We start from the raw sequence: 72,089 nt of genomic DNA on the forward strand, positions 1-72,089 counted from the left end.
AGTTTACAAAAGAGATATAATATGCTTATTTCCATATTTAATTAGACGAGCTTAAGCTTGTACGGCAACACGTCTATTCTATCCTTTATATTTTAAACAATCTCCAAAAAATTGTGTTGGAGACTTTGCCTACCAGAAGAATATGACGACAATACATTCTGCTGCGCACGTCTTTTTGCAATACTAATTGTAAATTTAAGCCGCCAAGTTTAGGAGTTATAGAAAATTAAATAACAATCATTAGCCAATTAATTATACCTCTAAACCTATGCATGTCTTGCAATATATATAGGTCCTTGCCCAACTGAAACATATAAGCCAATTTGCTAACACATTTGCAAACATACACTAGTAACACTTTCATTCATAAATAATCGATTTAAAGAAGCTAAAACAATATGAAGTTTCCAGCTACTAGTATTTTAGTTAGAGTGTTAGCTTTAACAATGCTCATTTTAGCATTAAGCAATGTGGGTGAGTCTAAGGGTTTGGGTTGGAAACAAGGACGATCAAAATCGAGCTATGGCCGAAAGTCTTATGGTTCTACTCACCGTCATGGACTAAAGAGCCATGGTTCCAAGGGTCGACATGTGGGTCGTGGGCATAACAAGCTTCCTACATATAGTAGTCCTACTCCAATCCCTTCAAGCCCTCCTCTAAGTCCTCCTCTAAGCCCTCCTCTAAGTCCTCCTCTAAGCCCTCCTAATGTTCCTCCACCTACCACTCCAACTCCAACTCCAACTCCTACTCCTACAAGACCTTCGGGTTTGCAGGTTGGTTTTTATAAAGGTCTATGCCCTAACAAACTAGTGGATATTGAGGCAGTGTTTACTGCCAAAGTACAAGAACATTTCCGAAAGGATCCAACTATTCTTCCTGCCATCCTTCGTATGCAATTTCATGATTGTTTTGTACATGTAAGCCCTCAATGCTCTTGCTATCTATATTCTATATCGATCAATGCATCATCAATCTCATTTCCATGTTATGGCCTCATTTATTACCTGTTATTTTAGGATGACTACTTTTTATATAATTTGAAAGAATCACTCAAAACCTTATTATAACATCTATACGTCTTTCTTATATAAAATACACTTACTAATTTCGCTTAATGTTTGGACACCCCCAATCCCAACATGTCATAATTATAAATTATCATTGTCAACTGCATGTACTAATGGTCTTTACATTAAATTATTGAAGGGATGTGATGCCTCCATCCTCATAAATGGACTTTCCACTGAGAAAGCAGCCGGTCCTAACCTTAGTGTAAGAGGATATGATTTGATTGATGCCTTGAAAGCAATTGCAGAAGCACAATGTCCAGGTGTCGTTTCGTGTGCTGACATTATTGCCATTGCTACTACGGAACTGATTAAATTGGTAAGCTCATAGCCTTAACGATATGATTACCCTAATTTGTTTTCATATTAATGGTGATTCAATTCATTATTTGAGGCTGATTCTTTGGATTAAATATTTACATATAATTTAATGGTTATCCAACAACAGGGTGGTGGGCCGATTTACACCGTACAAACAGGACGAAGAGATGGACTAGTGTCAAGAGCCCAAGATGTAAATTTGCCAAGCCCTTTTTTGACTGTCAGTGAAACCATTTCAGCATTCAACGCAAAAAAATTTACAACAGAAGAAATGGTTATTCTTTTAGGTTGCCACACAGTTGGTGTCTCAAGCTGTGCATTCTTCCAAGATAGACTTTACCAAGGTACTACCCAATTTGACCCAAATATGGATCCAACTCTTCGCAAACAACTTATGCCAACATGCCCCAAGGGCACAACAGCGAACAATTCCACATTTCTTGATCAAAATCCACAAAGCTCAAACATAGTTGACAAGTCATTCTTTGATCAAATCCTTAAGCAAAGAGGAATTCTCCCAATCGACCAAGCATTGGCTCGTGATCCTAAAACAGTTTCTTTTGTTCAACAATTCGCGCAAAGTGCTTCCTTATTCAACACAAAATTGGCTAGTGCCATGGTGAAATTACAAGCGCTTGATGTACTAACAGGCAACCAAGGAGAAATTAGAAAAACGTGTAGTAGGTTCAATTAATCAAACTTCAAAGTTGCTTGTGATTCTGAAAATTATTAGCTGACGAAGGTTGTGACTTGTGTCATATCAATCCCAACATTGTTAACTTGATGAGCTGTTCTTATAATACATTTATTTATCATTACATTTGCATTTATATGTAATCATATTTTTCCTTTCTTGCTCGCTCTATGATCTTTCATATTTTAGTTTATATGGTATCAAGTAAATTTCATGCTTTAATACACTTGTGCAAATTAATGTCCAATTTGAGTCATCAAAAAAGCGTAATTAAAGTTACACATCGTACTTAAACATTTCATATATAATCAAGCATTTCCTTATGATACAATATTAATATCAAAAAAATAATAATAAAATTAAAAATAAATAAATAAATAATTAAAAAAAAAAAAAAAACCAACCAATCCTAGGCTTCAACAAGTAGTTGGTTTTAATGTTGATATGGAGAACAATTAACTTAAATCCATATATCATAAACGAATTATGTACTTGACAGTACTATTGGGACCTAAATTACAACAAGAAAGTAGAGTATGTAAAATAATTTGGGCAATGTGCGCTAAGTTTTAGTACATACCTGTGTTGTACCAAGAAACAAATACCATTCCAATTTTTTTAGATAATATGAACTTTTTATGAAATTGTCAAGATATCATTAAGTTTGTAAATATATAATACCATTAAATAGTGTAATGATTTTTACAATACTTTCTGATGGTATAAATACATGTCATAATATTTTTCTAGTAGAACAAATAGAGTTTTATGAAATAGGTAAATTTCGATGATACTAACATGATACCTTATACGTATATGTTTCTAATGGTGCATAAAATATGTTCTTGAAATTTAAAGTTGAAAAAAATGACTAACATAACTAACCCGTGTTGTATGATGCTCATTCAAACATAGGTATGCATCCAGAATCCAGGATCAAATTCCCATAAGCATGATATTTGTTCAATCAATGATAAAGTGATTAAGGATCTATTCTGTTCAGCTTAATTTCAGTTTAGTTCAACTCACTTCAATTCAATTCCAATCAGTTCTGTTTAATTCAGTTCAGTTTCTAATTTTCTTGTCTCATAAAAAATCTTTTCAACTCAGTTCAATTCAATTCAGCCTCAATCAGTTCAATTCAATTCAGTTCAAGTCAATTGTTTTCAGTGAATCAGAACAGAATCTAAGTGGGGCGTTTGTGTAGGATGTTAGGGATGATATAGAAAAAAAAATTAAAAATTAAAAAAAATAAATAAAGGAATAAAATGAAATTGTAGAAGTATAAAGAACAAAACTTATCCAAAAAAAAAGTACAAAGAACCAAAAAAAAAAAAAAAAAAAAGTAATTTCATGGAAATAGTGCAAGTTATTACTATTAATATATTCTATTCACCTAATTTTTACCTATCTAAACATATTAAACTTTATTACAACTTATTTTAATTGTAAATTGAACTTATTTAGCTCTTATTAATCCTTACCAAAATTTAATATATTTTTTTTCTCAACTTATATTTAATCTTCTACACTTTATTGAAACTTTATTCTAGTTGTAATATCTCCGTTTCATATTTTTTGCAACTTTTGCCAACAGTAAATGCTGCATATTATTTGCAACTAATGTTTTCTTTCCTTTTTAAGTTGTCATTTCTCTCTCTCCTTATCACATACATGCCTATTTTTTTTTCTCTCTAATTTACACTCACAAATAAATCTAATAGTCCGTGCACCCTTCAAAGTTGCAAAAAACATGAAACAAAGGTAGTAAATGAAAGTAAGGAACTATCCCTTAGGTTATGTATAACGAAATTTCCATGTTTTCTACAACTTAAATGAAATCAATAGAACTATGTTGAATTGGATTGATAATCTTGACGCGTCCTACTATTGGTAGCTTGAATCATGTCGCGCCTACACTGTTGTTATCTAAGTATTTTATAACTTATAAGCAACCTTTTACCATGGTAGTAGTAGGTACGGACTACGGACTATCATACGTGTATGGGCTAAATACTAGTTATATAGCATCCTTTTACCTTTATAGTAGGTATGGACTATCATATGGGCACAGACTGAATACTAGTTATAACTTTATTAATGCATGGCTTAGTTTAAACAATTGGGAAATATTCTTGAAAGAAGTTTCAACCACCTATTGTGAATCTGACTAACGTCTGCATGTCTATGTGCATCCATATAATGTCTTTTTAATTTATTAATAATTGTTCATTTGTTCTTAATCATTTAAAATATTCTCACATCTTTAGTGATCACGAAAATAATTAAATTAATTATTCAAGGTCAAATGAATGGTTTTCCCCTGAAAAAGTCAACATATTATATATCAATCACCAAACCCAAGGTTCAAATTAAACGAACCAGATTTTGCAAATATTTTCTTCAAAAAAAAAAATATTATATCCAGACATATGGCTGTTTAAACGGTTGGTAAGTTGAGATCACATATAATAATAGAATGGTACGATCCTTGCTTTACACAATTGTCATGATCTGCAATGTTTTCCAGCATTAGTATATAATATAACTAATATGAATTTTTTGTTATAAAAACTAATTTAAAAACCTTGTTTGAACTTTTATAAAAAAAATAAGCATTATATTGTATTATGAAATGCAGAGAGTAATAAAGTTATCAGTTATGTGTATGCCAGTAAAACTTGGATATGTATTTATCAATCTAATAAAATACTATTAAAACGTAATAAAATGTCCGTCCATGCTATATTATTTAAGAAGGATTCAAATGCTAATAACTTCGCTCTAGTATTTTTAAGCTCCAACTTATACATTTTATACTATTCACATATACTCCTTCATTTTGATGATATAAAATGTGCAATGACAAGTGTGAAATCTCAACTTTACAATTACTCCTAAAAAAAAAGGAAAAACAAGTTTCCGATAAACCTTTGAAATATTTGAGACGAACTTGTTGTAAATCAGGCTATCCCTATGTTTTTATGTTTTTAGATTCATAGGAGTAAACTAGAATTTTTGGACCTGTTTCAGCTTCTAGTTGTAAGTCAACGCTTCTATTATGTGTTCTATCCCAAATTTCTTGGCAATGTACAATAATAACAATAATAATATAATAATTTTCAGAATAATTGTCTAGGAAACATCCACCTACCAGAATAATATACGGATGGTCTCTGGAAGAGGAATAATATGTAGGTATTACACTATTACGTATACACCGACGTATAAATGTACATGTATATTCCACGGCTATTTGAATTGGAGACAATACAATCTGCTTCGCACGTATTGTTGCAAAACTAATTGTGATTTTTAACAGCCCAAGTTTAGAAGTTATTGATTGATAATTATATATTAAACTAAATTATTAACCAATTTTATAATTTATAAGTTTTATTTGCATGTCTTACATTGATATATAAATAGGCATTTGCGCAATTGAAACATACAAACCAATTTGCAAACACATACATTAGCAATTTCATCCATATATAATCGTTCATAAGAAGCTAGAAAAAAAAAAAAAAAAAAAAAAAAATGAAGTTTCCAGTTACTAGTATTTTGGTTAGATTGTTAGCTTTAACCGTGCTCATCTTGGCTATAAGCCATGTGGGTCAGTCTAAAGGTTCAGGTTGGAAACAAGGAGGTTCAAAATCGAGCCATGGTCGTAAATCCTATGGTTCTACTCAAGGGCAAAAGAGCCATGGTTCCAAGGGCCGACATATGGGACGTGGAAATAACAAGCCCCCTACAAATAGTCCTACCCCAATCACTTCAAGTCCTCCTCTTAGCCCTCCTCCGAATCCTCCTAATGTTCCTCCAAGTAGTCCAACCCCTGATAGACCTTCGGGTTTGCAAGTCGGGTTTTATAAGGGTTTATGCCCTAACAAGCTAGTGGATATTGAGGCAGCTCTTTCAGCCAAAGTACAAGAACATTTTCGAAAGGATCCGACTATTCTTCCCGCCATCCTTCGTATGCAATTTCATGATTGTTTCGTACATGTAAGCCCTCAATTTTCTTATTATCTCTATTATTGCGTCAATTTTATTTTCAAAAGTGACATTATAAACAAACAGTTATTATAGCTTAATACGTAGTACCGTGTAGGTACTTATACTTACCTCATATTGCAAAATGTTATTTTTCTTTTCTCAATAAAATTAAACGATCATGCAAAAGTTTATAATGCATGTACTGATGTACGTCGTTCTCATATAAAATGCTAATTAATGTAACTTAATATTAGTAAGCCCGACCATCTCATGTCATCATAATTATAAATATGTCATTTAATGATTTTTATTTTAATTGTTTGAAGGGATGTGATGCATCAATCCTTATAAATGGACTTTCAACTGAGAAAACAGCTGGTCCCAACCTTAGTGTAAGAGGATATGAATTAATTGATGCCATGAAAGCTATAGCAGAAGCACAATGTCCGGGAGTTGTTTCGTGTGCTGACATTATTGCTATTGCTACTAAGGAGCTTATCAAACTGGTAAATTCATAAGCTTAATTATTTCCTCGAATTGTTTTATTTGCATCAATGGAAAATCAAATCTAGAGACAATTCTTATATTTGAATTTTTTTATTTTTTTTTTATTTTATCTTTTTTCATACGAATATTTTAATTAATAGTCTCTAATAATAGGGAGGTGGGCCAAACTATTCGGTACAAACAGGACGAAGAGATGGACTAGTGTCAAGAGCCCAAGATGTAAATTTGCCAAGCCCTTTTTTGACTGTCAGTGAAACCATTTCAGCATTCAACGCAAAAAAATTTACAACAGAAGAAATGGTTATTCTTTTAGGTTGCCACACAGTTGGTGTCTCAAGCTGTGCATTCTTCCAAGATAGACTTTACCAAGGTACTACCCAATTTGACCCAAATATGGATCCAACTCTTCGCAAACAACTTATGCCAACATGCCCCAAGGGCACAACAGCGAACAATTCCACATTTCTTGATCAAAATCCACAAAGCTCAAACATAGTTGACAAGTCATTCTTTGATCAAATCCTTAAGCAAAGAGGAATTCTCCCAATCGACCAAGCATTGGCTCGTGATCCTAAAACAGTTTCCTTTGTTCAACAATTCGCGCAAAGTGCTTCCTTATTCAACACAAAATTGGCTAGTGCCATGGTGAAATTACAAGCTCTTGATGTACTAACAGGCAACCAAGGAGAAATTAGAAAAACGTGCAGCAGGTTCAACTAATTAACTTCAAAGTTGCTTCTGATACTGAAATTTGATAGCTGAATTGAAGGCTGCATCATATCAAGCCCTACGTTGAGAACTTGTTGAGCTTTTTTTTTTACACTACATAAATGTAATCATATGTTCCCTTTCTTACCCAATGATCGTTCAGATTTTAATTTATTTAGTATCAAGTATTTTCGTTCTAAAATACTCTAATGCAAATTAATATTGTTTAAATTTTTAAAAATGTATCATTAAAGCTGCACGTGATTGCAATGCAAATAGAATCAAGCATTCCTTATTTTCATATCTTAACTCCAAAAGAAAAAGAAAAAAAAAAAACATTAAACTTGGGTTTCAACCAATAGTTTAAGCTTTTAGTTAGTTTTGATATATGCAAATTACCATATCCTAAACTTGGCCAAAATTCGATCTTAATCAAATAATAAATTGTTGAAATAGAAATTTTCCAAACAACAGATAAAAATATGTCACATTGAGAAATGAAGAGAGAGTTGGGACTACGTACTCCTTGATAATGACTGTCGCCTACACCTCTAAACTTCTAAAGATAGATACATGACTTATAGAATAAAACCATTAATCAGTATGACTCGAAATGATACCAACACAGCAATAAGTCTTGTATAAGGTGGCTTACATTAATTATTGTTGCTTGTAAGACGGTTAATTTAAGGGTAACTTTAACAATTTTTATAGTAAAATTAATCTTTTTAAGGGTAACTTTTAATTTGTAATGAGTTTGATTGCATTTTAATGTATAATATCTAAATATTGTGCTAATATGATTAATCTAATACATTATAAGTGTTTTAAAGGTCAAATTTAGGGTAACTGTAACCGGTCTTTAAATAACTTAATAAATCTAGAATTTGTGCCAACATAAAATCAATACGAATGAATCATGCCACTTGTAGCCCTTAATGACTCAAATAGTCAAATACATCACGTTTAGCAAGACTAGAATCACCCAAACGTCAAAACAAGGCTATGGAGGCAACTTCTCTAGTAGGTCAGTATTTCTCTCTCCTTTTTCGTTTATTTTATATCAAGTTCGAACTTTTAATGATTTTCTAATCTAGATTTTTTAAATTTGGGTCATTATTATTCGAATTTAATAATTCATAAACCCTAATTATGTTGCTAGTTGTTTTTTTTTTTAGTTAAAAGGAACTAATATGTGTTGCTAGTTTCTGTATATTCTATTTTAAGATTTGATATTTTAAAATAAACTAGTTTCGTATTCCAAAGGTTACAATTTCTGCTTTTAATTATTACTTCCTCCGTCCCTTAATACAAAGCTTCTTTTGATTTTTGCATGGGAATTAAAAAAGTTGTAAATTTTGTAAAACTAATGATTAAAAGTACATATGTGCATGTGGGGTTAGAAAGATATAGAAAGAAAAAAAAAAAGTAGTTGAGAATAATAGAAGAGATAGAGAGAGAAAGTGTTAGAAATTGATGTTAAAAGTACAAAAAAGTAAAGGAAAAAATATGACAACTTATAAAAAGAGGGTAATAATGTCAAAAAATACAACCTTTAAATAGAAATAGGCATTATATTTTGATTTACCTAAAAAGGAAATGAGGCTTTGTATTAAGGGACGGAGCGAGTATCAATTTTGTAGATTAAATTAAATTATGTGATACATGATTGAGGAAACTATGATTTAGGGTTGTATCTAATTTTCATTTAGAGTGGATTATTCTAATAAAGATAAGGAAAATTTGTAAATTACCACCCAAATAGGAGATCTGTTTTGAAATTACCACACGTTAAATTAAAAAAGTATTTCGATTCCCACCCTTTTTAAAAATCCGGTGGATTTTCGTTTGAGGGCTCCACCTAACGGCTATATTGACCTTTTTGACTGATTTTCCCCTATTTTTCTATTTAAAACAGCTTCCAACTTCAACTCCCATTCCCTTCACCAAATTCCACCAAATTTTCTTAGATTTTGCTACTTGTTGTTTGAAAATTAATTCCCGCAATTGCAAACACTCAATTCACAAGAAGGTATGATTCCATTTGTAATTAAATTAGGGTTCTTCGCCAACTATAATTAGGGTAAATGGGTAGATTTGGGAATTAAGGATCTGAGGGCAATTGAATTGGGTGTTTTCAATAAATTAGGGTTCTTGGGACAATTAAATTGGCGTTTTCAACAATTGAATGTCAAGAACTTCACCTATAGCTTCTAGTCCCCAAAAAACACCCAAAGATGGCGAATTTTCACACTTTTTCCCCTTCACCGGTACATGCAAGTACAGTATAACAATTACTTTGCAGAAAAACAAAACTTATTACTTTAAAAATTTTAAGGGTAGTTGAGCAATTGACAGAAAACTTAATAAGAAAGAGGGAGAAGATTGAAGATGGTTCACCAATTTATTGGAGGAATTGAATGAGGGAAGTGATAGGTAGAGTTTAAAAGAATACTGAGAGGGTTAAGTCGAGAGAAAAGAAGAAGAAAAAAAAGGAGGGAAGTTAGTTTTGTGCGGCCCTCAAACTGAAAATCCACCGAATTTTTTAAAAAAAGGCGGGAATCAAAATATTTTTTTAATTTAAGGGGTGGTAAAATAAAAAAAAATATTTAACGGGTGGTAATTTCAAAATAAGTCCACTTTTGGGTGGTAATTTACAAATTTTCCTAAAGATAATAATTATTTCCAGTAGATGCAGCTGATCTTTTGAATTTCCGTACGCAACTAGTTAGTTCGATGTTTAAGGACCCTTGTTTGGCAATTTCTATTATATATCACTACAAAAAATGATGGTTTTTGCGACCGTCTTGAACGGTCGCTGAAAATAGAAAAAACGGTCGTTGAAATTAATTGCAACCCATCAACGGTCGTAATAGGGTGATCGTTATTCACTTGGTCGCAAAAAACAATTATTACGACTGGTTGACGGTCGCAATCGTTCTATTGATTTTCAACGACCGCTACTAAAACGGTAGCAATTATTATTGATTGCGACCGTTATCGTACCGGTCGCAAATATGGACATTTGCAACGGCCATAGGTGTTCGCTAATTGTTTTAAAAAAAAATTAAAAAAAACAGAATCAGACACGACCAGCAACCACTTCCTACTGGACTGCATACTTTTACACCCTAAACCACCTTACCCACCACCACTGCCATCCCTAAATAGCCACTACCCACCACCACTGCCGCGCCCTCCCTAAACAACCACTACCCACTACCAACCCTAAACTATCCTAAACCCACAGGAATTAAAGCCACTGAAATTAAACCAACCACCAAACTTATGAATTCATCCAAAAAAAACCACAAAACTAAATCCACGACACTGCCCACTAAAATTAAAAACAAAATCAAAATTAATTAAAATCAAACCCAAATTCAAAATGAAATCAAACCCAAAATTAACATAAATCAAAACAAAAATTAATCCCAAAGTTAACAAAAAAAAAAAAATCAAAGTGGTTTTCGAACCCAAACAGAACAAAAATAAAGTAAAAAAAAATTAACATTAAAATATGGAAATTCGAATAAAAAATCAATCAATAATCTAACCAATTTCGAAAAAAAAACAAACAAAAAAATTACAAACACCAAAACATACCTCAAACTCGAATTGACTTTGAATTTGGTTTAATAAGGCCAAATTCGATTATGAAAAGCCTAGATCTAGAGTTTTCATGGTCGAATTTGACCTTAAAAACCATTAACTTGCTTAAATTACCACCACCACCTAAGAAGGGGGCCAAGAGAATTAGGAAAGTGTGGGAGATTTGCCGGACTCACCAACACCACCGAAGTTGTCGAACTTCCAAAATGAAAAGAAGAGGAAAGACTAATGCGAAGGACAGTTCTGACGTTGCTCCTCGTGAAGTGGAGAATTTTTTGCACAAAGACGGTTCTGAAATTCATTTTGAAAGCAAGCTAGATGATATGCCTTCTGCTGATAGACACAAGTTTGCAGAAGACGAAAAAGGAAATAAAACAAGAAGGAGAAAAGGGAGAAGACAAAAGACAAAGAGAAAAGGAGGGGCAGAAATTCATAGAAAGATAAGGATAAGGAAAAGGAAAAGAGGAAAGAAAAAAAATAAAGGAAAAGAGAAGAAAGATAAAGGAAAGTGGAGAGATGGAGCGGCGGTTCAATAAAATTAGGGTTAGGGTGAGTTCGACACTACTTTTATACCCTTTTTTTTAAAAAAAAAAATAATAACCCTGTTGCGACCGCTTTTGGTGGTCGCAATAGTATTATTTTTACTTAGAATTATTTTTCATAGGTATTCTATTTAAAGAAAATGATAAAATACCTTTGCGACCGTTAAATAGGGAAAAACGATCGCAAATATACGACTGCTTTAGAAACGGTCGCAAAATTGCGACTGTGTCAAAATCGGTCGCAAATTTTATATTTTGCGACCGTTTTAATGACGGTCGTAAAAAAACGGTCGCAATTTGACCGAATTTTAGTAGTGTATACGGTCAATTCGGATATAAGATAGTCATTTTGCTCACCATTGTATCAAATTCTTACAGGAAGAATTTTAGAAATTCAGAAAATATGACAATTCACGATTCTTACCTATACAATATTTACTACCTCTGTTTCACATTTTTTGCAACTTTGAAGGGTGCACGGACTTCTAGGCAAAATTTGTTTGTGAGTGTAAGATAGAGAAAGAAAAATATGAATGCATGTGATGAGGAGAGAGATAGAGAGAAATGACAACCTAAAAAGGAAAGAAAACATTAGTTGCAAATAATGTGAACCATCCATTTTTAGCAAAAGTTGCAAAAAATATGAAATGGAGGTAGTAAGTAGTTACTATCTAACTTATATTAGATGATTTTTGCCTCAAAGTTATTTATTGGTAACAAATACTAGAATCCGGCAAGATTTGCAAGAAATATATGGGATGAATGAACAATGAAGTGACTTTTTAATGGCAAGTTACGAAGTAATTACATATAAAATGAAGTGACTTTTTAATGATTGATAAAGTCTAAAACATGTTACTGGGCCTCAACCATCAGTTTAAACTTTTGGTTAAATTGGTCTTTTTATACGGTATCGGAGCCAACGTGACATAGAGGTCACGGGTTCCAATCTCATCCACCCCTCCTTCCAAAGTGGATTATTTCGCGCAGGGTATGCATGAGGCCCATGCTGCATCCACATTTCAAGCCCAAAGGCTCTTATTGTGAAGGGGGCCCAATTTGTTCTTCATATTTTAGCTAACATTCTTCTTTCCTTGCTTAAATTTTTTGTTTCCTTTTTTCAAATTGTCTCTCTTCACTTTTCTTTCCTATAATAATTTTAATCATAATTTTTGTCAAAATTTCGATCATAATTTTCATCCAAATTTTATTCTCCTTTGTTTTTCCTCTTTCGTTCTTCATTTTCTCTCTCCTCTGTTTTCTTTATTTTCTCTTTTGTTTCACTATTTCGATTGATTTTGTTGCTAGGTTAGTGTTTTGTTTTGTTGAATTGTATTTAGGTTTTTTAGGTTATATTCAAATGTAATTGTATTTTGTTTAATTTCTATCAATTTGAGTTACGTATGAATTTCGATTTATTATGTGGTGATTTTGTAATAAATTTTGATCAATTTGATTAGGTTTGTTAACTTGTAATTCATATGAATTGAATTTACGGCCTTCAATTATGAACATAAGAGTATTAAAGAAATAAAAAATAAAATGATTTGAAACATACGCGTTATAAGTATTAAAAATATGAACATATGCATTGAGAATATGAATATATGGATTTTAGAAAATGAACATACGCATTCAAAATATGAACATATGCATTGATTCATTTTTTGAATGCGTATAAACATTAACATTTCAGAAGGTGAACATATAAATTAAAAAAAAATGAACTTATGGATTTCAAAAAGTGAACGTATGCATTTCAGAAAGCTTACATAAGCATTCAAAATATGAACATAACCATTTAAGAAAATGAACATATGTATAAAAATATATGAACATATACAGTTTAGAAAGTGAACATAAGCATTCAATATATGAACATAGGCATAAACAGACAAAATGAGAACATATTATGAACATTAAAAATATTTTTCATATGAACAACAAATATTAAATATTATGAACATTTTAAAACATGTTATGAACATAAGTTATCCGTTTGATTTCACTTAATTTTTTAACAATTTCAATAAAAATTTCGAACAATAGAGTATCAGACAATATTCAACAAAATTAAGTGATATACATATAAATTCAAATAACATTAAGTGATATTTACATAAAATTACCATTTTTTGGGAGAATCCGTTTGATTTTTCATCTCATCTCGAATTTCCATTATTGTTGTTTTTGAGGAGAGAGAGTGAATTGTGTTAGATTGTTAGAGAGAGGAGTAATAAATTTCATTTTCTATTAAAAAGTTCAGAAATTTAGTTTTGAGTTTTTTTTAAAAAATGTAATTTTACGAAAAAAAAAGATGTTGAAAGTGATGGTTTTGTATAAATGACGGTTGGGTGGGTTGCATTTTAAAAAATCTGTTCAATTTTTTGGGTGAGTTCATTTTGGTTTGGGGCTTTTTTTAATGGGGCACACTTGAAATTGGGCTTTGTAGGTTGGTGTTGCAGCTAAAATAGATGCACAAGGATGCAGCTTAGACCAATTGGCATGATAGAGTATAAAACATATCTTTGGGTCTCAACTATCAGTTTAAGTTTTTGGTTAAGTTGGTATTCTAACATGGTATCGGAACCAGTGTGACATAGAGGTCACGGATTCGAATCTCATCCACCCATCGTTCAAAGTGGAATTAATTCGCGCCGGGTATGGAAGGGTCTGTGACAAGTTACATTACATATAGCTTATTGGTAGTAATAAAAAATGCATAAAGATCCTACCTTCTTGTTTGTTCTTCTGCACAAATTTGACACACTTGTCGCTCACCAATTGCTATATTCTATTTCTTCCACCAACATTTTCGGGCTTTCCATTCCTTACTTGCCTAAATTTGTTTATGCATATGAAATTAGCCAATCCTAGTAGCACAAAGTGCTAGAAATTTTAATTTCCAGTTGTCCAAGGCTACAGAGTCTCAAATTGAACGCTTTTAGAGTGGAGGATCTAGTTATTCGTGCTCCAGAACTACAAGAGTTAATTGTACAAGGCATTTTTTATAATTGAAAATGACTTAAGTGAATTAAGTCCGGGGTTCAGTTGCTTGCCCAATATCAGGAAGCTCGTTCTCAACGACTTTTTTTGGCCTGCGGTACTAAATCCATTTAGCTTCTCTGTATTGCATCTGCTTATTTCTCTTAAATATTGTTGTTCTGATTTACTGATTCTATGCAGTGCAGCGGAAATACGTCTGCAATACTCAATCTCCTGATTTGCCTGCAATTAAATTTGAACGATTGAAAGTGCTGGAACTTCTTCATGTATCTTTTGGTTGTCAGTATATCTTCCATATTTTTCTTTACTTAATTGAAAACTCACCAAACTTACAGCGGAGTTATTATGTTTTGGTGTGAAAAGCCAACTTTATTTTTTATATAGTAGTAAAATAAAACTTAAAATTATGTAGATGGTAAAAGCAAATAAGTTATTTTTTTGAAGGTGGTAAAAGTAAAAAAATCCTAAATTTTACTCAGTAGCTCCCATCAATCTATATGCTCAGGAACAATAGGCATATTTGTTTTGATATTTTTGGTTATTGTGGTTGCTATTGTAACAATTATTTATATATTTAAGCCTTTTTCTTCGTTTTGATGATTACTTCTGTCATTTGTTCCCTATCGAAGATCGACTTGGATTAGGAGTCTTTTCTATTTTAAAACGTAATACGTACATAATTTACTTAGTATGTGTATTCTTGTTATTGCCGCCTCCATTTTTAATACAAGATAAGTGAAATTCAAGTGAACAATAATGTGATACACACATTATGCACATTGAATTCAATTTATTGCTTCGTGTCATCAGCTTGTGGTACCTATTACTCCACGCGTCACTTGATGTTTAACCCATTTTGAGTGTTTCCAAAAGATTACCATGTATATCATACATGTATGTAGACGGTATTACGATAGATCACAACTTTACTCTTACAATAAATTGAAATAAATATCTCACAACTATACTCTCCCAATTTTATTTTTTTTTGGTATGCATCTTGAGGCTTGAACCCTTGAGGTAATTCTCATCAAATTGCTTCAGACATCACCTACAAAAATTGACAGAATTTAGATAATTGGGATTAATGGCATTGGAGTCCACTTGTCAGTCAGGTTATTCATTTTTTCATCTCTATACATCCTACCTTTACTGTATTTTTTATTTCAATTCATCAAGTTCCTAACTTTCTTCCTGCATTAAATTTCTGGGTTTTGTTTTTTAAATTACTATAACATTTTGTCTTTGCTGATTGTATAAAATGCAAATAGTTTGGGTTTTTTTTTTTTTTTTTTTTTTTTTGGATGTTTTAGGATTGATTTGTGAGACGAACTACTAATTCTCTTTGATTTCTTATAAATTAGATGTGAGTTGGATTTTAAATGGTCTATAATTTGAGTTATTTTTTTGTATTGCTATGAAATTTGATATATAAGAATTTGATAATCAATAATTTGATCATTGTTGGTGAATTGCCTGATTAATTTTGGATTTTGTTTGAAGATTAGATCATCTGCATCCGACCTGATAAATTAGAATCTCTGATCCGATATTAATTTTAGGTCGGATATCCAATCTGAAAACTTCGGGTATTGGATACCTATTCAAATATCAATTTTCGTACAAATTCTCAAATGAACCTGGTTCACACTAATTTATTGTGGACCACTAACATTAGAGACTATATGATTGTTTTATTAATAAAAAAAAGGTCACTATATTAAAATAAAAGTTATTATGTTGAAATAATAGTTAGTGTGACATTATAAAAGTTATAAGAGGTAATTTTTTTAATGAAATTTTTAATATAATGGTCAATATGAATAATAAAGATCACTATGTTAAAATTAGTTCACTATTCAACATAATGTTGTACTTTAAATTCATAGTAACATTAAGGGTCACATAAGTTTTAAAAAATATTACTATGTTAAAAATAAGGTTACTGTAATAAAATTAGGGGTCACTATGTTAAATATAATGTCAGTTACGTGCGTATAAACCTTAGGTCCACAATAATATTATTGTGGACCAGATCTACGCAAGATTCTCTGCAATTTTCGGATTTTCAAATATCCAATATTTGAAAAATATCATAAGTAAGATGGATCTCGAATATTGAATAACAGATATCTGATCCAAATATCCAAAAATAGGGTGCTTTTTAAATTTTTTTTTTAAAATGATAATTTAAAAACAAAACCAAAATTGAAAATACTTATATACTATTTCGTATATCGGGTGTGAAATTTCGGATATCGAATATACAAAACTTTTCGGATTGCAAATTTCATAGTTTTCAAATATCAGCTCTCTTCTACCTAATTTAAATTATTCAATTCACTCTAGGCGAAGGTTCAAAAGTAGGGATGACAATGTCTAGGATCTAATAATACCCGAAATCAGAATTTTTAACATGCCCATACCCGGACCGCCCTTAAGGTTTAACAGGGTTAAGATTGGGTCTAAGGTCCAATTAGGGTTGTCCTTTACCAATTTTTTTTTCCAAAATTTTAAATGTCTATTGTTAAGTGTACTTGTATGTAGTGCGTGCAAAATTAAAAAAAAAAAAAAAAAAAAAAAAAAACGATAAATGTGACATGTCGTAAAGTAATTATATAAATAATTGTTAGAATGTTAAAAAAAAAATACAAATTATTGGCATCCACGAAGTGATAAACATATTACAATTCAAAGTCTCGTAACATTAAGTGCACGTGCATCACCAGCCCAAATAAAAAATTTTAAAGTTTAATTTACAACAAAAAAAAATAATAATAAAATAAAAATAAATCAATCAAAGAGACTAGTCTATACTATATTTTAAAACAGGAACTTTTGCAAGTCATACAATGTGCCACGTGGCATTTCCCCCTAATTTCCCTACTATCCATTTGTAGTTACATATTTTTTTTAACTACGTTAAAGGAAACATTTTTATTCATGCCTTTTCATCATATAGTTTTCTATTGAATAAATGTACTCTTTCAACGCCTATTATGAATCTTAATACTCCATACTTCCATAGCCTCCAATAAATGTTACTGAAATCTTTAGTTTCTAACTCTCATCCCAAACGAAAGTCATTATAAATTAAAAATTCTATCCTTTTCCCCGTTTTTGCATGTCTCAAATTTTCTTCCTATTTTTCTAATTTGAATCATAAAACCTTACACCGCAATTAAGTTGATTTCCTTCATTCCTACAAAATACTTCTCTAATTTATATTATACAACCTTACACCACAATCGAATCGATTTTATAATTTTGTAAGATAATTTCGCCAAATTTTGTGTCGATCAGTTTCACACTTTCATCAAATTTGTCACAAAAAGGTTTGTTTTCCCTATGTTTAACTCCCTCTTTTTTTTTTCAATTTGCAATTTTACAATTTTAATTTCAATTATAAATATTGTGATAAATTAAATGATTTGTATGGAGTATTGAAAATTTATGACTAAATGATGTTACTGTTTTATAAAAATTGAATATTTGTTGGTCTTCGATTTTTTTTGGTGTTTTATAATATTAATTTTGCTAGAATTTGAAATACATTGGCGAAACAAAATTTTATTTATTTTCAGAGTTTTTTTTTTTTTTTTTTTTTTTTTTTTTTTTTTTTTTTTTTGCTTGATGTAATTTGTATTATTTAATGTTACATATGATATAATGTATTTTTTTCCTGTTAAGAATATATTGCATTACATTTACATAAATTTTTTTACATTTTAATTTACTATAAAAGAGTAATTTGTATTTACAAATGTGTTTTATTATTTTTTAGAAAAAGTTTTTAGTTAAAAAAAAATGTCTAAATAAAAAGATGATTCCGTGCATCGCACGGGTTAAATACTAGTTAATATAAATAACCAGTCTCTTAGATGCTAGTAGTATCACAACCGCAACTTTCTTCTTTATTATCTCTAACAACCGGTCTCTAAGGTTATTTTACCTTTTTTTTGTTACTATTAAGGGGGCATTTGGTTTGTAGAGTGGTATGGGTTTGGAATCAGGATTGGGGTTAAGGTAGTATTGGGTTGAAACATGATACTTAATACCATGTGTTTGGTTCCATTCTGGAATGAAATCTCTCACTATGTCCTCCTTTTATTTGATACGTAAGGGAATGGAATGGGCCAAACCCACCTTCCCCCCAAGGTTTCTAAAACCCATACCTCATGGGTTTGAGGTATGGGTTTAAAAGTCATACTTTTGACAACCAAACATATAGTATGAGTTTTAGTCATACTAAATACATACCTCGTATCTATATTCCGCGAACCATATGCCACGTAAGGTTAATGTTTGTGCTATTTGTTTATTACATGTTATTTGTAGTACTTTCGACTTGTAAGACGGGTTATTTAAGTACTATTTGACTATTTCGTTGTAGTATGAATTTTTGTGTTCTATTTATGGATTGAAATCAATTGGTTTTAATGAAATTATTTTTATGTAATATTGGATTAAAATCAATTTTGAACTAGACCCGAAAAATATTATTTTCACATGTGATCAATAATTGATGATGACTCACCATCTTGGAAATCATGAATCTGCCACTAAGTGCACAACTATAAAGTTAATATGCTTCCATGTTATTTGATTTATTGCTGATTTATTTGATTTCTAAACTTTTTCAAAGTTAATTTATTGTACAAGTCTATATGAGGGTCTATGTAGGTATGGGTCTTAAGAGTTCGTACGTAAGGTTTAGGTTTAAAAACATAATATCCAAACCTTATATTCTACCCGATGCCACCTAGTGATGTGGATCTCTCAAGACTCTCACAAGGCTCACAAGGCTCACAAGCTATAATAACATTGGATTTTCGGATTTTAATAAGAACTAAAGAAATTACACGAAAATTAAATGGATAGTACTCTAATTCTCACAAGAATAGAGGGTCTCTTCCTAGTCGCAACTAGAAGATGATCACGAGTCGCAACAAGTGATGTTTTTTTTTAACAATCAAATGAGCAACGCTCAAAAAAGATTAATTCCCAAAATAAACTCTCTTATTCTTCAACTATTATTGATATACACCCATATTTATAGGGTGACAAATCGTACAAAGATAAGATAGGAAACTAATAATTATATCTTAAAATAAGATAAAATATTAAGAATCCTAATCCTAATATATCTACTAATTATATTTTAACCAACTACTAAATCTATCCTAACATAAATAAATTAAATAAATAAATATCCTAATGGCTAAAACTCTTAAAGCATAAAAATAGGAAAAATCCTTTCAAGTGAAAGGTAAAAACCCATAGGCAAAAATCCTAATAATTAATAATAGCTAAAAGATAGTGTAGCTTTTCTTAAAATTCCATGAATTTTCAAGAATACCCATATTGGGCCCCGTTCTTTAGAGCTGCTTTGCTCTGATCTGCTCTGCTCGGCTCGGCTCTGTTTCAATCTGCTCTGCTCTGCTTCAATCTGCTCTGCTCTGCCCTGCCCTGCCCTGCCCTGCTCTGCTTAAAAATAGTACTTAAAAATAGCTGCTTCAATCTGCTCTGCTCTGCCCTGTTCTGCTCTGCCTTGCCCTCCTCTGCTCTGCTCTGCTCTGCTTCAATCTGCTCTGCTCTGCTCTGCTTTGCTCTGCTGAAATCTGCTCTGCTCTGCCCAGAAGCTCAAAAGAACAGGGCCTTAGTCTATTGCTCCCGCATCATACTCCCCTTCTTCGAAAAAAATTCGCCTCGAATTTTGTCAAATCTTGAAACATGATAACAAAACCAACACACCAAGATCGTGTAAGTGCCAAAAGGACTCACAAAACCTAAAATAATCTGATACCATTATGATGTGGATCTCTCAAGACTTTCACAAGGCTATATTAGGATAGATTTAGTAGTTGGTTAAAATATGAAAGGATTTTTCCTATTTTAAGGCTTTAAGAGTTTTAGCTATTAGGATATTTATTTATTTAATTTATTTATGTTAGGATAGATTTAGTAGTTGGTTAAAATATGATTAGTAGATATATTAGGATTAGGATTCTTAATATTTTATCTTATTTTAGGATATAATTATTAGTTTCCTCTTATCTTTGTACGATTTGTCACCCTATAAATATGAGTGTATATCAATAATAGTTTATGAATGAGAGAGTTTATTTTGGGAATTAATCTTTTCTGAGCGTTGCTTGTTTGATTGTTAATCAAAAACATCACTTGTTGCGACTCGTGATCATCTTCTAGTTGCGACTAGGAAAAGACCCTCTATTCTTGTGAGAATTAGAGTATTATCCATTTAATTTTCGTGTAATTTCTTTAGTTCTTATTAAAATCCGAAGATCCAATATTATTATAGATTGTGAGTCTTGAAAGATCCACGTCATCTAGACCCATACCCTACTCACTTACTCGGACCCATAAGTCTAGAAAATTAAGATCCATTAGGGTCCTGCACTAACTGTCATCCCTCTGCCGAAAGTTTATACGAAGTATTATGTAGGGCCAATTTCTATGACAGTAGTATTGAAATGATAATAGGTACATTGGAGTTTGGAATGATCTTAACTGATTTATGTTAGGATTTAAATAAGATAATGGGCTTTATTCTTTAGAAGGAGCTGGAAGACTTTTGTAGAAATTTTAAGATTATTCTTGGTATCATATACTCTTGAGTTTTTAGCATGGTATATATTCTTCCAAATATATCAGAAATGGAATTTTTAAACAGAAGACAACATTTTCTAGTGGCAAAAAAATATTTACGCCAACATTAATCGGTACTTGGGTGTTAACTCTATGTGCATCTGTTAGCTCGGTGCCTCCTCAATTGGCCTGATTTATGTGAAGTTTAAAGTATGTATTAGTCTTCTTAGGCTCTAAATTACAATATTTGTGTTCTGTTATAAGCTCCGATTATTACCAATTTCCATTATTCGATTTACTGATAGCTATCTGTTATTTTTGTTGCAGGAAACAGCAAGCAGCTTTGCAAACACTACTAGAAAAAGGCTGATTTCCGACGGACACAAAATTCCGTCGTAAACTGTGGAATTTCCGACGGATTTTTTTTCCGTCGTTTGTTTCCGACGGATTTTATCATTCCGTCGGAAATTTCCGACGGAAAATAAATCTGTCGGTATAAATACACTTTCCGACGGATAATTCCGTCGGAATATTAAATTTCCGACGGATTTTAATTCCGTCGGAAATTTCCGACGGATTTTTTTGTCGGAAATTTCCGACGGAATTAAAATCCGTCGGAAAAATTATTTTTCCGACGGAATATTCCGTCGGAACAAATAATTATATACAATTAAAAAAAACCCGGTCTTTTAAAAACCCCTAGGGTTTTCTCCTCCCCCAGTCATTTCACCAACCTCTTTCTCTCTCTTCAGCTTCCCTTTCTCTCTCTTCCGTTTTTCTCTTCCTCCTCCGCGTCTTCTCTTCCTCTCTCCTCCTCCGCTTCTTCTCTTCCTCTCTCCTCCTTCGTGTCTTCTCTTCCTCCATCTTCTACTTCTTCTTTCTTCACTTTCCTCATTTTTTTTTCTATTTCTTGGTGTTTTTATGGTCAAAAATCGTAATTAATGGTTTCTTTGGTGAAATTCGACCATGAAAAGTGTAGATCTATACTTTTCATGGTCGAATTTGGCCTATTTAAACCAATTTTCAAGGATTCGAAGCCATTTTCAGTAAATAAGGTATGCTTTGAGTTTTTGTGTTGATTTTGTTGTGTAAATTTTCGTTTTTTTGGTCTAATTTTCGTTTTTTGGGGGTTAATTTACGGTTTTTTTGGGTGCTTTTCGTTTTTTTGAGCTTAGTTTTCGTTGTGATGGTGTCGGTGGTTGTGTATGGTGGTGGGATAAGGTCGGTGGTGGTATGTGGTTGGGTCTGGGATAGGATCGGTGGTGGTATGTGGTTGGGTCTGGGATAGGGTCGGTGGTGTGAGGTTGTGGTTGGGTCTGCATAATTGATGGGTGGTCGGATCTGGTGGTTTGGTCGGATGTGGTGGGTTTTATGGGTTATAGTTAAATGGGTTAGGGTTAAATGGGTTAAGGTGGTGATAGATCTGGTTAATTGGGTTAGGGTCGTGGTGGTGGGTGGGTTAGGGTTGGACGTGGTGGGTGGGTGGTGGGTGGTGGTGTGGGGTGGGTTTTTTTTTAATTTTTGGCTTGTGGGGTGGCAGTGGGGGTTGGACGTGGTGGTGGGTGGTGGTGTGGGGTGGGTTTTTTTTTAATTTTTGGCTTGTGGGGTGGCAGTGGGGGTTGGACGTGGTGGTGGGTGGTGGTGTGGGGTGGGGTGGGGTGGGTTTTTTTTATTTTTTTTGGCAGAAGTTTCCGACGGAAAATCCGTCGGAATTTTCCGACGGATTTGTTTTCCGTCGGAAATTTACGACGGACGTTTCCGGGCCCCAATTTGTCTTCCGATGCATGATTTTCGTCGGAAATTTCGTCGGAAATGTGTTTCCGACGGAAATTTCGTCGGAAAATGCCATTTTTCCTACAAAGGGTTTTCCGACGACATATTCCGACGGAATTCCGTCGGAAACCCTATTTCCGACGGAAAATAGGGTGTTTCCAAGGAATTTTTTCCGTCGGAAAACGACACTTTTCTAGTAGTGAAAGAGAATTATCAGCAATTTGCCACAACAAATAACAGTGTATACTAATGCGCTTACCCTATGATCATGCTGTGAGGATGAGCATCTTATCTAGATATTGGAGGTATAAATGGGTTATGCTTCCACATATAATACTTGACCAAATGTTCTTTAAATATGTTCTGAAGAGGTTTAATGAGCGTTGTTGTTTAGAGGCTTCACAAGCATATTCGGATATCATAAGCAATATTTTACTTCGTCACATTGGCCCTATTGATAAGTTTGTTCTTTGTATCCCCTCTTGGTTTCAATTGAAAGCAGACTTAAGTCAGTGGTTGCAATTCGTTGCTCGTCATGGCATCAAAGAATTTACTCTGGCTAATATTCATCATGTTCGATCACCAAAGCTGCCTTCTTGTCTGTATTCTTTTGAGACCTTGACGCAGTTGACACTCTACGGTTGCCATGACCTAAATTTGCCTCCAACATTCAAAGGATTTCCTAACCTTAAATTCATGGAACTAGAAGTGCGCAATAAAGTACCACTTGGAGCTTTAGAGGCACAGATGTTGGAAAATCTTATTTCCCTTTGCTCACGACTACAGTACCTTAAATTATGTATCAAGATGCTTGGCTTAACAATTTGTGCTCCAGAACTTCAAGAATTAGTTTTGAAAGGCATGCTCTCTAGTCTATCACTCAAAGAAACTCAAAACATAAAAGTTATAGCAATGGATGTGACACTTTTGAAAGATGCTGGGTTGAAAAGAAGCATGAATGAATTCTTCGGTAACTTACTCAGTTGTCAGATACTTGTTCTTGACAAAAAATTCTGTTTACCCATGGTAAGTACAATTATATGATAGAGTATGGAACGTCCTAGTAGGCTGATGGATGATTTTGTTTACTGGAAATTCTCTAGGGATGGCAATTTCACTACCAAGTCTGCCTATGCTATGTTGCTTCGCAGGCTTGATCACTCGGGTGGTGTAACTTCCTTCCCCTCTTCATGGTGGAACTTGTTTTGGAGTTTACCTCTTTTACCGAAGTTGCAGTGTTTTTGTTGGAAATTTCTCCAAAATGCCTTGCCTCTCAATGGGATTTTACAAGCTAGAGGGATTCCAGTGAATCCAATTTGTGTTTTATGTCATGGTAATCAGGAGACGATTGATCATCTCTTTCGTGACTGCCCTTTTGTTTCCACTCTTTGGACGACTGCTCCACATGTTCAGTCGCTTGTTGTTCGTCGAGATCAGCCATTCACTGAATGGTTTGTAAACCAAGTGTTATCTTTGCGACAAACTAAGTCTTGGGAACTGTTAATGAGTTTGGTTTCTTTTTTATGGGCTATTTGGATCGCTCGTAATCATAAGGTTTTCCGACAAGCTGTGCTTTCTCTTGCTATTGTTCTTCACATTATGCAGGACTGGGTCTCACGAAGCCTCGCAGTTCAGGATTTTAAAGTTTCAGCTCTCTTGACCAGTGCAGGTGGTTGTCCTAGATCTGGATCATCCTTTTCGTCCTCCTGTCTCCACGGTCCTTCCGGGTCTACATATGATATTTGCCTGGTGTTTGATGGAGCGTTTACAGCTCATGATAGCTCTGCAGGTGCTGGTTGGATTTTTCGTGACCCAGGTTCGGATATGGTATTTGGTGGTGGTTCCAGAGCTTTCCTTTCTTCCTCTGCTCTACACTCAGAATTACAGGCTTGTCTCTGGGCTCTCAAGGCTGCTGATCGTTATGGTTTCAGGCGCTTGTTGATCTACACTGACTGCTTGACTTTATTTTCTTTTCTTCAAGATAAAAGAGGTCGAGATATTTCTTGCATCTAGTTGATTCAGGACATTAGGGATATCCTCCTTAGGTTCTCAGCTTGGGAACTTCGGAAGGTTCCTCGTCAGTGGGTGGCTCCGGCTCATTGGTTAGCTATTCAGGCTCGCCATCGTCATTTTTTGTTCTGGTCCTTTTAGTTGTTTTAGTTCTTTTCTATTGTTCTTTTTTAGTTCGTCCTGTCAAAAAAAAAAAAAAAATATGATAGAGTATAAAACATATTCCTGGGCCTCAACCAAAAGCTTAAGCTTTAATTGGTTGAGTTGGTCCTTTAACATTTTAGACTTTATTAACATTTGATTTTGGAAAGCAGCCGGTCTTTGCTTTTGTTTCCTTAGTCCTAATAATTTGTTAAATCTTATTGTTTTGCAGCTGGGTTGTGAATTATACTGTGATGTTATACCTCCTGAAATGCTCGGAAAAGAATTGGAAGCTTTACAAACTCTTAGAATTATGGAAGTACCGTTGAATTGCAATTACGCAGTCCCTTTTATCCTCTGCTTACTTCGAAGCTCTCCTCATTTACAACGGCTATTCATCAATGTAAGTGTCCTCATCATTAGCTTATATCATGCTCATTCACATATTTTTTTTCAGCTTACTTTAATACTAATCGATCTTATATCTTACTCGAGCTCAGAGTAAGTTAACCATTGTTAACTCTTGTGTAGAACATGCAGGATAGATCATTTGCAAAATGTTCTAGGAAGAGTGTTCAGAACAAGGGAAACTTCACATTTCCTTGCCTTAAATATGCTGAATTTGGCTTTAAGTTGATGATGAGGGTGGAGTTAGAGCTGATAAAACTTGTACTAGCATGTTCTCCCGCTCTTGAGGTATTGACAATTGTGCTCAATGGGCGTTTCTCCAATGAAGAAAAGAGAAAAGTAGAAAATGAGTTGAAGCGACATGACCGAGCTTCGCCAATTGCAGTGATTATTGTTACTGTAAAGCCTTGAGAGACTTCAACATACACAGCTAGCTAAGGTGCGTTGTGTAAGAAAACATGCATGCTGTGGAGAATATTCTAATTTTATGTGTAATTTTTCAAACCATAATTTGTCATACACATTTTAAGGCTTTGTCTGCTTTGATGGAATTTGTGTTCCATGGAACTATATGGGTATTGTGGCACCATCTTTTGATCTCTCATGATGGGAGGGAGAACCTTATGTAATGTACTGTGGCTGCTTTGCGCCGTTTTATTGTGTTTTATTTAAACTAATTTCCCACCTTCAAATAAAAAAATATTTTTTGTTATTTGGTTTGTAGACTGTGAAAAATGCACGTGTTCCGTATATATATCATTGTTTGGATTTAACTATTAATTAGCTTGTGACTCTGGCGATGCCTCGATTTTTTTATTTTTTGGATGATTGTGGATATAGCTATACAAACTTATATAGTTGTTAGGCTTTTATTTAGAGCTGTCAATTTGGGTATTGAAGTCGGGTTTAGATCGGGTCAAATCAGGTTTCGGGTTGAATTAGGATCAGGTTATGTCGGGTCAATCTAGCCTCAGATGAGGTTCAGATTCAGGGTCAATTTCAGTTTAGATTATTTCGGATCGTTTACCTTTTTGGGTATAGGTTGGGTTCGATTCGAGTCAAATTCAGATCGGGTTCAATTTCAGGTTCGGGTGTGTTGAGTTGGGTTTGGGTGGGTTAATAGATGGTACATTCGGGTTCGGGTTAGGGTTGGGTTAGATAATTATTTGGTCGGATAATCTTAAAATTAGATCATTCTTGGTTTTGGTTCAAATTCAATTCGAATAAATATCGATGTGGTGAATCTAAACCTATATAATTACGCCTTTTATAATTTGATCAAACATTATCAAGATTTTATTAAGCCTATATATAAAGTAATAGAATAAAAGGTATATAAAATGAAGAAATTGTACCAATATTTTGTTAAGAATTGAGGGTTTACAGAACTGTACCAGCTGAACGAAAGGTGTGTGAAATTTTATTAAACCTTTCATGACTCGGGTCAATAACAGGTTGTGTTGGGTTATAATTGTTTTCAGGTTCTAATTGGGTCGAGTACTAATTCGGGTTCGGATTGTTGTCGGGTCGAATTAAATCGGTTGACGATTACTATCCAATCGGGTGCAGGTTTAGGTTTAGGTCATAAAATATTGGATCAAATCGATTTTCGGTTAATATTAGGTCGATTCAGGTCGGGTTACAGGTCACTAGTTTCACCCCATTGATCGGGTATAAATCACGTTCAGATCGTTCAGGTCAGGTTCTCGGGTCAGGTCAGCTTTTGACAGCACCACTTTTATCATTCATAATAAATTTATGTTGGTACAATACCTCTTAATAACATTTAAAAATTGAATTCGGAACAATTTTAATGCACAATATTCAATTATTTGAAGATTGGATAAATGAGAATTGTTCAATATAATACCTTCTCACTTTTAAATCAAACAGTGTAAAACTATTACATATGAAAGGTATAAAAATAATGGTTTCAATTAGTTTAAGGGCAGGATAAAAGTCATCGGTTACAAAATCTAAACAAAAATGAACAACAATAATTTACCGTCACTTGCACTGGATATAGTTAATGGATATCATGGATAATCATGTGATAGTGTAGTTAATGGATATCATGGTTTTCAGCTTAATAATGCACAGAATATAATTAGTGGGTGTTTTTAAGGCATTCTAAATTGAGGTTTTTCTTGTTCATTGGAATCCATGATAGATTAAAGATCAAAGGTCAGATAGAAAATAACTACCCAATAAAAGTTATTAATGGTATTCATGTCAGTATGTAGAACCAATTCTTAATGAGGAAAAGACGTGACACATAGGATGCTACATTACACTCATGTGTCGCTTAGTCATGTTGAGAGAAGGGTGACACATGGCGGCACCATGTTGTCCCATTAAGTTTTAATAATATTATAAATTTATTAACTACTTAATTTATAATAATTTGTAAGCTACCGAGTATTAACCGTAATAATATACCGTGTGTTTTATGTGCAGTTGATTATATCATGTGGTCGCTTGTAAAATTGCATAATTACCCCTATAGCATTGACCGAATAACTTCTATAACACATTGATAAAGTAACCCTTGTAACACTGACCAAGTAACCCCTATAATATCGACAAATTAACCCAACATAATGGATATATAGCCACCCACATACTCTCCCTTTGTATTTTATTACTTGCTCCACTTTTCAATTGCGGTTGTATTTTATTATTTGGTCGATTTTCTTTTTTGAAACCTTTTACAATATTTTATTAATTTCTTCTCTCTTAGTAGACCCCTCAACTATCATACTTTAATAACTCCATATTCTCTCATCCCAACTACGAGTGTCATACTTTTTTCTTCCACCAACATTCCTTCATATTTTATTACTTTCTACTATTTTTCATAAACTTCCGCACATTATGAAATGAAGCAAGCAATAATATACGGAGGGAATATAAGAACTTTTGAATAATAATCGTAATATTTAGGGGTGAAACTAATACGGTTTAAATTTGAACCAAACCGAATTAGTAATGTGGTTCGATTTATTTTAAAATATGGTTCGGTATGGTTTGAAAAATAAAAAAATAGCGGTTGCGGTTTGATTTCAGTTTCAAGATTGAAAAACTGAAAATCGAAAACCAAACCGAACTATAGACCCATAACTAAATTATAGCCAAATTCTACTTTTCAGTACTACTATATAAGGCCAAAACAGGTTATGTTGAGTAAGATCCGAAAAAAAATTACAAATCAAAGCTCAAAACACTAGTCCCTGAAATTGCAATGCTATTTGATTTTGTTTTTTATTCAAACCAAGTTATGGCATGGTTTAGTTTGACCGAATAATAATATGCAGAGGTTTGTTTGACAAATCTCAAACCAAATAAATATGCTTTGGTTTCGGTTTCGGTTTGGGTTTGGACTATAAACCGCATCGAGCCAAACTTTCAACCCTAATTGTGTACTATAAGAACGCCTTTTAAAAAGTTATTTTTTTTTAACTGTTTCTTTATTTAGCTTGTAGATAAAGATAAGGCCGAACTAGCTAGAAAAGACAATTTGTTGTATACAAAGGAGTTCATGTCTTTACCAATTGACACTCGCCCCTCGTGCGGAAATATATGTCGACATCATCAACAAGAGCATAATTAAATAAGTTAAATTCCTTAGCTTTGCAATACAAAAGCTATGCAAAGTACGGAGATAAATGTTGTCTAATTTATTTTTTAAAACATAAGAAAAATAAATATTAGGAACTCTCGTTATGAGAATTCTTAATATATCAGAAGAAAAAATAAATTTAAAATATTAAAAACATAAATATTCATACTATTAGATATTAAATGGCTCATATTGTGTTGTGTAAATAGATAAAAGTAAAGATATATTACTTCTATCCACACACTAGACATCGATACACATTGATCTTAATTAAAGTTTAGGTAGGAACTGTCCTAACAACCAATTTGCCATGTATTTGTATGATTGTTGAGTCAAATGGGTCCCATCCCAACTCACGCGCCTATTAGGATTTGTACAAACTGTAACACGTCGACTCCCACAAGGTCTGCTTGGATCAAAATTGTATGAATTCTTACCTATTCCACAACATGCTTTATATAGCCCATCTTTCTCGAATCCTATACATTAATTTTCAAACATACCCCTATTTAGCTCCAATGATGAAAATGGTAAGAAATTAACCATTATACATAATTAATGAGTATGTAACAAAAACTACTATAGTATGATCTTCAGATAATAATAATGCACATTGACAATAACTAACCTAACGAAGAAGCATGGCGAAGGAGCCAAGTTGTGGCAGAGTAGTAGTCTCCATAAGCAATTGCAACACTCGGGTTTTCACGTTTCAAAATCTTGATAGCTTGCATTAGATGGTGATTGTGGAACCTTGAGAGAGTATTATGCTCTTTCAAGCAATGAAGATCATCATACTTTAAGGAATCATTTGAACCATATCTATATAGTAGAGAAGTAACGCAACCAATAGCAACGTTTCCCGGTACCACAACGTTAACCGCTCCAATCTTAATCACTTCCTGCAAAATAATTATGCAACAAACATCACATCAATCACGATCACTTAATTTTTTTGGACAACATTAAGTTAATTCATTTGTTATGTAGATGTAAAGTAACTCACTCTAACTACATGTATGATGGTATTTACAACCTCGGGAACTAGCTTATATGCTTCTTTCATTGTTCTGCCTTGAAGAAGAGCATAGTTATAGTCATTGGCTCCAATTTCCCCTACTAGTACTAGAGATTTTCGAAGTTTTTCTTTGCACTCTGCAAGCAATTTAGTACTTAGTACGGAGTAAATATTCCTTATCATTTCGAAAAAGTTAAAACATTTTGACTTTTACACTAGTATTTGTTAATGCATAACTTTGACTAAATTTGAAAATAATAATACAAAGTTGTAACATTTTGAAATAGATGTTGCAACTAATATGAAGTAAAAGAGTACTATGAGTATCTAGTACATATACCTGCTGGATTGCAACAAATATTAAGGAGGTGAGACTTAAACCAACTAAGTTGAGAAAGCAGGGAGACATTGGCTAGCCGCAATGTAATATTTCTTGTAGCCAAAGTGGCCGCGTCTAGAGCAGTCCCACCTGCAACGGCGAAATTGGCTCCATGGTTGAAGTTGCTTCCGTTGGCCATGAATGGGTTTATGAGTGGTAGGTGAAAGTACTTAGCTATGATTCCATATTAAAATTTCAACAGCGTTAGTTTTTGTCGATCTTCATCGACTTCATGTACTACCTCCGCTACTTTTAGATGTAACAAAAGGATTTTTATTTACAAGATATAAAAAATTTCTTTGTTGCAACTAAAAAATAACCGAGGTAATCAAATCAACCCTCAACCTTATCTTTTGAGGGTTGAGAGACGGTAGTATTGGGAAAATCCGATACAATCATTATATACTATATATTTTATTTAATACGAGTATAATAAAAGTTGATACTTTAAAGTATATACATAAAAAGTGTTAGGTGAACCATACCAAAGTAATCGACCATGAGAAGACCATCGGAGCTACGGCCAGTGGGACGACCGAAGGTCTGCCCATAAGGGAGATTTGCGGAGGGATCATGTGACCCAGGAATCCGAATTAAGTTACCAGTATCGGAGAGGGAGTCTCCGAACTGGTAAATGGCTTCAAAGCGCGTAGTTGACAACTTTCCAGCTCGTTTAATTGTATGAAAGGCTTCAGAAGAACCGGTAGCAGTCGTAACACCACATTGTATGCAAATCAAAGAATACAGAAGGAAGAGCAAAATGAATAATTTCTTCATTTTCATGCACTGTGGTAAAAGTAGAATTTGAAAAAGGGTACGGTGCATTATTCATATAACACTATTACATTAAGATTCGTGACTTGACTAATTAATTTGATAATTGATCAAAAAATTAATAATATATAGAAGTACAAGTAATTATTTGACTAGCCTTCAAAAAAAATTATTTTACTATATGATGATTGATGAAGGATGTGTACTAATCAAATACGTAGTCAAGTAGCTTAATATGACCGGACATGATTTTATAAGTAAAATTGTGGAATTACGTCGGATACATCGGATACATCACATGCATATCATTTAAATATTTAAGGGTGAGTTGTTTGATAGGACTTTAGGTTGGTCCAGTTGACTTTACTGTATAAATAAATAAAAAAATTTACTGTATTTTTATTTAAGAATACAATAACGTTTGTCACTCTGTGTATGCGAGGAGACTGGACACATGCACTGATGCACATATGCTGTACGGAGAACGGATCGGAGTACTTATTTTTCATATTGTTTATTTGTAAATCTCCCCTAATGTCAAAAATCTTCTCCGTAGCTCAGGGCGAGGCAAACTAAACGGGGCCTGTACGACCTCTTAAAATTGGGCCCCTAATCCAAAGTTCTAAAAAATTAAACTTGAGTTATTTCAAAAGTTTACTCTTAATTTCTACTTATTCCAAAAGTTTACTCATAATTGGATTTCAAAAAAAAAAAAAAAAAAAAAAAAAAAGTTTACTCTTAATTTTCTTAAAATATAAAATTTACTTTCTAATAATATCAAATCAAGATCATTTATAATTTTATAGTTAAGTCTTTTTTTAAATACAAACGTACATGATAAAGTAACAAACACAAATATTATGACCAAGAATCCATAGAAATTAGGATATTCACATAAAATTTGGAGAAAGAAAGCAAAAAGTGGATATGTAATTTGAGAAAGAAAGAGTGTAACAATTAAAAAAAAGAAAAAAATCTTACGTCACTTTTTGATTGTTTTACACTACTTATTGTCGGATCATGTAACCAAAAAGTTAATGTAGTGGGGTACAGCTGGCGGCCAAATACTAATACTACTAGTATTTAGTTCTAAAATTAGACCTAGGGACTTTCGAACTCCAGACCTTCATGCTGAGGGCCTCAAGTTTAACGGTTGAGCCACGGAGCATTCTAACCAATATTAGTCAAGCAATAACATTATAGATAATTTTAGGGCCCCTTTTTTATGGAGGCCTTGTGCGGGTGCTCAACCAGCACCGGGCCTCCGCCGCCCCTACCGTAGCTAATACCACAAATTCAATTTTTTTTAAGAGTAGATGCTTATTCTGTTGACTTTATGAGCATGACTCAAACATCATGCAATGAATGAGTATTTGAAGACGAAGACGAATTTCTTTAGGATCAAACATTAGCTTGAGGCTTTTTCTCTACCCCTTCTTACCTTGAAAAACAGGATCACCTTGCGTCCTTAAACCGATAACCATCTTTCGGCTAACCAAGCCTCCTCCATCCCTCAAGACCAACAAGGGGTAGTACAGGAATATTCACCTGTTGTCCATCGACTACGCCTTTCAGCCTGATCTTACATTGGCAAAATTAGAGTAACAAAATATAATATAGTAGAAGAAAGCTGCTTTTCATTACTCAAAATTAAGAAACATAACATCAGTGCCTTATATAAGCCAATATCCCAAAAACAAACAAAGTTAAAAATAAGGAAACTAATTACATAATAATAGGAATAAGATTCCACTAACAAAAAGTGCTTAAATAAATAAACCCACTAACTTCTAACTTATTGTTGACTCAAGCTAAAGACTAGTAACTAATTCAGAGGAAGTGCTTCTGTCGAAAATAGATATGTTTGTCAAGAGGAAGTGCTTTAGTGAGGACATCAGCAACTTGATTGTTGGTTGGACAAAACTTCAACTCAATTTCTATCTTTGCAGCTAGACTTCGAATAAATTGGTAGAATGTGCTTCGTTCTGCTACGGAAAGCTGGATTTTTAGTCATAGCAATAGTTGCTTTGTTGTCACATAATATTTCTGTTGCACCATTTTGCTCACAACTTACATCAGCTAGCAGCCTTCGTAGCCAAACTGCCTGACAAGCTGCTGCTGTCACAACAACATACTCTGCTTCAGAGGATGACAATGCCACCACTTCTTGCTTCTTTGAGCTCCAAGATACTGCACCTGACCCCAAGTTGTAAACATGACCAGAAGTAATTCTTCTATCATCAATGCAACCTGCCCAATCACTGTCACTATACCCAAGTAGGCTGAAGTTTGCATCTTTTGAGTACCAAATACCAAAATCAGTCGTTCCGGCAATGTAGCGAAGTACCCTTTTTGCTGCTCCAAGATGCTGCCTTGTAGGACCATGCATAAACCGTGATAAAACACTCATTGAGTACATGATATCAGGCCGAGTATGAGTTAAATAATTTAACCCACCAACTAAGCTTCTATAATAACTCGGATCAACAGCACCCGTACCATCATCAAGCTGCAATTTTTCTTTAGTATTCATGGGCGTTGCTGTAGGCTTACTGTTGTGCATATGGAACCTGAATAAAATATCTTTTGCATATTTCTTTTGTGAAAGAAATATGCCATCTTCCACCTGATTTACCTCAAGCCCAAGAAAGTATTACAACTTGCCTAAATCTAACATTTCAAACTCCCTCATCATGCATGATTTAAATTCAGCAACAAGATTATCGGAAGACCCAAAATACACCATGTCATCAACATAAATGCAGACAATTAAGAACTCACCATTTTCATGAATTTTCACATACAAAGTGGGTTCATTTTCACTCCTAACAAACCCATGCCTCCAAAAAATAAGAGTCAATTCTCTTGTACCATGCTCTCGATGCTTGTTTTAGCCCATAAAGGGCCTTTTTCAGTTTATACACCTTGTTATCATTCCCTCTGACAATAAAACTAGAAAGTTGTGATACATAAACTTCCTCCTCTAACTCCCCATTAAGAAAAACAGACTTCACATCAAAGTGATAAATAGGAAGATTGAGTTTAGCAGCTAAACATAAAAGAATTCTCAGCGTTTCAAAACGAGCTACGGGTGAGAAAGTTTCATCAAAGTCAATACCTTGATGTTAGCATAGCCTTTTGCTATGAGCCTAGCTTTGAACTTCTGTATACTTCCATCAGCATGGCGATTGATTTTATAAACCCACTTCAGACCAATGGGTTTCTTGCCTCTTGGTAAATCGACCAATTCCTAGGTGCGATTGCGCTCAATTGATCTTATTTTCTCCTTCATTGCAGCTTGCCATTCTTCAATTTCAATTGCTTCATCAAAGCAAGTTGGTTTTGACACATATAGGGAAAATGAGCAAGACTCATACACCTCGCTCAGAGACTTGAACTTTCGAGGTGGTGTTCCTGATGAGGAGCTTGATCTAGATGAGGTGTTTCTAGAGCTTTTAGGAGTTGATGATGTACTTCTAGCTGATGTGGCAGGAGGAGTATTAACTTCATTGCCATTATATTGTCTAGTGGCATCTCCGGTGGGGATGGTTCTTCTTCAACAAGAAGGTGGGAATCAGTTCTAGGAGAGCCATCTTTATCCTATTTCCAGCAAGCTTCTTCATTGAAATTAACATTCCTACTAACAATGACTTTGCCACTTTAGGGTTATATAACTTATATGCTTTAGACTGAGTACTATAACCCACAAAAATGTATTTTTTTGATTTTTCATCAAGCTTAGAACGAGAGTTTACTAAAGCATAAGCTATACAACCAAAAATGCGTAAGTGACTCACCTTGGGTTTGCGACCCTTCCATGCTTCAAATGGAGTTTGATTGTAGATGACCTTTGTTGGTAAAATATTGAGGATATACGCTGCTGTTGCCACGGCCTCTGCCCAAAATATCTTCGGAACACCTCTAGCATTCAACATGCTTCTTCCCATCTCAACAATCGTACAATTTTTCCTCTCTGGTGGTATCGTGGTGTTGGGTGGTAGTTTTTATTTTGGTTTAATTATTTTTTATTGGATTGGATTAATACTAAGTACATCCTCTTATTTTTCAATAATCTGACTTAAGATATTTTGCCTAGAAGTTCGCAAACTCCCTCTTTGTTGCGAGTAACTCGTAACTGAGGGAGTAAAAAGTTAATTTCAAAGAGAAATAATAAAAAAGTTATACAAGTGGGGGTACTAGGAGAGAGAAATAATAAATATTTGTGAAAGTGAGTTTAGTGGAGGGATAATTAATACTTCCTCCGTTTCTTTTTAGTTGACACGCTTCTTTACTCACGTTTATCAATGCACAAATTCAACCGTTAACATATTTAATTACCGATTATAAAAAATTATAAAAAGTAGGTATTTTGAAAATATATATCGTAACGAATCTAACAAGACCCCATATGACTATATTTTTCATTACGTATAAATCACAAAACACGGTCAAAGGAGTGTGTGTAAATAGTGCTAAAGTCAAAACGTGGCAACTAATAAAAAACGGAGGTAGTAAAATAATAGTGGGTTCATAACAAACAAAGAAGTGTTGCAATTGTTATGAAACGGATGTAAAAGGAAATTGTTCGTTTATTACGAAATGGAGAGTAGATTTTTTTATCATAAATAATTAAACCAAATTAGAAATGTTTATATTAGACTAGAAAAACTCATCATATCAGATAAAATATACTCCCTCCGTTATGTATTAATCACAATATTAGGATGTTCACAAAGTTTAAGACAATCTATAGCGGGTCTAAAAGAGATTTTTTTTATAGGGTAATGCTATATAAGAATTTAATATACTTACTTTTTTTATTATTAAGTTGGAAATTTATCAACAATTCACGAGTAAATCAATGCAATAAATGTTAATTTCATGTCTATTCTTTTCACTTTTAGCTCCCTTTATATGCAGCCCACATATATCTTTTTCCTTTTTTATAATCTAAAGTATTGTTAGTAGGAGAGAGAAATAATAAAAAAAAACTAGTATAAGTGGGGTTGATATGAAAGAAAAATAATAAAATATTTGTGAAAGTGGGTTAGTGGAAGAGATACATTATAAAATAATGGTGGGTTCTTTCCAAATATTGTTGCAATTAATATGAAACGAATGAAAAAAAAAATATTTTAATTAATACAAAAGGGAGGAAGGGGTTTTTACGAATATTTCACCTAATGCCTCTGAGTTATTTTTTTATTCACCGTATGCCCATGAAAAATTTCTAATTCACAATATACCCTTAAGTTTAACAAAAATGTCATCAAACGCCCTTAATGACTAACAACACTTAAGTTCGTTTGTCATTAGGGTTAATTATGCCATGTGGATGTTATTGGCTTTTAAATTAATTAATTAAATCTTATAAAAATAGATTAAAAAATTTTCCAAAAAAAAAAACCACCTCTAACCGCCACTGACGAGCCACCTTAGCCCGGCCATCTTCCCAAAATCGACATGGCGACACCCAGCCCAGCCTCACTCGTCACCGTCGCCTCCTCACCACGCCGGCGATGCCTTACCTTTAGCCTTGCGCTAGTGCTCGCTCGTTCCCCAAACCACCTTACCCCCTCCTTCCCGTTGAACCACAAAACCCCTTTTCCACCTTAGCGGAACATCAAACAACCACCCCAAAACCCGTTTTCCAGCAGCCCAAGTCTCATTCCCGACGTCGCCGCCGCCTACCTTAGCCAAAAACCACTAGCCCGAAACCGTTAAACCCCAAAATCGAAACCCTAAAAATCAAAATCTAGGGTTTCGATTTTGGGGTTTTGTATTTTGGGGTTTCGTTGAGGTGGTTCAGGGGATGGAGGTGGCAGCGAAAGTGGCGATTTGGGTTCACCGGCCCAAGGATGAGAGTGTGGGAGCCGGCGGTGGGGAGGGGAGAGATTTTCGAAATAGAGAGGAGGGGCGATTTTAGGTTTGGGGAATCAGTGGTTCAAGGTTCCAGCTGGTGGGGTGTCGAATTGCCGGTGGCGGTGGCATTGGCGCGGGGCCGGGGTTCAGGCGAAATCCGCGTCGGCAGGTACAGGGTGGCGGTCGGGGACTGGGCTGGTGGTTGGTGGATTTTTTATTTGTTTTATTTTTTGATAATTAATTAAATATTTATTTTAAAATTAAAATAATATAAATGGCAGCCAATCATAAACTGTCACGTGGCAAATTAAGCCTAAATGACTAGCGTAGTTAACGTCTGTTAGTCATTTGGGTATTTTTTGTAACATTTTTTGTAAGGAGCATAAGGTGAATTTGAAAAATTTCCAGGGACATTTGGTGAAATTTGCGGAGTTTTTAAATACTTCTTATTCTGTAATGACAAGAAGGCTTAGACAAGAATAGACTAGAAAAAGCTCTTATAGAGTCGGTCACTCATCCCACACTAGAAAAAGTTCTTAAATTGAAGAGAAGAAATCCTTGAGCCCTTGAGGTAATTCTCATCAAATTGCTTCAGACATCACCTACAGAAATTGACAGCATTTGGATATTTGGGATTGATGGCATTGGAGTCCACTTGTCAGTCAGGTTACTCATATTTTTTCATTTCTCTATGCATCTCTGTTTTTTTTTTTTTTTTTTTTTTTTTAAAATTCATCAAGTTCCTAACTTTCGTTATCATTCAGTTTCTGGTGTTTTATTTAAATTACTCATTACTACATTTCATCTCTAAGTATTAATTTGAATGATTGAACTCTTATTTTAATTCTGTGCTATTTGTATGTTGAGATTAGAATTGGGAGTAGATTTTACTCATTTTTTTACATGATTGAATAAAATGCAGATATTTTGGGAGAAAGGGTTGATTTTTTGGGGGGTTTAGGGTAACTTGTCACTAACTCTCTTTGATTTCTGACAAATTAGATGTGAATTGGATTTCAAATGGTCTGTAATTTGAATAGTTTTTCTGTATTGATATGAAATTTGATACATCGCTGAATTCAGCACTTTTCAATTGAACTTCGAAATCTTGTTTGTAAAAGCTATTGAAAAGTCTATAATTTGATTATTGTTGGTGAATTGCCCACTTGTCTTTTGATTTTGCAGAGCCAATTTCTTTTACAGGATACTTAAAATGATAGTTGGTAGTTTGGTACATTGAAATGATCTTTACACTTCTAACTAGGGTTGTTCTGGATTTAAAAATAAGATGATGGTCTTTAGTCTCTAGTAGGAGCCGAAAGGATTCTTGTGGTAATTGTTGAGGGTAAGCTGTTTAAGATTATTCTTAATAGTTGGTATCATATTCTCTGATTTCTGCATATAAGAATCGTGTATCGTGTAGAGACTAGAGAATGTACTGAAGCAAGGCTTGTTACCCGAAGTCATAGTTGGACTAGCTTACTGAGTGTTTACTTGCTATTCATGCATATCGGTGTTTCTGTTTATGGATGAGGGTATTTTGACTCTTTTGATGTCTCACATGTCTTTATGGATTGGCCTGTTAGCAATGGCAGAATAGGATGTATTTGTACTGCCCTACGGGTATGCCATGTGTAATGTGGGTGTGTATTTGTGACAATGATGCTTCCATATCTCAGAAATGGAATTTTGTAACAAAAGACGTCACTTTAAAGGGAAAACTATATGTTTGTACATCAATAAGTGGATGTACTTGAATCCGTAAGTGGTAAAGCACTCAATAATCCAAGACTTGGGCGTAAAATCTCTGTGCATCTGTTAGATTAGTGCCTCCTCAATGATTGGCCTGATTTATGTGGAGTTTATAGTGCGTATTAGTACTGTCAAGCTCTAAATTACAATATCAGTGATTTGCTACATGATTTCTTATGAAAAAGCAGCAGTTTAGCAATTTCTATTAGTATTTGATTTGCTGATATACTTGTTATTTATGTTGCAGGAAACAGCAAGCAGCTTTGCAAAGAGAGCAATTGTATCATCAGCAATTTGCCGCTTCAAGTAACAGAGTGTATACTAGAACACTTACCTTTTCATCATGTTGTGAGGATGAGCATCTTATCTAGTCATTGGAGGTATAAATGGGTTACGCTTCCTTATATAATACTTGACCAAAAATTCTTTGATTATGTCCTGAAGAGGTTTAAAAATACTAGAAGAATTTCTGAGGCTTCACAAGCATATTCAGATCATTAAAAATATTTTACATCGTCACATTGGCCCTATTGATAAATTTGTTCTTTGTATCCCCTCTTGGGTTCCATTGAAAGCAGACTAAACTCAATGATTACAATTTGTTTCTCGTCATGGCATCAAAGAATTTGCTCTGGTTAACAATAATCACGTTCTATAACCAAAGCTGCCTTCTTGTCTATATTCTTTTGTGGTCTTGACACAGTCGACACTCTACAATTGCGATGATCTAAATCTGCCTCCAACATTCAAAGGATTTCCTTGCCTTGTAAGGATGGAACTAAAGTTGCCCGGTAAAGAACTTGGAGCTTTAGAGGCACAGATGGTGGAAAATCTAATTTCCCTTTGCTCACGACTACAGCACCTTAAATTATGTATTGTTGGAAATATGGTTGACTTAACAATTTGTGCTCCAAAACTTCAAGCATTGGTTATGAAAGCCGAGATCTTTAGTCTATCCCTGAAAGCAACTAGAAACATAAAAAGTATAGAAGTGGATATGGTACTTTTGAAGGACGCTGGATTGAAGAGCAGCATGAGAGAATTTTTTGTCAACTTGATCAGTTGTCAGATGCTTGTTCTTAACAGAAATTTTTGGATACCCATGGTAAATACGATTTTAAAGACTTAATTAGCAGTTGATTTTGGAAAACAAATCAGTTTATTGCTTTTGTTTCCTTTGTCCTAATTTGTCGATTATTGTTCTGCAGTGGAATTGTAAATACTACTGTGATCTTGAACCTCTTGAATAGCTCGGAAAAGAATTGGAATCTATCTACAAACTCTGGAAGTACCATTGCATTTTAATTTCGCAGTCCCTTTTATCCTCTGCTTCTTTCAAAGCTCTCCTCACTTACGATGGCTATTTATCAATGTAAGTGTCTTCAATAGTTCATATATATCTCCTGACTCATGCTCACCTATCTTTTAACAGCTTACTTAAATACTTATCTTAAATCTTACTTGAGTTCTGAGTAAGCTTTACTCTCGTGTAAAACATTCATCAATCATCAGACTGCATCATTTGAGAAATGTTTTGGGAAGATTGTTCAGAATAAGGGAAACTTCACACTTCCCATCTTAAGTATGTTGAATTTGTCTTTAAGGCGAGTATAGAGTTAGAGCTGATAACACCTCTACTAGCATGTTCTCTAGATCTTAGGTTATGACTCATGATGATTGTGCTAAATGAGACGCTGAAAAAAAGCTCATAGCAGTGTCTTTATATATATATTAGAGGTGGTTATTGGACAGGGTAGCCCAATGATAACAGGTCAGGGTCAAGCTTATAGGGCTTTTAATGGACAGGGCTATTAATGGACAAGACCCTTATTGGGTAGGGTCAATATAGGGCCAACATGTTTTTCCAATTTAGTTGATAAAGAAAATACATAATATAAAAATAATCATATAGATTAATTTGTATTCATATGTATTTAATAATGGCTTTGTCCAATATTTATTTTAATTGATATTTTGTAGGCCCGTCCATTATCGACCTGCAACCCGCATTGGCCCGACCCTATAAAATGTGACCCTCTTTGACCCTGACCCGCAACCGACCCGCACCAACCCTGACCCGACCCGCCCAATAACCAGGTCTAATATATATATATAATGTCTTATTCCGTCCATATTTTATTACTTGCTCCATTTCCTTTTGGGAAACCTTTTACAATAGTTTACTAAAATTTTCTCTCTTAGTGGACCCCATACTATCTTATATTAATATTTTCATATTCTCTCTCTTCCCAATTAACATATTTTATTCTTCCACCAATCCTATTTCTTTCCTATTTATTACTTTCTACTATTTCTCCTAAAACTTTGTGTATGGAGAAATGGAACAAGTTATACATTACCATATATATTGGGAAAAAATGACTGCAACAACAACTATGATAAAGGTGTGTGTAGCAGCACAACCTTTTAAGGGTGCAATCTACAGCACAAACTATGTTATTGGGTGCACATATTAGCATAAATGACATTAATGATCTAAGACTCCATGAAAAAGGTGAAATCTTTATTATTTTATATAATTTTTTAAATATTATTTAAACGTATATGATTTTCCATCATGCATGACTAATTTAACCTTACCTTTTATTTATTTATTTTTATTTAAGCATTTCATAACCTCCACCATCTTATTAAGCGGATTCCTTCAAAAAAAAAATTGTGCTATTATTTTCCTTTGTTCGATTCTCCAATTACTTTTTCTAATATCGATCTCACATGATTGAATTGGTTTTCTTTCCCCTTCCGCTTAGTTAAATACTAAATTGATAAATTAAAAAAAAAAATTCATTTGAATACCTTTATTCTATAAGATTTTAGGATACATAGGCAACTTTCTAATACCAAACCCCATAAAATGATTTTAAATACTTAATTCAAAAAATAATTTTAGAATTGGATTTTAGGATATGCCAAATTGATTTTCTTGTTTTTGATGTACAACACTTAAATTGTGGAGGTTGAGAGAGAATAATTTAAAGGGAAAAAGTTAATTATAATGGAAGAGAAACAAAGTCAATCATCACATGAGATGTAAAAAAAAGTAATTGAAGAAAGAACGATAGAATATAATGGCGAAAACTTTTTGAAATAATTCAATTTAATGGTTACTTAATTACATGAGATGGATAATCAAGTAGAATGGAATTAAACAAAATATATTTAAACAAAAAAAGCATTAAAAATATTTAAGATTTCACTTTCATAAGAAATCTAAATTTTGCCAATGTCATTTATGTTGTTACGTGCATCCAAGTTCATAGTTTGTGATGTTGAGTGCACTCTTAAAAGGTTGTGCTGCTACATACACCTTTGTCATAGTTGGTGTTGTTGCGGCCAATTTTTCCCAATATAATGGTAATGTATAACTTGTTCCATTTCTCCATGCACAAAGTTTGAACCTGTGATCTTATCGTGTTGGCTCTTGATACCATGTTAAAGGTCATCTTTTGGTTGAACCACATGATCGGTTTATATACTATTGGGGTTCAAGTTCCAATACTTGCATTTTTGTTTTTTTTTTTTTTTTTATTTTTTTAATTTTTTCTTCTCTTACGACTTGCCTTATACAAAGTTTCTAGATCCATATTGGAACAGAGGTGCAAGGGTATTTTTTTGACCATTTAATGTTATTTAGCTCATTTTAAAATCTTAAATTGAGTAAAAAAAAAAAAAAAAAAAATCAAATGAGTACAATATTACTTTTGGGTGCACCTACCTCTCTATAGTGGCGGATCCACTAAGGCACAAGGGTAGCATGTAGCATGACATGCTATCACCGGAAAAAAAAAAAAAAAAAAAAGTTCAAAGAAACCGGTTATAACCGGTCTCTTAAAAGGCTGCCATAACAGTATAACACAATGAATTGTTTGCATGCTTCAATCAAAGAGACCTGTCATATAAAAACAGGTCTCTTTGGTTCTGATTTTACCTTTTTCTTTTTTTTTTTACAGTCTTTTTTATTTTATTTTTATTGAAGAAAATTAATACAAACTACAACACTTTTAGTTATATTTATGCATAGTTTTTTTTTTTTTGAAAGACTCTCATTCAAGGTTATTAAAAAATTATTAGTAATCTATGATTTTTATATTATAATTTTTTTTAGGAAATAAATATATTTAATTATATTTTAATTATTTTTTTAATCATCTTATATGATACCAAAGCTAACAAAAAATAAATAATGAAATGAGTAGCTTATTATTCTTAAAGACTCTATTTTTATTCCACTTTTAATTTCAATTCACATATTTATTTGGTAAGTAACCCATTTACTTAACCTTATGAACAGTAAATACGGATCAAAGTAAATACAAAATTATACTATTAAACATATGAAATGCTTTTTAATTTGATCATATTGATAAGTAGAATATAAACTATTTCATATTAAATGAAAATTTATATACCAAAATAAATTTTTTTTAAAGGTTAATTATTAAACGATAATATAGATATTTTTTCTATTTTTTTCCTTAATATTCCATGTTACCCCTAGGTAAAAATCCTAGATCCGCCACTGCCTCTATATGCACCATAGTGGAGTGCATTTAGGCGCATAGGGCCTATTTATTTTGCATGCACATAGGAGGGCAATGTGGGGATTTTCTTTTGATGTTTCTCTCTTTTAATGGTGCAGTGGTATATTTTTGTGTACTATTATACATGTATAATGTACCATTATAGTATTAGTTGTCTTAATAGTACATTTTTTAGTACTATATACATGTAGTAATACTTTTACCATCATGTTTTCCCCTAAAATACCTTCCACCTGGCGCATTTTCTACACAAAAATGTCATCCTATTTGTTTTCGAAGCGTATAGGCCCTATGCGTTAATACTTCTCTACCATAGTGTATTTAAAAGGAGTTGATAATTCTTCTATTTCTTTTTTCATGCAACACTTTTTATGTACTTTCCAAAATATTATTTTGATCATATATATCTTTGATTACAAATAACAAGATCACATGTGATATGACTATTTTTCCTAAATATTGAGTAGAAACCATCAAATTCGGTCAAACTGGAATATGTTAAACAATGAGAACGTTGAAGTGTTAGAAGTAAACGAAGTAGAGGAATTACTATACAGAAACTTAATTTTTCAAAGTTGTTCAAATCTGTAGGACATTCGAGAAAAAATATTTATGGATGACATTACTTAGCCTTGATTTTTATCTCAGCATTTGGTGAGGCTCGACGATATCTCATTGCCTCCACTAGTGAAAAGTCGTCTTTTACCACTCCACATATGTTGTGGTTTAGATGACAACTGAAGCAACACAGGATTATTTATGTGAATTAGCGGAAGAATACAATTAAAAGGGTGAAGTTAATTAAAAATTAAAAAAAAAAAAAAAAAAACCCATAGCTTGAGACTAAATGGCTGCGTTTTTTTATCAAACCGTTGTGCGAGTTACTGCTCCAAAATTCTTATTGTGAATTGTCATCTGTATATTTTTGCTATTGTGTATATTCATAATTGGGAGAGGTATTGGGTATTAGCTGATTAGTGATTTAGTGTATAATATAAGAAATTGATTATCTGTATTTTTTGCTATTATGTATATTCAAATAAATAGGCTTTTGGTATACGAGTACATGCTACAAGGGCATCTAGGACCACATATGTTTGAGTGGCATGAGCTTAGAGATCCTCCTCTCACAGTTTTGGATGTGGGCAGGGAAATTGAGTATCCACACAATTTGGCGGCAAAAAAGTTTCACAGAGATTTGAAACCTTCTAACATCTTTTTGGATGATGATGACATGAGGGCCAAGGTTGCAGATTTCGGTTTGGTAAAGAATGTTCATGATAGAACTGATTGGGCATTGGCTGGAAATTCGGCCACCTTGCACCTGAATATGCCGATAAACATCTGTTCATATATTCTTGGTGATTCTTCTTCATGTCATGCTATTTTAATATTGGCTAATAAGATATACTACACTGTATTTTATGAATTTTAAACTCCTCGTGAATTCCATTCTCTTGCTAGGGAAGTATATTTCTTAGTAGATTCCAAAAAAATCATATATCAGCTCTGATACAAAATTATGTGTAGGATTTTCTTGATGGCATGTTCTCTATTTTGCTAGCTATTACTGTAAATAATATAATTATGTTTGTCTGATTTGAACTGATTTGAAATGTACTCTTGTATTTGATTTTTGGGAATCTATGATTCCATTTGAATGCTAATTCGAAACTAATGAAACTAATGTTTAGGCTTCTTGGTTTGCTGATGGATGTTATGACTAAAATCATTAGCATTTAAATTATTGCTATCTATTTTATATCATATCACGTGATTGGTGGGGATATCATGTGCCTTAAGGGCATGCTTAGATTGGGGGTAATACATTAAGGGGGTAATAAAAGTCAAAATAAGCAAAATGAATGTGAAAATAGGGAAAAAGGAGATAGTGATGGTGTGATTGAAAGAAAATTATATATTGATGGTATGGTGTGAGGTGAAGAAAGAGGAATTAATACCCTCATTTTGGGGGTAATAATTACACTAAGGGGAGGATGGGTAACTATTACCCTCATTATGAGGATAATAATTCCTCCATCTATCTCTTTTCCTCATGGAACAACTACCAAAAAGTCATCGCCAACCTTCATTTAACATGTATCAGGATTGCATTTTTTGAATTACTAATAATATCACGAAAATTTCTAGTCGTCGGCCTTGACATCTTGTAATTTTCAGCATCCGCAAACGCATCTTCAGCATCAGGATAGATTAAACATCGACCACTCTCCAAAGCATCATACAACTCAATGATATACTCGATTCTCATTCTATCATTCCAAAAAATCACATTTCTGAAAACCATTGTATCATGTTTCAAATATCATATTCACATACTTGCATAATAATTCATGTTCAACCAACATCAATTCCAAGCATATAATCAATTAAACATGCTACTAATTCATCACTTCAATCATAATTCACAATCCTAACAAGAAGTTGGAGAACACCATTAGGATGATCCAAGCTCGAGGTCGCGATGTTAAGAGGCACCAAGAAGAGATGACAATGATGCCGTCATGGAGTGGCTTCAAAGGTTGAGGATGGTGCTTTACCAAGTTGATGACCTGTTTGATCTTGTCCTCACTGTCGACCGCCGGAAACAACATATTGAACTTAACAAACAACGTCGGGGAATGGGTAGGGGAGGGTCGCCGGTGCCGGGGGTTGGGGGATGGGAGAGGGAAGGTGGTCGCCGGCCGCCGACAAGTGGCTTGGTAGTGGCAGTGGGTAGGGGGATGGGTGTGTGCATTATAAACCGGACTCATGTGAAACGGTCTCACGCAAAACCTTCTGTATATTATTATATTAATTCCGAGCTATAACGAAAAAGATATGAATGAAATACCAAACTTCATCCAAATTTGACACCCTTTCTTTATTTCGGCCATATATTTTATTCTACAAAAGATTTTAATCTGATTTCAATTGGGTTGGAAAGTAGACTTCAAGAGCTTTCCAACGACATATTATTTGTTTTATTCCAATTTCTGGATCAAAATATATGATACTCCCTCCGTGTTTTAATAAGTGTTACACTTATCAAATGCGGCCGTGTTTTAATAAGTGTCACACTTCCTTTTTTGGCAAAAAAACTACATTAAAATATTATATCTCTCTCCTCTCATTGTCCCCACCCAAACCCACTACTTTTTTTTTTATAATATCTTTTCTCTCACATTTATTACTTTTAAATAAACTATTAACCCCACTATCTTTCTTTTACAATTTTTTAATACTTCACCTACCCCACTTACCTCTTATTTTATTGAAGTCAATTAATTTGCCTAAAACTACGTGCCGGTCAAACTGTAACACTTAAAAAACAACACGGAGGGAGTAAAAACAAAAACCGGAAAAAAAAAATTTGTTTTGTATCGAAAGGAGTTTTATTCCGATTCAAATTCCGACTAGTTTTCTGATCTTTTCGGTCGTTTTTCTCTATAAACAGGGACGATTTTCTCTGTTTCTATTCACCAACAACAATTATCAATCATCTTCTCTTTCTCTCTCTAAGCTAAAGCTAATTATTCTTTCTTTCTATCTTGATTTTTTTAAACCTTTTCCTAAACACACACCATATGTCATTTGCAAGACTCGAATACACCTAGCCAAGCTCGAAGTTGCCTTAGACCTCGACTTGAAAGGTTGATAGTTCTGAGGGTTTTGTCCCAAATCTATATTTGAATTAATATTATTTATTTGTTTAACTTAATATTTTGTTGAAGTTTACTTATGTATGTATTCTTTTAATACAAAGAGGTACAAGGCATCAAAGTGAGAAATTTAATTGCTCTATTCCTTTAGAAAGCATGCTTAGATTATTATTTTAATTATTAGTATCATGTTAGGATGCTTTTATTACTTTATAATATCATGTGTAGGATAAAAGCTTTGATTTTGCTGTTTAGTGACATGATAGGATTTGTTATTAATCATGTTAGTATCATGCCTAGGATTTTGCTAATATTATACTTTGAGAATATTATTATTATTATTATTATTATTATTATTATTATTATTATTATTATTATTATTATTGTTGTTGTTGTTGTTGTTGTTGTTGTTGTTGTTGTGTTGTGTCAAATTTTTCACCCATTTATTTTTGGTGTTGAGTCAAGAGTTAGTTTATTTATTTACTTACTCAAGTAAGTTAAGATTGAGTCAAGAAAGTGTATTAGTGCATCTTAAGTACCAAGGTAGTAATCGTACACTTTTGTGCACAAAACTAGGCAAGGAACCTTTATTAACGTCTCTGTAAATAAACAAAAAGACAAATTAAAAATCAACTAGACTTAAAATCAAAATCAAGTGTATGTAAATGTTATTCAACAGTGAACTTTTCATTTCTTTTCAATAATGAACTTTCGTTATAAACCAATCATGGAGTAATGGTCATTATCTAATAATAAAATTTTACAAAAATAAAGTGTATACTTTAATTAGCATACGTAGCATATATTATTTATATTGTCATTTAACATACAACATAAATAAATACAAGCTAGATCACCAAGGAAATATGAATATAAATAAATAAAATATGAATAATTCGTTTTACTCACCCAAGTAGATCACTATGATTAGTTGTAATCAACTAATCACCAAAGACTTTCAGTTCAGAATATACGGTAGTTGAACCCCTTGTCTTATATTGCCCTATGCTTTTGAAAAATTTGGACAACTCACTTGCATCAAACATCCAATCATGATGTGCTTCTAAAAAACCAAATCAAAAATGAATGAAAAAATAAATCAATCTTATATTATATTCTTGAATCTAAAAGAAAGAAAGATGTACTAATATGTGCCTCTTTTTTCATAATTAGTGAAAACAACTTTATTGTTTGCATCAATGTACATGTGCTCAGAATCTAGTATGAGCCTAAAAGTTTTTTGTCCTTGAATGTTACAACATTCTTGACAATACTTAACATAAGTTTTTTAAAACTCACACTAGCATACAAATGCGCATTGAAGGTAATGAAGGATTTGTTCGCTAACTTGAAGTCTGTGCGAACCTTTAGTGTTGGAAAAAACCAATTCGCATCAAATCAGCCAACTTTAATTGTATTACCAATTCGCATCAAATAATGTAAAACTATTCGTAAATTAACAAATAATGTAAAACTATTCGTTATTTAACAAATAACAAATAATTGGAGCAACTGCTTAGTTGAGATTAGAGTAGTTGATATTAGAGTAGTTGATATTAGAGCAAGGATTGACTCATTTATGAGACATGTATCGACACACCTTCCAACTCACAATTGTAAGTAAATTTTTACTTTTCATTTAATTATTGTTGTCAATATTAATTCTATTTAATTATAGATTTGTAATGATAGAATATATTTTTTCCTTCTATAATATAGGTAAGATGTCCACTTAAAGAAGTGCAACATATGTATCAATATGTTTTTCCTATACATATAATTGCTTTTGCAAAATTGCAAAATCAGATCCAGTTTGATGCTAAAAGCAATGTTCAGTCATTAGGAATGTTTAAGGAAGAAGATAAATGAAAGGGACCAAGGGAGAATATAATACTCCTTATTTTTATTATATTTTTATATATAAAAATTAATTATTTTATTTATTAAAATGATTTATTTCATTTTAAAAGAAATTATTTAATTAAATAAATTATAAGTGTATATAAATTAAATGAATCATGAATTGAAGCAGCAAAAGTATTTTCCATTAGGTCAATCCTATTAAAATAAGTGGACCAACTTATTGGGAATTTAAAGGCCCAATAAGTTGGCCCAAGTGAAAAGTTGAGGGGAAGTGGGAATTAGTAATGACAAAGTAGTAAATATGAGTTTTGTTTTAAAAAAGAGAGTATAAATACCTTAAAACATCAACATTTTTCCACTCAAGTTTCATAATTGTCAGATTCACAAAAAGTTTTAAAGGTTTTCTCTTTATTTTTTCTCTCCCTTTTCTCCTTATTTTTTCTTCTATTTTTCCCCTTCTTTCCCACGCCATTTTCTATACTCCTCCTTCTTTCTCCCTTACACTAGCCACCACCACCGGCAGCAGCAACAGCGCCGGCAACACCGCTGGTGTCCCTCTCCTTCTTTCTCCTCTTTTTCGGTTTGTGTATTATAAAAAAAAACTCTTTTTATTCCTAAAATTAATTCTATTGTTTTATTGTTTTAAAGGCATGATTTTTATTATGTTTTGGTATTGATTTTGGGATTTTGATGTTGTTAATTATTAATATAAATTTCAGATTTTTATTTAATCAAGAACCCCAAATTATGAACCCTAGAAATTGGAGATTTTGTATTATTGATTAGGGATTGATGCTAGGTTGTTGTTATTGACTAATTCATGGTTTAAACATGTTTTTGATGAGTTTAAATCACTCAATTTAATGTTGAAATTCAATTATACACACTACTCTTAAATTATTGAGTTAGGGTTTGATTATCCATAAAAGGGAAAAAGGTTTTAATGATTTAAAAATGGTTTCCTACTCTAAAAGTGATGTTTTATATTAAATAAGTATGCTGAAATTTTATTTAAGTCATGAAAACTAGGTCTTTTTGAAAGGATTTGAAGTACCCACTTAAAGAAAAGGTTTTCTTTTATCTCATTAAAAGCGGTTGATTAGTAAGGTTTAAGGAGTATTATAGTTGCTGGAAATTTGTTAGAATAGTGGATTAATTATAGTTATGTATTTTTATTTGTAGGAAGTTTCGAGCTAAGTGATTTCTAGCGAGTGTGGCCGATTTAAGGCAATATTCAAGGTCTGTATGTGCACAAGAATATTTGTGTATGCGTAGTATCACGTTAGGATTGTGAATTATGATTGAAGTGATGAATTAGTAGCATGTTTAATTGATTATATGCTTGGAATTGATGTTGGTTGAACATGAATTATTATGCAAGTATGTGAATATGATATTTGAAGCATGATACAATGGTTTTCAGAAATGTGATTTTTTGGAATGATAGAATGAGAATCGAGTATATCATTGAGTTGTATGATGCTTTGGAGAGTGGTCGATGTTTAATCTATCTTGATGCTAAAGATGCGTTTGCGGATGCTGAAAATTACAAGATGTCAAGGCCGACGACTAGAAATTTTCGTGATATTATTAGTAATTCAAAAAATGCAATCCTGATACATGTGCGAATGAAGGCTGGCGATGACTTTTTGGTTGGAGTCATCACATGTTAAATTAGTGGATCACGTAAAGTGTAAGAGGATACGCACCAAAACTCTTGGAACGTATATACCTTGAGTATGAACATATGAGGGGAGTTATGGGGTTTTATATTTAACCATAGCTTCTACAAGGGTACAGGACGATGTACTTTCTTTATTTAATCATTATTATGCGCTGGAATTCCATCACAAGGTGACACTAGTTGGTACTCGCTTGGTTAGCTCCCAAGTGAGGGGTCCCTTATTAATTTAAGAGATAGTTAAGGCAAGAAAACCCGTTTGATGCCTAATCCAAAGCTATTATTTAATAATTAATATTGCTAGTTATGAGTCAAAGGTAAGTTGAGTTGTGATTGTATGGCAAGCATATTTATTATTTTTATTGATGATAGGTTATTCATGATAGTGTGGTGCATATGTACTCAGCTTTTGCTTATTCGTACTTTTGTGTTTATGTTTGGCTTTCCTTTGGTTGTCCCTACTATGACCCATTCATATGCTGAGTAGAGGGTTAAAATAAAGAGAAAGTGACAGGTACTTGAAGCATGAAGAGTAGGGCTGCCAAAAGCCGACACGACACGATAACTCAACATGAACCCGACACGAAATAAATGGGTTTGGGTCAAGAATTCTCGACCCGTTTACATAATTGGCTCGACACAAACACAACACAAAATTAAACGGGCTAGGTTTGAGTTGAAATTTTCAACCCGAAACCGACACGCATAACCCGATTATATAAATGGATTGAACGACAACCCGTCAACCCGAACTCGACGCGCTTAATCTATTAATTAAGTAGTAAAAAAAACAATTTTTTTATTCAAAACTTGTAATTTTGTAAATTACCTTGACACCATGTATACATTTTGATAATTTTTGGCGGTTAATTTGGCGAAAACATTATAATTTTCATTTTGTAATTTAAAATTTAATTTGGTGGTTAATTTGAGACAGTTCTTATGTATGGTTGTATTGTTAAAACTATTAGCGTTAAGCCTTAATGGTATCTTTAGCTAAAACTACTAACTTTAAACTGTTGTAGTATCCTTAATGAATCAATGATGTATGCATTTTTATTTTTGAATTAAATATTAATTAATTTATTACATACTACATGGGTAAAAGGTTACCCAAGTAACCCGTTTAATAAGTGGGTTAGGTTTGGGTCAAGGGTTTTCAACCCGTTTAATAAATGGGTCAGGTTTGGGTAAAGGGTTTTTCAACTCATTAAACATCGACACGAACCCGACACGACACGACCCGTTTGACAGACCTAATGAAGAACATGATGGGAATGAGTGCCGAGAGTTATTTGTTATGCTTTCCTAATATTATATTTTGAATTATTGATGATGGACTAACTTTGTTATGTTTATTTAAGTTGGATTTTTGAAAAGGCCATGTTTGGATTGGTTCCAACTTGTGGATTAGTTATTTCTATTTTGTTTTGAGGTTGTGATCTGAACTCAAGTTTTATTTTGAAAATTGGTTTTTAATTTAGACTTCCGCTGTGTGACTTTGAAAATAGCTTTAGCCGTTATTACGGTGGCAATAATATTGTGAATATTTCCTTGAAAGAGTTTTATTTAGAGTAAAAAGAGTATTTTAAAATAAAGGAATTTCTAGGGTATTACAGAGAACAAAAAAGGTGGTTTAGCAAACTAGGTTAGGAAAGAATTTGTCAATTTTCATCTATTCTAATCCTTTTTATAATGGACTTGATGTGTGTTTGGGAGTAATATGTAATTGTCAAACCTTAGGAGTTAGTTGTGGTCAGTATTAGAACTTAACTAATTTCGGTTTGCTTATTTTGCTTCATTCAGATAATGAACGAGCTTCCTTTTTGCGCAATTCAGTCTATATGTGAAGTTGAATTATGCTTTTGAACATCAATGAGGATTAAATTTTGCATGAAATTAGTTAATAAGACTAGTATTATATAACTGAATTATTGCATTCTCTTATATGGATGATGCTTAATTGGGAAAATTTGACGGGAAAATTTCAATGAGGACTGGTTATGTGGCTCAAAAGTTCTCAATATGTAGCATTCACCCACCTTGTGACGATGGCGAAGAAGTTACCAATACTGTTAATGATACTGGCTATTAAATAAATAGGAAAAGGCGAAGTTCCTATGGAGATGATGAATAGATGGAAGATGAACCAATGGTGATAAGGAAGTGTTCAAACCATGTCATGTAACATTTATAAAACCAGTGGAGCAATTGGTTATTGATGGTTGTGGTTTTACCAGAAAAAGCTTATAGCTAGGCTTGAGTTCGATGACATGGTATGCAAAATAGTTTACATGATTTATACCTATAATTAACATTGCTTCAAACTCACTACGAAATTATAGTTCTGTGATTGCAGATTTGCAAGCAAGATAGTAATTTTCAAAAGAAGTGCAAGTGAAAAAGGTAGAAAATTTTCTTTAGGTGCGGAATACTTGCACACAAATGGTAAGGTTGCTTCATTTGACTGGTTCACTAACCGCAATTGTCAACTGTCTTAGGAATTAAATTTTGCTGGTTCATGATAGTCAATTCCTCGTTGGATAGAATGTATTGTAGTTGGTTGGCTCTCTTCCATTTTCATTGCAGGATCAGAGTTGTTAAGCCATTTAGTTTAATAGTTGTCATTTGCCAAGCTATAAATTATAAAGAATCAATCGATTGCACATTGGGAATGGTTTCATAGGCGGCAGTGGCATGTCTTAAATGGTTTTGTATCAGTGTAACTATGCTCTTTTGTGCACTAGGAAAATGAACATGGTGATAATCTGGGGTATTTGATCATTTTTTATGGTTTAAGAATGCTTATAAGGGAAGTCTGGTCTCTGTTTCTAGAACTAACTTAAGTGGTTGTTAGTTTTGGACTTGATGTGGAGTGTAATTTTTTTGGGTATGTAGGTCCACTTATGTGTCGTAACCCTTTTGATGGTATTTATAGACATGTAACTTTAGTTTTCAATAGACATATCTAACCATGTTCCTATCCTGCCGAAGTGTTGCTCCTTATGTTTGCTATTAACTTTTGATATCTGAGGAAGGCGGGGGTTGCGATTGTAAAAACTGCTTACCTAAAAAAACAAAACCATTGGTCTTGGATCTTGAGAGGTCTAAACTATTGGTTGGGTCTAGTAAGAGACTGGGGTTTATTGGAGTTCTGAACTCGACCAAATAGAACTATAGGGAAATCAACATGTGTCCTCTATCTGTGTGCGCAACTGACTATTAAATTTGTATGCTTCATGAGGATACATTGAAATAATAGTCTCTGCATTTCATTGTATCCAGGTTATAAAGTGTTGACAGGAAAATAGGCAAAGTTGTCATTAGGAAAGGATTGTAATGTGGAGGACTTGAGCGAGTATTACAGTTTATATGATAAGAGAAAAGCAATAAGTGCACTGAAGATCAATGTGTGCTACAAGATGATTTTAAAATTCTATTCTTAAACTGAAATTTGAATGCTTGGACATTGCTTATGGGCAGGCTGACCTTCATGAAGATTTCATCATGTGTTGTACAGTTTATGAAGAGATGACTAGTATGGATTTTTAACGGACTGTCACTAGTTGAGATGTGTTGAGGATAGCATGCTGGAAAGGGAATTAATGAAACCATTCTTGCAGGAGGTGATTTCATTTTATTTGTCTTTTATATCTGCTACAGATAGATAGCATAGTACATAAGCATGTAAGGTACAATTTCATATCTTTGGTAATTGTAACTTATCATCCCCTTGAAGAGACCTAGTTCATGTAGGCGATATATGTAAGTTATTGCTACACCTATCTTTACTTTTGGCCTTTAAAACATTTGAGGTGAAATGCAGGCTATTAAACTTGTGCCGAAATATGTCCCTAAAAATTTGATTTTTCATTATTAATTTTGTGTAGAAATATGCTCATTACATGATCCCATTTGAAAACTATTAACTCCATAGTTTTGGCAGCATTAAGACTTTCATTGCATCTACTATGGAAAGCCCACAGTTTTGGGGTTTAGACCAATTGACCAAGTATTTACCTATAATGTAGGAAAACAAAGGTTTTGTTTGCTTGGGAGTCGAAGTTATTTCCGTGGGAAATTAGGCTTCCTAGAAAGTGAAGTGTTGCTTGGTTGGTTGAAGGTGTAGGAAATTTGATTTTCTGAGAATTGAAGAAGAAGACATGCTTTTCTTTTATTGTAAATATAATGACGAGGAAGAAGAATAGCAACAAGTTGGTCGATCTATTCAAAATTAATAAAGTTGGAAAACATACAAGAGAATGCTAGATAGGTGCTGGTTATTTGTGTTTCTTTTTAAAATCATGCTAAGTTTTTGAATTACCTTACATTTTTGTTGCTTAGATCAGCCTAAAGTTTACCTTATTTTCCCTTAAATCAACTTGATTGGATGTCCCCATGCTATGGCTACTCATCAAATTTGATTACAGCTGTGATTGGATGTCTCTGATCTTATTAAACCTGTTTTTCATAGTAATTTGTTTGATCTTTTCATTTTTTTATGCTTTCGTTGCTCAATTGATGGAGTATTGATCTGTTTAATCTATTTTGCAGCATCTATTTTTTCATGGGGTGGTTGGAAATATGTTGCAGCATCTACATTTTCCAATCTGGTTATTTTTTATTTTCTTTTGAGGAGGCCCCCATTACTCTTCATGAGAAACAAACTTTATTTCTCTAGTGGCAATTTCGAAATTTTTTCCAACTTTTGACCCTACTGGGATGCTGACTGGCTCTACGTGGGGACATTCTTACCTAGCAAGTGCTGCTTAGTTGACAAACGTTTTCTTTTTTTTTTTTCTGTCGTTAAAACATAACAAACGCTTTCTGGGACCACGTAGTAAACCCAGCTAACAACAGCTAACAAAATATGACAAAAGATAACAAAAGGTGTTGCTATCAATGGCGAGATAACATTATTCAAATTCTTGAAGGTGAATCCAGCTCTAGGTTAGCTGCTGCTTTGAGGGCTTTGAGAAGATTTCCAGACTTAAATCTCTGTTGGTGGAAGTGGAGGTTAGTCAAGTTGTTTAATGTTTTTCATTTTTGAATTGCGCAGTATATCTTATCTAGGGTTTGTCGTTTGTGTGTTATTATTGTTGCGAGTTGCGAAATAGCAAATTTTTGTAATTCAACTTTAAATTTTGGTTCATTGCGATGTTTATATCGATTGTGTTTTGTTATTATCGATACTTAAACTTTGGTTTGATTTGTATGTAAAATTGGGAAAAAAAGTGCTGCTATGAAATTGTGGTTTTGATCGGGAAAAAATGAATTGTTTATGAGTGTGAAAATTGAATTGCTGAAATGGAGTTTGAGTTGTTGAAGATTGTATTTTGCTGAATTGGAGTTTGAGTTGTTGAAGATTGTATGTTTCTGAAAATTGAATTTGGTTTCGAATGGGGGGAAGACTGTGAAGATAGTGTTGCTCAAAATTGAATTGGTATGTGCAGTACTTATAATCTGAATTTGGTTAACATGTTAAGTTTGCTGTTGTTTCAGTTGGAATTTTCGTTTGATATTTGCTATTGTTGAAGTTGTAGTTTCCTTTTTGTAGAATCTGCTTGTTTCTGTTTTGTGTCATTTTTTCAATTGAACCTGTTACAATGGTAGAAATTGATTGTTAAGGTTATTGTTGTTCCAGTTGCAATATTATAAGGTTGTTTGAGGGCAATTTTTATATACTCTGTCAGAATGTGAACCAAATGAATTTGTTCAATGGCTGAAATAAATTAGTAAATTATTAAGTTGATATTTGTTGAATTTAAGTTGGAATCTGAATTATGTTGTTTTGTTGTGTGAGAAGGAATTAGGGGACTGGTTTTTTTGACACAGAAATGGAACCGGTTACAAGGGGCAGTGAGGGTGGTGTTGTTGATCGTGGCAGCGGGGTTAAGTTTAGGAGTTGTATGGACGTGGAGGTTGAAGATGTGGTGGATGTTGAAGATGTGGAGGAGGGTGAAGATATAGATGAAGATAGTGTTGAACCAGTTTCTGTTATGTACTTATCCCCCATGAAAACAATTCACACGACACACACGGTTGTTGGTAGCAACCAAATGACTATACTCACTGTTGAAGGGCCTAAGGTTGGGATGGTATTTCGGTCTTGGGAAGAAATTGAAGCCTACTATAAGGAGTATGCTGAGCAGAAGGGGTTTGGGGTGACAAGGGTGCAGGGTGTAAATTGTAAGAAGGACAAGACTAAGAGAATTGCTACCACGTGAAAGTGTGAGTGTTGGGGAAGACCCGACATGAGGGCTATGAGGGAAGCTAAAAAGAGGGCAAAGGCAATGGGAGTTGGAGGTACAGGTGGATTAGTAGAAGGTGTTGTATGTGAGGATGAGTTAAGTCGTGCGAAGAGGACTCTAAAAAGTGTGAATGTTTGGCCCGAATTTATGCTAGTATTAATGAAGATGGTGCTTGGGAATTGAAGACCGTGCACTTAGAGCATAATCACTTGATAGATCCAGCTCAAGTGAAGCTTGTCAAAGACTATCGCAGGAAGCACGTCACCTCAAAGGTGAAGAAGCGCTTGATGGATTACTATGAGCAAGGTGTACCGATTTCTCAAATACACGGGTGCATGGCAACCGAGCGAAACGGAGTTGAGAACATGCCGTTCACTGTGAAAGATTTACAACATGAGGTCTATAAGGCTAGGCGGTTGAAGATGGTTGGCGGTGATGCGGTGGCAATGATGGAGTTTTTTTTGGAAAAATGCAATCCAATAACCAAAATTTTTTCCATGCACAACGTTTGGATGAGGTGGGGAGGCTTAAGGATGTGTTGTGGGTGGATGCTAGAAGTAGAGTATCCTATGAAGACTTCGGTGATGTGGTTTGTTTCGACACAACCTACCTTACGAATGAGTACGAGTTCCCTTTTGCTAACTTCGTGGGTGTGAACCATCATGGGCAAACGTTATTGTTGGGGTGTGCACTTATTTCAAATGAAGATTGTGATACTTTTGAATGGGTATTCCGACAGTGGGTAGCATGCATAAACAACCGGGCTCCTCAATCGATTTTGACTGACCAAGCAGCAGCCATGCGGAGGCCCCTTGCAGAAGTCATGCCAAACACTATTCATCGTTGGTGCATATGACATATTATGAGCAAGATCCCTGACAAACTTGGCAAATGTTCACGGTAAGATTTTTTATTAACCTTATGTAATAATATAGATATGTTTTTGTTGCGTGTGTATTTTGCTTGAACGTTCTGCCTGATTGCAAATTCACATATTTTCATTCACATTGTCTGACTCTGATTTGTTTATATTCGTTGTTATTGTTGACATGTTGTGTTCTTGCTTTAGTACAGTTGACCCCCCCACCCCAACTCTCTTGATTTGTATTTCCTGAATTCTATAGCTTGATTTGTATTCTCTGTTTTTTTTTTTTCGTGTCCTTTTTTTTTTTCTGGATATTTATTTTCTGTTTTTAAATCCTTTTTCCTATTTGTCTGGATATTTTTTCCTGGTTATTTATTTTTTGCTAAATTATAGTTGATCCCCCCCACCCCTCCTCTTATGTGCTATTGATTAAGTACAGTTGACCCCCCCACCCCACCACCTCTCTAATATGTATTTCCTTACTTGTATTTTCTGATTTATATTTTCTGATTATTTCCTTATCTTGATTTAGTACAGTTAACCCCTCCACCCCAACTCTCTTGATTTGCATTTCCTGAATTGTATAGCTTGATTTGTATTCTCTGTTTTTTTTTTCTGTTATGTTTTTTCTGGATATTTATTTTCAGTTTTTAAATCCTTTTTCCTGATTTGTCTGGATATTTTTTCCTGGTTATTTATTTCCTGCTAAATTACAGTTGATCCCCCCTACCCCACCTCTTATGTGTTAATGATTAAGTACAGTTGCTCTCTGATATGTATTTCCTTTCCTGTATTTTCTGATTTATAATTTTTGATTATTTTATTTGTTCTGTTTTTTTTCCCTAAAATTTGTTTCTGTATTCTATTTTTTTTTTCTGATTTACAGTTGACCCCCACTCCACCTCTGATGTGTTCTCTTGATATAGCCATTAATTGACGCACTTGTGTCTTTTATTGTTTTAAAGTGGTTGTGTGTGCCTTGCACATGGTAGATATTTTGGCCTTATTCTGTTTCTTAATGTTATGTTCTTTAGTTACCAAGAATTTGTTAACCCTTTGAAAGAGGTGGTGTATGAGAGTTTTACCCTGGACGAGTTCCATAATCGATGGGCAGAACTTATATTTGAGTATAATTTGGAGAACAATGAATGGCTTCAAAGCCTTCACAAAGAGAGTTTTATGTGGGTGCCGGCTTACACGAAGGATTTCTTTTGGGCTGGTATGAAGACCACTCAAAGGGTAGAGAGTATACATCGGTTTTTTGATGGGTATGTTAATCGTAAAACCAAACTGCATGAGTTCCCTCAAAAGTATTGCATGGCATTAGATAAACGGATTCAAGATGAGGTGAGTGCAGATGACTGTTGCTCGAAGTATCTAAGAAGATTAGTAAGTGGGTTTAAGGTTGAAAAAATCTTTCAAAAATTATACACGGACAGCAAGTTCCAAGAAGTTCAAAAAGAGTGTTCAAGGTTGATGTACTGTAGCGTTCGAGGGGAGACGGTTATTTCTGAAACCCTAATTCAGTATTTGGTGGTTGATCGTGTATGGATTGTACCTCCCGGTGCTAGTGAGGATGTAATGACAGATAGGCGAAGAATATTGAATGTTTCGTACTATCCAATCACTAAGGAGGTGCAATGTGAATGTAGGATGTTCGAGACTCATGGTATACTTTGCAAACACTCCATCAGGATCCGTGATGAAAATGAGGTAGATGATCTCCCGGAAAAGTACATTGTACCACGTTGGCGGAAGGACATAGCCCGGAAGCACATAAGGGTGAAGGTTGCCAACCATGATCCTTGCGACACGGACCATGTTAAGAGATTTGACATGATGATGAAAAAATTTGAGCCTTTATGTGAAGCTGCCGCAATGGTGAACGATGAAACGACCCAAATGGTCATTGAAGCACTCTCGAAACTTCAAGCAGTTGTTAACGAGAGTGGGAACAAGAAGCGTCAGGAAAATGGGAGGAAGTGTTGTCTTCTGGGATCCTACTAGAGTCAATGCAATTGTCATGGTCGCAGAATCTGAAACAATTGAGCTTCGAATGGTGGGATCTGTCGCTGCAAATGAGGTGGAGTAGTTGGTTATTTGTTTCATAGTCACGTATTCATGAATGCATTACTCTAGTAATTCTAATTGTCATTTCAAATGTGTTTAATGAACAGGTTTAGCTGGAGTGTGTGGGTATGCTGCAGTTACTTAGAGAGATCAGCTACAACTGCTATTTATGTGCTAGAGTATGATTTATGTGCTGCAATATTATGTTTGTAATATTTAATTAGTATAGGAGACTTGTAGTTCAATGTCTGTAATATTTAATGAGTATGCAAAACGTGGAGTTTTATGTGTGTAATATTTAATTACTATGGGAGACTTGGGGGATTTTAATGTCTAATATATGACTGAGACTTAATTACTATGAGAGACTTGGACTATAATTCTTATATTCCAACTTCAAAAAGTTTTCAAAACCAAATAGAATTGGACTACACCTTACATTTTAAATTCCAACATCAAAAAGTTTTCAAAACCAAAAAGATTTGGACTACACCTTACAATTTACAGCCCAATTATTGAAAACAATTGAAAACATGAAATAAAATAGGCCCAACAGTTTAAATCAATTTATTGAAATACAATTGAAAAAATGAAATAAAGATAGGCCCAAAAGTTTAAATCAATTTATTGAAAAACAATTGAAAACTAAAATATAAATAGGCCCAACAGTTTCAATCATTTTATTAAAATCCAAAACAAATGGCAACTAAATTATTTTTTTCAATTACTACTACAACAAAATATAGTGTCCAATAGATGAATCAACAAGATAATTACAAAAAAATTAACGAAGCTAAAGTCTAAAACGGCTAATACAAGCATCCATGATCAGGCCATTCATTATGCAGTACGGCCCCTCCTTTGCCTAATCCGTAAGCTCATTGTTTCTGCCGATGCCAACAGCTGAACAAAAAAAAATATTAGTAAAGACATCAACCATACACATACACCAGAAAACATAAATGAGGAATGCTACCAATACTTACATTCATATCATCTTTGGGTCCAACACTATCCCTAGCATCCCTTGGGTGCTGTTCCCCATAAGCTACATCCAACACCTACTTGGAAAAAAATAAATGTTAGGGGTAGCCACAAAAAAAATATGAGGAAACAAGTAAATAATATTGTTACCCCTAACATCCCAAAGTCCCCGGAAATGAGTTTGTCTAACTTCAAAGCTGTTCGAATATACTGAATATTCCAGGCTTTCAGTCTTGGGAAGACATCCCAATCAACTGCCTCCTTATCTAAGCGATCCAAGTAATATATCTGTGAAAAAACATATTCAAAAAATTATTATCATCGAAGCAACACATCAAGTTAAATACAATCTTCACCAAAGCAAAACAATTGGTAAACCCGTACCACTACAAATAAAGAACAACCACCACATCCACTAGTAAAACCATTAGCATAGAAACGTCGACCAAAGCTAGAAACACTTCCCATTAGTTTCTTCAAAACTACAACACACCAATCATACTCAATTGCATTCATACCATAACCAATTGCAGGTATAAGATCAGCCGCAAGGCGAGGAGATTGAGTAGGGCATAATACCATCTCTAAAGCGACTATTAGAAACAATGTCTTGAATTCCTCTTCCTCAGAGGGGTCAAAGTAGCCCTCTAACCGATCCATCATTGTCGTGATCAATGGTATCCCTACGGACGTGTACACACGGCCGCATTGTCCTATTGACTCCCATGACTTCCCGTACTTCATCAAAATTGTTTGAACCTTTTCACGATGTTGTGAACTCATGGATTTATTGGACGGAACAGTCCTCAAACCCATTGGTATTCCTAGAACCCAACAAATTTGTTTCTTAGATAACCTAAATTCACAACCATCGGGAGTTATCAAAATCTTATTAATAGGATCTATACGAGTCATAAGCCAATATGCTAGTTGCCTTGGAAGTTGCATATCAAACGCAAGCTGCAATAGACCCCCGAAACCCATTTCAAACACCCACCGTTTTCTTCTATCATCAAATTTCTGACAAATACGCCTAAATGACTCAACACGGCAACTCATGTTAGGTGGCTGTCAAATGAGAACACACATAAGCACCAGCCTAATAAAATGAAACCCAACAGTTATCAACTCAAGCACAAATAGCTTACCCTCCCGGTACCCTTGGAAAGTTGAGCCATCACTTGTGCTCTAGCTTTCACACATCCTCCAAATGTTAAACTATCATCCTAAAAAACAAAAACATAAACAAAAACAATACTCTGATTACTACACAATACCTCTGTTTTCTCAAAGACCCAATTCATTTCAAATTAACAAACCTACATAAAATGGAAGTACCATTATTCTCTAATACAACAACCAAAATGCAAATAGCAATAGGGTACAAGACAAGTAACATCTAACCTTAAACATGGCAGGGTCCAATTGTATTGTTTTCCGCCTCCCTTTAGATACTTCCTGCAATGAATTAAGTTGTAACATTCAAAAGGGCAATCTTATACATAAATCCCAATTGTAATAAACCTCCATTACCTTTTTCTTCTGGACCTGACCATCCTGCTCCTCTTCACCAACCTACAACAAAGCCAACTAAGTACACCAACTCTAAAGCAAATCTGAACACAATGAACAACAAACATACCAATTTCTCTTCCACGTCAAAACATGAACGTCTACGCTTACAATTGCCTTCAGACATTCACACAATCCTGGACATCGCAACGATATTAATTCATCTATATTACTTTCCCAAAAACATAACAAACCACTACATATTTCACTAATTAGAATCAGTAATTCATAAATTCAATTGAACAAATAATCATATTATACAATTCAATCGACGAAATAATGATACCCTAGATACCTTTCTAATGGGTACAAGTCATATACCCAAATTCAAGAAAATCGAATGTAAAAAGCCAAATAGGTTAAGAGTATTGAAATCGCAAAAAGAAAAGTTACTTGACTCCGATACAGTAGCCAAATTTTCTTCAGATCGAACAACAGCTTGCGAAGAACTCTTCACCACCAGCCTCTTGAAAAACTTCGTCCAGTGACCTAACTCAACCAGAGTGTAGTGCAGATTTACTTGTGTTTGGTTTTACCGTGGTAACTCTTAGCAGGATAAACATTAACTCCGTCAAATGTTGCTGTTATCCCAAATGTAAAGCTGGACATCAAACAACCAGGCATGACAAACACGTGGTATTAAATAACACAACTCATACCCCGGATATTACGATAATGCCCCGAAGAGAAACATTCTTTGTTTCTCATGAAGAGTAACAGGGAATTACCGCTACAACACCACCTCTAATTACTTTTCCTTTTTCAAGTTTGACTTTTATTAACCCCTTAAAGTATTACCCCCAATCTAAGCATGCTCTAAGTGTTTTTTTTTTTTTTTTTTTTTTTTTTTTTTTAAACCGAAGGGAACTTATATTGTTTAAAAAACACCTAGAAAATTGCATCAGAGTGATGCTAATAAAATGGAACTTCATGGTGCTTAGAGTTAGAAAATTAGCCAGCATAAAGCCCAAGGGCTGTAACCCAGTCCCTTTCAGTAGGCAATACATAAAAGCAAAATAAGTAAAAAGTACTAGGCAAACTAGAAAAACTACGACGAGCATTAGTGAGAAAATGGAAGTCAGTTTGTAACTTGAAGCAGCATTTATTAGAAGGGATCATTCTGCAGTTGACATGTTGAGACAATACCGCAACTCTTTCAAGTTGGTGGGGAAGAGTAGTGTAAAACCACTCCATCATGCGATTTTTCTCTGCCAATGGATGCTAATCCATGAGCAATCTTGTTTGCTGATCTTTTGACATGAAGAATAGTGATAGACCATTGATTTTGTAGAAGATCAGCAACATCTTTTATAATTGCTGCAAGTTGATGGTCCATATATGCTTCTAGGTTCTCAAGCATATAGCATAGGGCTTGTGCATCGGTTTCTAAGATAACAAATTTGATTTCTTTATTCCAAGCAAGAGCAAGACCTTCTCTGATTGCAATTAGTTCGGCAGAAGCAGCTCCAAGAGTCTTGATTTTGGTTGTAAATCTCAGCTGCCGGTTGCTGTTCTCACCTCTAATTATGCCTCTAGCACCTGCATTGTCAGTTGCCAACCAAGAGCCATCGGTGTTAATTTTAAAATACCCCCTTTGGGGAGGAGCCTAAGTTCGATGGCATGCTGCTAGACGAGGGAGCATCCTTATCCACTTGTTAGAGCTTTAGATTGCAAGAAAAATCGGCATTGAACTTGTTAAAGGTAGAGTAAATTGAAGTTTCTAAACTTTCAAAAACCTGTTTGTTTCTAGCTAACGAGAGATGCCACATAGCAGTACTAAACAAAATTTTCCAGAAACCTTCCTGTTTGAAATTAAAATCTATCCAATTTTCAAAGTTGGTGTTAAAAAAGGATTGCATGTTCATATTAAGGTGCACTACAAAAATTCGGTCAATTTGCAATCGTTTCTCTACGACCGTCATAAACACGATCGCAAAATATATAAAACCTGCGATAGATTTTTACACCGTTTCAATATTGTGACTGTTTTCAAAGCGGTCGCAAATTTGCGCCGTTTTTGGGTTATAAAATGGTCGCAAAGATATTTAAATATTTTTTTAAAATAAAATACATGTGAAAAGTAATTCAAAATTAAATTCATTCTATTGCGACTGTTATTAGCGGTCGCAAAAGTGCTTTTATTTTTAAAAAAAATCACATAACTAATATATAAAGCTAAATTTTTAGCCAGGCCAGGAAGCAGAGATACTTGGCGTTCGAACTTTTTGCCAACGACAAATAAGCTTAAATATGACACTTATGACATTAGATAAGCAAATTTAAGATAAATTTTTAAGGATAAGAATTTATTTTAGAGTTTGATTTATGCTAGGACTTTTAATATTTCATATGTATAAAATAGATGAGTAATATAAGATAGATTTTTTAGTATAAAAAATTTATTTTAGAGTTTTACCTTTGATAGGACTTTCAATATTCCATATGTATAAAATAGATTATAACATTCAAAAAAATATGTTAATTTTATATCCATTTATGATATATTTTAATCAACTAAAACGAGACATTAAAATTTTAGATTTCAACTTTTTGTCAAGTGTCCGTCAAGTAGACAGCTAATAACAATTAGATGACATATACAGGATTTGAGTGGGGACAATAGAAGGAGATATAATTTATCATATACACATACAACACTGGGGCATTTTGGTCTTTTATGAGAAATTTAAATTTTAATGGTATATTTTGTGTACCATAAAAAACATATATAGTAATCCTTCCATCCTTTTATTTTATGTCTATTTCTCATTTTAATGGTAGAAATAATTGAGAATTGGTGTTAAAGTACAAAAAAGAAAAAGGATGAAAAATCATAAAAAAGACAATAATATTGTAAAAAAGTACAACCTATAAATAAAAACAAACATTTAATTTTGATGACCCAAAAAAGGAATACAGACATGTAATAAAAGGATGGAGTACCATTGAATTGAAGCCTTAATACCACATTAGTATTATGGAAATTTATCATGTTTAAAAATCTTTATTTGAAGTACTATATTAGAAAAATGTAAATTTAAATGGTAATAATTAATTTGATATATGATAGCTAGCTAAATAGAACGCCGATGATCCAGAAGTCCAGGATTTTTTGGAATCCCTCTTAGAAATTAAGACTTCAATGGTACTATGGTGTGTAGCTAGACACTTAGAAAATGCGGGTTGATGTCGTTTGTAAATCCCAAAACTGCTAATGGTTATACATATTTTTTATTTAATAATATTATTAAGTGATCATTAACTCATGTACAGTATTAATTAAAATAATAACTATTAATAAAATTTGTAAAATCACATAAAACTACTTCATAAATATAATTATTCAGTGATAATTAATTCATTCGTATTACAATGAAATAACAAACAAATATCTTAGGAATTATACTATTGTTTTTCTTTCCTACGGTGTATAATTATATAATATATATATTGCTTTTGAATTAATCAAGGGTATGCTATGTCAAAGTATCATAAATCAAACGTGATAATTAGCCTTTTATATGATGATTTGTATCAAAGTGTTAAATTTATATGTGGCATTCGGGATAAAAACATAATCAACAACCCAGCCCGGGCACAAAACTAGTAAAGGTATAAAACTATAAAAGAGTTGCACTCTAACCCTAATTTGTCGAAGAGCCACTCTTACTCTTTCTCTCTCTTCTCACGCTTCTCTCCTCTTCTCCTCTCTTTCTCTTTCTCTCTCTTCTCACGCTTCTCTCCTCTTCTCCTCTCTTTCTCTTTCCTCCCTACACCGAAAATTCACCTCTTTTCTTCATCTTCTCTTTCCTCTTCTCCGGCAACTTCGATGGTTATAAGGAGTCCGGCAATGTCGGTGGTGTTGGCGAGTCGGGGTTCGTTTTACTCTTGGTTCAATGCGTAGGTGATGGTGTAAACAAGTTAACGGTTTTTAAGGTCGAATTTGACCATGAAAACTCTAGATCTAGACTTTTCATGGTTGAATGTGGCCTTATCAAACCAAATTTGAGGTTAAATTTGAAGTTTAAGGTAAGTTTACGTGTTTTTGGTTTATTTTTTGTTTCGTTTTTGGTTTGATTTTTGTTTCGTTTTTAGTTGATTTTTGTTGTTTTTTTTTGCCTAGTTTTTTTAGTGGGTTTGATTTTCGTTTCGTTTTTGGTTGATTGTTTTTTGCCTGGTTTGTTTTAGTGGGTTTGATTTTCATTTCTTTTTGGGTTTGATATTGTTTTCGTTGATTTTTAGGTTTGATTTTCGGATAATTTTGTGGTTTAATTTTCATTAATTTTTGGGTTTGATTTTCGAGGTGAAATTGTTTGATTTTTGTTATTTTTGGATTTGATTTTCGTTAATTTTAGTTGGTTTAAATTTGTTTGATTTTCGTATTCGAATTTTCGTTAACTTGGTTTAGGGGTGGCTTTTGTGGTGGCTGATTGGGATTTTCACGGCAAAAGGATGTGAATCCGTGGTGGCTGGGTGAGATTTATGGTGTGGGCTGGAGTTTTCGTGGTGGCTGGTGGTGTTTTCCAGGTGACTGCGTGGTGTATTCGGGGTGGTTACGTTGGTGGTATTTAGGGTGTGAAGTGGTGGTGGGTAACGGTGGTTTGGGTGGGTAGTGTTGGTGGGGTTGGCTGTGAAATACAGGAAGTTGGTGTTATTTTTTAAAACTTTTAGCGACCGCTTATTTGCGAATTTTCATATTTGTGATTGCTGCTTAAATCGGTCGCAATGATTAATATTTGCGACTGTTTTCCATATGGTCGTTGAAAATACTACCTCTGTTAACTGTTATTTGCAACAAAAGGGGGTAGCAGTGTAGCACAAAAACCTAGGTAAAACTTTTAAAGCATGATTATTGAAAAATAAGGGCACTTGGTTGAGTATTATTAATTCTACCTAAAAAAAAAACAATTAAACAAAAACCAAATCCACTGACACCCAGAATCACTAAACCCAAACCACCACCAAAACCACCGACAACCACTAAAACTAGGGGTGAAAGTTTGATTTTCGATTTTGTTTTTTGCCCAAACCGAAACCGAACCACCATATTTTGGTTTCTTGATTTTGCAAACCAAATCGCACCTTTTTAGCTTAGAAACCGAACCAAACCAAACCACCAAATTTCAGTTTTTTTTTTTAAAAAAACCAAACCAAACCGCACCGAATTTTCCTATCAAGCATCATAAACATCAAAATTTGCAAAAAAACCGAACCAAACCACACCAATCAAAATCGAACCAAACCAAACCAATCCGTAGAAACATAATTAAACAAGTTTTAACCTTATTTCACCACCCCTAATCCAGATCCGCACCCACCACAATCCACGACGACCCACAACCCACCTTATTTCACCACCCTTTTTCTTTTCCACGGTTCCACCCAAACCCTAACTCTAGATCGACCCAAAAGGGCAAAACAACCTATCACCACCGTAATTCAATCACACACCACCATAAAAAAAAATAGGAAAAAAAAACTCAAACCAAATTAAAAGAAAGAAAAAGAGGACATACCTCACACTCCACCGAAAAAATGTCAAATTTGGGTTTTAAAGGTCTATAGAGTTTTCGTGGTCGAATTTGACATGCAAAACCTTTAGTTGAGGGTGTTTGAAATCAAAACCTCGAATTTAGTTGATGGTGTTCGTTAATGGTGAAGCGAGCTAGTGGCGAGGAGAAAGACAAGAAAGAGGAAAAGAAAAGAGGAGATCGAAGAGGAGAAAGAAAGAGCAAAGAAGAGAAGAGGAAAGGAGAGAGAAAGAGGCTGAAAGAAAGATTTGGATTTTTTTTTCTTTATATACATAGAGTTGGGCTAGGTTTTTTCGGGTTGGGCCAAAAATTCAGTTTGGTTTTTCATTTTTTCGAAACCGAAGCCGAACCATATAATTTCGATTTCTTGATTTTGCAAACCGAAACCGAACCACTTTCAAAAAAAGTCGAACCATATTTGTTATTCGGTTTGGTTTTCGATTCGGCTTTAAACTGAGTTTGTTTCACCCCTAACCAAAACCACCGACACTCAGAACCCAAAACCACCGAAATCCAACCACGAACCCAGCCAAAACCACCAAAACTTAACCACGAACCTATCAAACCACCTACGAACCCAGCCAAAACCACAAAAAGCCAACCAAACCCAGCAAACAACCACGAACCAAGCCAAAACCCAGAAACGACCACCGAACCCAGCCAAAACCTAGAAAATCCACCCAAAACCGACGAACCACCACCCACAACTCACTGAAAGTCACCCACAAACCACCAAAATCCACCCAAGAATCACCGAAACCCACCCATGAACCACAAAAACCACCCACAAACAACAACTACCACCAGATCTACCGAATCCACCCACAAACCACCAATATCCATCCACAAACTAAGATCAGAGATGACGACGAAGAAGATGATGAGAGATAAGAAGGAAGAAGATGAGAGATGATGATCAATTCTGAAGATCGAAGAAGATGATAAATGAAGATGGAAGAAAGAGATGGTGGGGAGATGGAATCAGGGATTAATCTAATTTTTTGGTGAAAAAGCTTAGATGATTAAGTTAGATTAGAATTATAATGATTTGTAATTATGTGTAGTATTATGTGTTAATAATTTTTAAATGAGGGTATTTTGGTCATTTTACCAGAAAAGTTACTATATTAGAAAAGAAATAGTTTTGCTGCAAATATTAGGTAGCACGCACCTTATTTTGGTAAATGTTGCAAATAACTGTTAACGGATATAGTAATAAAAACGGTCGCAAAAAATCTGCGACCGTCAACCGGTGGTAATAATGTTTTTTGGAGACCATGTGAATAACAACCACCATGTTACGACCATTGACGGTCGTAATTATTTTCAGCGACTGTCACAGGCGGTCGCAATTTGGCCGAATTTTAGTAGTGGTGAGGATATTTTTCAAAGACAATAGGCAAAAAAGCTAATGTGCTATTCGAGCATTCTCTAAAAAGGTGGATATTATCCTCTGAATGGTGTTTACATCTAACACAAACATGGTCAAAATTAGGAATTTTATTAGCAAGAATTATAACAACTGGGAGAATTCCCCTAACAATGTTCCGGCACAGCATTTTATATTTGTAAGGTATCTTTAGTTTCCACATATTCATCCAAGGAAAATTAACTAGATAGGAAGGGAGTAGGCAGATTAGGGGAAGGAGAAGAGGAAAAATATGATGATTTAATGGTGAAGGAACCCGAGTTATGCAGGGACCATTAAAGTTTATCATCCGGGGAGTGGTAGAGAGAGAGGGGGATGGCTTGGATTTTTTAATTTGTAAGAATATGGTGAGGGAGGAGATGGGCTATGTCATTAAGAATGTGTTAAATAATTAAAATTGTGAAAATAGAACGATGTATTGGAAAGAAGTTCCAAAAGATTGTATTGACCTACTTGTATAATCTATCTATCTCCTTAGTTTTGTGGTTTGTTCATTCTTGTAATGATACAACAAATATGTTGCAAATATTATACCAACTTGACACCAAGATTAGATTATGTTGCAAATATTAACACCAACAAGCTTTTACGTGGATCTATGTTTGACCACTATAACAACATTTGTATCATCTCTGACTTGCATCAAGTAGAAGTTTAATTTAGTCACTGCATTTTAACAACATCCTATTACTTCCTATATGTTAGCTTGATCGCTGAATGTGACTGTTTTACTCACTAATTTAATCCCTTATTCTTTGCTTCCTATTTATTGCTGCTTAAACTTCTTGCAGTCAATCTTGAATGTTGTGTCTAATGTCTTGCCAAAGGTAGAGCATCGCCATTTTGCAAGACATATATTTGCGTTGTGGCACAAATCTTACAGAGGTGAATGATGAGATGAGTGATATATCGTGTATTGTGCGTATTTTTATAGTCTTTTAAGTTATTTTTTGAGTCTAGTTTAGTTGATTTTTGTTCATTTTGGCTTGATTCGGTTTAGATGCAATGACTTTATGCTTTTATGGGTAGTATTGTTATTTTTGATGTATTATAGGATAAACAGAGCTAATTTGGATATTTTATAGTGTTGAGAATCTAAATTGAGGCTCACGAGTATCAAAGATCGAGGCTAAGTTCATTTGTAGCAGTTTTCAAGTCAAGCACGTCCATATTGGATAAGGCATGGACGTACCTAGTCGAGGAAGGAAGTAAGAAGCTGATAAAAGAAGAAAAATTGCCAGGCACGTCCGTGCTCGATGGAGGCACGTCCGTGCCCTAGCAGGGTGTCCATGCCTTTTCACGGGCGTGGACATGTGGATGCAAATAAAGCACGATGCTGTGCAGGCACGTCCATGCCAATTCCAGGTACGTCCGTGCCTCGTTGATGGAAAAGTTTGTGATGCAACAAGCCACTATGTCGGCACGTCCGTGCCCCAGCAAAGAAGATTTAGATGTGTGCGGTCAGGCACGTCTGTGCCTAATTTTGGCATGTCCGTACCTGGACGCGTATTTTAGGAAATTTAAATTATTTTTTATCTTTTGTCTAGGTTTTTCTATTGGAGTATAAATACTTCTTTATTTCCTTAGTTTTATTGGATGAACTCTTACACCTAGTTTTCTCTCTAGGACTTATTTTTCATTACAATTCAAGATTTGATACTTTCTTACTCTCTTTAATTTCTTTTATTATTAATTATGTTTTGTTTAGTTCTTGTTCTTGTTTTTATGATTATGAGTGAGTATTTTTCTTATTCTAAGATCTAGCGGAACCCTAATATGATTGATGCATGAATTATTTCTTTAAATTCTTTTATGATAATTGCAATTAACATGCTTAATTGATTGTGCTTATGCCAATACTAGATTAGATAATTGGTATTGTTATTATTGATCTGTTTTAATCGCAACGAGAGTTGGGTTTTAACGGATTTGAATAGATCAATTAAGGGTTTGAATTTCATCATGAGAATAGTTGAATGAATGATTAGGAATTTAGAGTAATGTGCTTAATGTCTCTCATTTGCATGATTCCACGAGAGTATACTTGATTGTGATTAGGGAAGCCATTTATAACTCGAGAAAGACCTTTGGTATTTTATAGGGATTACTTTTCCTCTTGTCAATTGTATTATATGTTAGGGGTAAAATGACTATGCATTAATTATATTCGTGGTGATGCTTGATCTTGGATGTTTTTATTATCGAATTTCTCTTATTATTTAGAATAATTGTTCTATTTAGTTAATTAGTTAGTATACTCCTTAATATTTAAATTGATTCCTTGCTTAGTAATTACTTGAGTCGCTATAATTGGTTGAACCGTAGTCTCTTGGGATCTGACCCTTACTTGCCTATCTACATAGTAGTGGTCTTGTTAGGTTTATTTTTGTTAGGTGCATGACACGCCTACCAATGAGACTCTTATTTTGGAAAATAGCCAAGTCTTTGAGCATGGTAGATTACAAAGGTGCACTCCAAGAGTTGACTGAACTGAACTTAGAAGCAGTTGAGTCTTTTGGATGTTGAATTTGTAGTACTCTGATATTTTTCTAAAAAGTTGATACATCCAAATTCTACATCCTATTCTGATATATAGAAAATTTTGGAACAACGGTTTGACCTATGCGTTTCGCATATACAATGATGCTGCGTTCAGAGGTTCTATCATGACTAAGAACCCAATTGATGCGAATTAAAGGATTTGATTCTCTAACTCTTTTGACAAATTCTGTGCAGGCATTAACTCATAAATTCGATCAACTCCAACCCTGGTCTCCTATACCCTTAATGGAATCTTGTCAAATATGTGAAACACAGGGTC

The 72,089-nt window shown here is 33.8% G+C and overlaps 3 protein-coding genes and 3 pseudogenes across 3 annotated transcripts; 4 read left to right on the forward strand and 2 right to left on the reverse strand.

The window, feature by feature from the left end:
• Window positions 1-446: 446 nt before the first annotated feature.
• Window positions 447-2,160, forward strand: LOC145564849 (peroxidase 57 pseudogene; annotated as a pseudogene).
• A 3,462-nt stretch (window positions 2,161-5,622) lies between these two features.
• Window positions 5,623-7,402, forward strand: LOC145564851 (peroxidase 57 pseudogene; annotated as a pseudogene).
• Window positions 7,403-23,084: 15,682 nt separating this feature from the next.
• LOC145564852 (F-box/FBD/LRR-repeat protein At1g13570-like) lies at window positions 23,085-23,879 on the forward strand. The gene has a single exon (XM_081625024.1). It carries the CDS (start codon window positions 23,085-23,087, stop codon window positions 23,877-23,879), a length of 795 nt encoding a protein of 264 aa, XP_081481150.1.
• Window positions 23,880-29,283: 5,404 nt separating this feature from the next.
• On the reverse strand, window positions 29,284-31,187 carry LOC145564853 (acetylajmalan esterase 1-like). Its single transcript, XM_081625025.1, has 5 exons — window positions 30,891-31,187; window positions 30,372-30,579; window positions 30,020-30,168; window positions 29,642-29,915; window positions 29,284-29,492 (listed from the first exon to the last, which is right to left on the reverse strand). The coding sequence occupies exons 1-5, from the start codon at window positions 31,185-31,187 to the stop codon at window positions 29,284-29,286; spliced, it is 1,137 nt and encodes a 378-aa protein (XP_081481151.1).
• Window positions 31,188-33,114: 1,927 nt separating this feature from the next.
• On the reverse strand, window positions 33,115-33,717 carry LOC145564854 (secreted RxLR effector protein 161 pseudogene; annotated as a pseudogene).
• Window positions 33,718-58,190: 24,473 nt separating this feature from the next.
• On the forward strand, window positions 58,191-60,047 carry LOC145563606 (protein FAR1-RELATED SEQUENCE 6-like). The gene is made up of 2 exons (XM_081624053.1): window positions 58,191-59,765; window positions 59,860-60,047. The coding sequence occupies exon 1, from the start codon at window positions 58,706-58,708 to the stop codon at window positions 59,687-59,689; it is 984 nt and encodes a 327-aa protein (XP_081480179.1). The 5' UTR covers window positions 58,191-58,705; the 3' UTR covers window positions 59,690-59,765; window positions 59,860-60,047.
• Window positions 60,048-72,089: the final 12,042 nt, after the last annotated feature.

This window comes from Chenopodium album, chromosome 10, assembly GCF_948465745.1.
Source record: "Chenopodium album chromosome 10, dcCheAlbu1.1, whole genome shotgun sequence".
Lineage (NCBI taxonomy): Eukaryota > Viridiplantae > Streptophyta > Magnoliopsida > Caryophyllales > Amaranthaceae > Chenopodium > Chenopodium album.

What these genes read in the sequence shown, in the direction of transcription:
- LOC145564852 (XM_081625024.1), top strand. Translation starts at nt 23,085, where the DNA reads ATGCGCTTACCCTATGATCATGCTGTGAGGATGAGCATCTTATCTAGA.
- LOC145564853 (XM_081625025.1), bottom strand. Translation starts at nt 31,187, where the DNA reads ATGAAGAAATTATTCATTTTGCTCTTCCTTCTGTATTCTTTGATTTGC. An exon ending in TGGTCGATTACTTTGGTATG is followed by an intron (nt 30,580 to 30,890) that starts GTTCACCTAACA and finishes ATCATAGCTAAG; the next exon opens with TACTTTCACCTACCACTCAT. An exon ending in TCGCCATGCTTCTTCGTTAG is followed by an intron (nt 29,493 to 29,641) that starts GTTAGTTATTGT and finishes ATTAATGTATAG; the next exon opens with GATTCGAGAAAGATGGGCTA.
- LOC145563606 (XM_081624053.1), top strand. Translation starts at nt 58,706, where the DNA reads ATGTTCTTTAGTTACCAAGAATTTGTTAACCCTTTGAAAGAGGTGGTG.